General features: G+C 38.0%; 3 protein-coding genes across 5 annotated transcripts; 1 reads left to right on the forward strand and 2 right to left on the reverse strand.

Annotated features, from left to right (window-relative positions):
- Positions 1-30,039: 30,039 nt before the first annotated feature.
- On the forward strand, positions 30,040-36,899 carry LOC107791485 (2-succinylbenzoate--CoA ligase, chloroplastic/peroxisomal). 3 transcript variants are annotated; one of them, XM_016613569.2, is made up of 10 exons: positions 30,040-30,453; positions 31,394-31,466; positions 32,132-32,297; positions 32,390-32,488; positions 32,903-33,000; positions 33,087-33,280; positions 33,623-33,750; positions 34,026-34,405; positions 34,618-34,832; positions 34,971-36,899. In XM_016613569.2, exons 1-10 carry the CDS (start codon positions 30,254-30,256, stop codon positions 35,098-35,100), a joined length of 1,683 nt encoding a protein of 560 aa, XP_016469055.2. In that variant the 5' UTR covers positions 30,040-30,253; the 3' UTR covers positions 35,101-36,899. The 3 variants fall into 3 exon arrangements, with proteins under 3 accessions (XP_016469055.2, XP_016469056.2, XP_075106232.1); XM_016613570.2 differs by lacking the exon at positions 30,040-30,453 and adding an exon at positions 31,159-31,309; XM_075250131.1 differs by lacking the exon at positions 30,040-30,453 and having other exon boundaries at positions 32,125-32,297.
- Positions 35,805-36,764, reverse strand: LOC107791480 (caffeoylshikimate esterase-like). Its single transcript, XM_016613564.2, has one exon. It carries the CDS (start codon positions 36,762-36,764, stop codon positions 35,805-35,807), a length of 960 nt encoding a protein of 319 aa, XP_016469050.2.
- Positions 36,900-45,072: 8,173 nt separating the features above from the next.
- On the reverse strand, positions 45,073-52,675 carry LOC107791486 (WPP domain-associated protein). The gene is made up of 6 exons (XM_016613571.2): positions 52,429-52,675; positions 49,640-52,042; positions 47,423-47,549; positions 46,973-47,074; positions 46,438-46,516; positions 45,073-45,428 (listed from the first exon to the last, which is right to left on the reverse strand). Exons 2-5 carry the CDS (start codon positions 52,027-52,029, stop codon positions 46,439-46,441), a joined length of 2,697 nt encoding a protein of 898 aa, XP_016469057.2. The 5' UTR covers positions 52,030-52,042; positions 52,429-52,675; the 3' UTR covers positions 45,073-45,428; position 46,438.
- Between the last annotated feature and the right edge of the window lie 19,414 nt (positions 52,676-72,089).

Genomic DNA, 72,089 nt, shown 5'->3' on the forward strand with positions numbered 1-72,089 from the left:
ATAAAAAATACGTAATAATCTCAATATTTCTTTCAGATAAATGGAGAGAAGATAATAATATTTTTTCACGGGGAATCAAGAATATAGACAACCCTAGTATTTCTATGAATAGAGTAATTTATGAAAATTGTACGTTTGCTCGTTTCTTCAGTATAATTTGGACCATACCAAAAGAAAGAAGGGATGGCCTAAACATACATGTTCCTTGAATTATTTGACACTTGAACGAAATTACTTGCTTCTGCCTCAATGTCTTTGGTTTTAAACCAAAGACAAATTATTGTTTTTGAATATTTTACAAAGGAGTGAAACCAAATCTCATGGAAAAAGGGGCCAACGTTTGGAATTGAATTTTCAGAAAGCAAAAACAATTCTATTCTTAAGACTTTAAATACAAAGTCTTCAAAATGGGAATGAGTAGGAAAGGCTTGGATAAAGTCTTGGAAAGAATGGAAGGAATTTGTTATCCATTTATCCACTTATTAGTTAATTGGGTAATGTCCTGTTACCCGGTAATTAATCAATTACCCGTATAATTTAAAAATTACCACAAATTACTTAAAATTCTATTTATTTTTAAAATACTTTATATATATGTTATACATTATCCTACCGTGGTCATATGGTACCTTGCATGATACTAGTTCATAATTATCGGGTATTATCGCTCAATCCGTATTTTATCCCAAATTGGCCACTTTCAATGAAACTCGTTTTCTTTAATTCGTGTACCCTTTATCCTTTAGGACACTTATTTATTGCTTGTTATTTAATTCGTGGACCCTTTATCCAAATTGGCACAGTTCTTAGCATGTTCGAGGACGAACGTATATTTAAGTGGGAGAGAATGTAACGATCTGACCGGTCGTTTTGAGATCTAGCACGTCGTTCATCAATTTGAGGTCATGAGCAGCTTCACTTCAGGTATTATGACTTGAGCGCATGGTCAGAATTGAATTCCGAGAAGTTTTTGGAAAGAGAATTCTCATTTTGGAAGCTTTAAGGAAAAGATTGACTAAGGTTGGATTTTTGAGTAAACAGCCTTGGAATCGGGATTTGAAGGTTCCAGTAGGTTTGTATGATGATTTAGGACTTGAGCGTATATCCGGATTAGGTTTTAGAATACCCGGGAATGTTTCAGCGCCTATTGTGGAAGTTAACATTTTTGAAAAAATCTCATTAGTTTGGATTGAAGTGCATTTCAGGGTTATCAATATCCGTTTGAGATTCCGAGCTTGGGAATAGCTCCGTATAGTGATTCTGGTATTGTGAGCAGGATCAGAAGTGAATTCAAAGGTCCGTAGGTCATTTTGGAGTCATTTGGCTAAAGATAGAAATTTGAAGGTTTTTGAGAAGTTTAACCGGAAGTGGATTTTTTGATATCGGGGTCGGAATCCAATTCCGAAAGTTGGAGTAGGTTCGTAATGTCGAATATGACTTGTGTGCACAATTTGAGATCAATCGTACGTGATCTGATAGGTTTCGGTATCGAAGGTAGAAGTTGAGATTCTAAAGTTCATTAAGCTTGGATTGGAGGTCGATTCATGATTTTAGCGTTATTTGATATAATTTGAGGCCTCGAGCAAGTCCGTAATGTGTTTTGGGACTGGTTGGTGTGATTGGACGGGGTCCCGGGGGCCTCGTGTGAATTTCGGGTGCTTAATAGATTGAATTGGGGTCTGAAAGAATAGCTGAAGCAGCTGATATCTGGTATAACCGCACCTGCGAAGTTTTGGCCGCAGGTGCGGAGCTGCAGAAGCGGCCAAAAGGAGATGCGGTGGTAAAGGGCGAAGGCTAGGACCGCAGATGCGGTCAGGTTACTGCAGAAGCGGAACCGCACTAGAAGGAGCGCAAAAGCGGAAATGGGCTAGGATCCCTGAACTTCAGAAGCGGCAATTGGTTCGCACCTGCGGGACTGCAGAAATGGTCAAGAGACCGCAAGTGCGAAAGGACTGGAGGCAGTGAGCTCTCTTTAAAAATCAAGTTTTGGTTCATTTCCACCTATTTTCACTTCGGGTTGGATGATTTTGGAGCTTTCAGAAGAGAGATTTTATTCATCTATGTCAAGGTAAGTTGTTCCATTCATTAGACGTTAAATACATGGTTTTGCTTCGAATTTGAGCATGAAAATTTGGTAGAAACTTGGGGGTTGGAGAAAAACCTAGAAAATGGATATTTTGGATTTTTACCACGATTTTAGATATGAAATTAAGAGAAAATCATATATTTGAGTTCGTGAGTTCATGGGTAAACTTTATCTTCAAACAATTTCGGAATTCGGGCACGTGGGCCTGAGGGAAATTTTGTTAACTTTTAGATCGTGGTTAGGAATTGTTATAAATTAGATTGTAATGAGTAATTGAACATATATTAATGGATTTGCATAATTATTGGCTAGTTTTGGAGCATTTTGCATCAATTCGAGTCTTCGGAAGAGCGTGGAATGCTGGTTATGGATCTTCGAAGCGGGGTGAGTCTCCTTTCTAACCTTGTAAGAAGGAATTGTCCCCATAGGTGATATAATTGGTTATGTGCTCCTATTTGTGGGGGCTACGTATGCACGAGGTGACGAGAGTTTGTGAGTAGCTACTATTATGTGTAATGTCCGGGTAGTTTAGGACACAAAAGCATGCTATACTTGGAATATCTGTAATCTTGTTGGTAGTTGAATTGCTTAAATCTTATCGAATTGGTAAATGAATTTATAAAAGGATTAAACTTCATTTTCTTAAATCGCTAAAAGAGAATCAACTTTTATTTGGATAAACATTCCTCGATAAATTCTTCAATTGCTGTGTGAGCATGTATTTCTATGCGTACCTGCGTCGCATGTATGATTCGCGAGCGGGGTAATAGATGCATCTATGGTTCGGGCCATTCGACCCTCAGCAGTGCAAATTTTACATGTATGTTGGATCGGGCCGTACGACATCTGCATGATATGCGCTTGCTTGAATTGCTGCTTGAGATTTATAAATGTTGATAATTGCCCTTCCTGGCCAGTGATAAATTGATAAAGATAATGAAAAGTAAATCCTTAGAAATCCTTTATTATTTGAGAAGTTGTTTACCTGCTTTCTGGCTTTATGAGTTAAATTTTTCTTTATGAAATCCATGAGTTCCTCACACTTTTACTATATTATCCTTGGACCATTAGTAAGTGTCAAAGTCGACCTCTCGTCTCTACTTCTTCGAGATTAGACGGGATACTCATTGGGTACACATTGTTTTCGTACTCATACTACACTTGTTGTGCACTTTTGTTGCACAAGTTCATATATGACTAGTGGCTTAGTGGCATAGCGGCATGGTTGATACAGAGACTTAGGTGAGTTGCATTTATCGAGACGACCGTAGCCAGCAGAGTCTCCTTCAGAGTATTGTACTCTATTTTCATTTCTGTCCACTTGTATTTCAGACAGTTACTGTAATTTATTCCATTTCCTAGAAATTTCTCATGTACTTACGATACCGGGTTCTGGGATGATCACGAGATTTTTCAATAGTTAAATTTTGTAAAGACATCCTCATTTAACCAACGGAGTTTATTATTTATTATTTATTTATTTAAAGGAAATGATTTCAATATAATTAAAATGAGAAATTGCTAGTAAATTGTAGTTAGCTTGCCTGACAGTAGTGTCCGGCGCCATCACGACCCTTAGTGGATTTTGGGTCGTGACAACATGGTATTAGAGCACTAGGTTCCCTTAGGTCTCATGAGTCATGAGCAAGTCTAGTAGAGTCTCGCGGATTGGTATGGAGACGTTTGTACTTATCTTCGAGAGGCTACAGGACTGTTAGGAGCACCTCCTTTCTTGATTCCTCATCGTGCGGTTTGATTCCTTGAGGCTTATGCCCTTGTTTCCTTCCTACTCTATCTTACGCGATGCGAATCGCTTGTTATAAATTGAGAATTGAGGAATTGTAATGGTACTACGGATGTGGTGCGGGATGTTTCTCCTGGTATAGTTGATTAGGCTATTGTCGTCGCCTTGTGGAAGGATTTTTCTATCATTTCGGCTCGGTAGTTGTGCTTCTAAGAGCTTGGAGACTATGCACAAGTTGCTATGATGGTCACGATTGGTTATCGCACAGTATTGACTTGACGGTAGGATACTTGCCTATGTGTTAGGGCAGTGAATTATTTGAAAGGAAGTCTACTCAGCGCACGAGTCAGAGATCTGATATTTCATTTCCGACAGAGGAAAAGCAATTGGCCTATGAATGTCCAGATTTGGGGTGATGGAGTAACGAGACTTGGTATTTTCGAGCGTGGTGGAATTTTTGCCTGCGATGCAGTGTCGTCGTCCTCGATTGTATGTGTTAAGTTCGCCGGTATTATGGTCTTCCGCAATTCGCCTTTGGGGTAAGATATTATGAAATAATATGGGAGAAACAACTGTCAGAGATCGCGGGTGTAAGCACGTGATTTTTGCCCTATATGAGAATTACTCCCAAAAAATTCAAAAAAATAAAATAATTTTTCTTGGTGTGCAATTTTTGTGATATTTTGTGTAACTATTTGTATGTTTGTCTATGCATGTTTATTTGTTAAATTAATAAAAAATACAAAAATAGGCATCTTTTGCATTTTTTAGCATTTAATGTCCAAATGAACAATTTTATGCTTAATTATTACTTAATTGTGCGTTAATTGTTATTGGAAGTTAATTTGCGCTTTTATAACTTAATTTAGTTCTTAATAATAATTTAAGTACTTTTATAATTTAGTTTTAGAAAAATAAAAGAAGAAAAGAGAACAAAAATACAAAGAAAAATCGGATTGGGCCACTTCTTCAATTTCAAACCACAGGCCCAAATAATTGTCCAACTTTCCCCATGACCCGGTCCGTTTCAAACCGGGTCGATCCGGTCCGCTCCATTAACCCAACACCCCTTCTTCATTTTTGTCCAACACAAAACAAAACCAAAAAAATAAAAAATAAAAAGTGAATTATCACTATTAATAGTTTTATTTTTTGTTTTTTTATATATAAAAAAATCCAAAAATATTTTATTTTATTTATTATTTTTATTTTAAAAAATATATATATATAGTAATTTCGGAAATGATTTTAAAAAAATAAAAAATAAAAAAATAAAAAAGTAAAAGAATGTAGAAAATTTAAAAAAAAAAGTAAAAAGTTTTAAAAAATTTAAAAGTAAAATAATGTTGGAATTAAAAAATAAATATAAAGGTATCTGAAAATTTAAAAAATTTAAAGTAATTGAAAGTAGCATTTTTAAAAGAAAAAGAAAAGATAGTGGTTTGTTTTTTAAAGAAAAGTTAAATAAAGTGAGATTCTCTTTTAAAAAAAATAAAAAGTGGGATTTTAAATAAGATAAAGTAATTAAAGTTGGAATTTTAAAAATAAAAGTAAATAAAGGTGGGATTTCTTTTTCTAAAAAAATAAAAGCAATTTGTAAGTGGAATTTTTTTTAATTAAAAAAAATAATAAAATAATAAAAAAACAAATCTGAAAATTTCGAAAATTTTGCTATAAATAGAAGAGAAAATTTAGGAAGAAGGGGTGGTAAAAAAGAGGAAAAACTAGATAGAGAGAAGAAAAAAAGAGGGGGCGGAGTGAGAAGTATACACCCGATATACATTCTGGATACACTGAATATACAGGGGCAGAATTCATTTTGGAGAGTTTTGAAGTTGAAAAAGAATAGTTACTGCTTCATTGCCTCGCTTAAGATCTGAAATAGTCAGAACCTTCCTGCCTTTTACTTCTTCTCTATACTTGGAATCGTTTATAGTCTCCTGGGTTTTCTGCTATTCCTACTGTACTGGTTTGCGGTGTTGCTGAATCTGCTGTTGCTGTGTTATTACTGCTGCTGACTTCTCCTTCTTTTGTTATTGTACTGCTGTTTCCAGGTACACATTTGTACAATCTCGGCTTGAAGCAAAAAATGAAATATTAATCAGGCTTTGTTCCTGTTGAATTCCTCCTGTTTAGATTTGTGGTTGAATATAATTTTTCTTTCTTCGTATAAAGATGTAGTTGAATGATTAATGAATAATTAGGTTGCATATGTATACTTTCTTCATCTAATAATGTTAGTTTAAATTAATCGGAGAATAATTAATCTGTTTTGATATTATGGTCAATCTCATGTTCTAGTATTATTGAATAACAGAATATAAAATGAAAGCAGTTTTTCTTTGTACAAACTCGATCGCAATTTTCCATTCGCATTAGCCGTAAACTAATAACTAATAAGTTACGTTTTTTAGCATGTAAATAATTAAGAGATTTTCTTTTATTTTAGAGACGAACTTAATAGAAAATATAGTCATTGTAGGTTTATCCTTTAAAAATAAAAATGAGACGAGCCTCGCCAAATAAAACGTATAGATTGCGGGGCCCTCACAAAATGTATGGTTTAATTAGAATTCGGAAGGACCGTTTAACGAATTTCACGGTCTTCCCCCAAATAATAACGCGATAGTCTCTTTAGGCGCGTGTTTAATATTTTACTTTCTTAAGCCTGAGTGTGCATTTCATGCGACCCGAATCCAAATCCCAAAACATCAAATAAAACGTGTTCCAGATTGTGGGTGCATTTCATGTGACGCAGTCCAAAGACGTGTTTTAAGCGATGTTCACATTTCTTTTAAAAACAATAATAATAAAGCGGTTAAAAGATAAAATTTGCACATAAGTTCATATTTGTATAAAATCAGATAATCAAGCCGAATATAACAGTTGAGCGACCGTGCTAGAACCACGGAACTCGGGAATGCCTAATACCTTCTCCCGGGTTAACAGAATTCCTTATCCGGATTTCTGGTACGCAGACTGTAATATGGAGTCATTCTTTTCCTCGATTCGGGATTAAAATTGGTGACTTGGGACACCCTAAATCTCCCAAGTGGCGACTCTGAAATAAATAAACCAATCCCGTCTCAATTGTCCTTTAATTGGAAAAATTCCCTTGCACCCTCGCGGGTGCGGAAAAAGGAGGTGTGACAGCTCTGGCGACTCTGCTGGGGAATACTTTGACCCAGAACCACTGGTTCAGGGTTAGAAATTCGAGCTTAGATAAATTGTTATGTTTGGCTTTATCTGATTTTTATATGTTTTGAGCCTAATGTGCTAAATGTTGCCTTTACCGCTTTGATATTATCTGAACTGTATATAAACTGTGCCGAAACCTACTCTTCTTACCTCCGGGGATGTGCTTACTGGTTAAGACTCCCTATTCTATTAGTGTCATACCCTAAATAAAAGAGGCTCGGAAAGTTTCTAAGCCGGCTGGCCTTTTGGTTCCCGGACAGGAGCTCCTTCCTCAACTCGAGTGGTCCGCTCGGGTACACTGTCTAGAACACCGACCCAGGTTTTGAACATAGAATAACGTGACTTCATGCCGGATCCCTAGTAGGAACGCTTATTTGCATCACGTTGCATTTGACTTAGGGGACTCAACACAGGGGTTGGGTCCGTCTAGGACTAGCAACCTGATATGAAAAGGCCATCCTGATGCATCCTATTTGTTTTCCGTGCATTTATTTGTCTCGTGCCCGCATGCTGACCGGTGTTTGAATATTATGAATATTGTGAAATTGAAAAAAAGGAAATAGCGGTTAGGGAATTGATTGTTTATTTTTGAAAAAACCCAATACCCAAATACTGTCAAAACTCTGCCGAAATTTTGGAAAGAAAAAAAAACGTCTTATTAGTTTGTTTTATTAAAAGCAAAGGAAAAATAGAAAAAAAAATCGTTGTTCTGTTTTGTTTTTCAAAAAAAAATATATAGAAATATATAGTTTGTCTTGTCATAAAAATAAAAATTAAAAAGAGTCTTACTTTTTTAAAATGGGTTTTTTGTAAAAATTCAAAAAATAATAATAATAATAATAAAAAAAAGAGTCTTTCATTATTTGTCACAAATATATACATGTATATATATATATATATATATCCAAAAGTTTTTATTTCCAAAAAATATATATATGTCTTTATTTGTTGCAAAAATATTTGTCTTGCCAAAAAGTCTAGAAAGGTTTTTAGACCCCCAATTTTCAAAAACAAAAAAAAAATCCAAAAATATTTTCCATTATTAACTTCTTTAGAAAGTCTTTTAACTATTTTTTTTTTAAAAAAAATGTATAATAAGATAGAAAAAAATCCGAAAATATTTTTCTTCTTTCAAAATTGAAAAGAAAATTCAAAAAACAAAAAAAATATTTTTTAGAAGCATTTCTTTTATTAAAGGTAAAATTCCGTTAAATATTTTCTTCTTCCTTTAGAATAAGAAAAAAAAACAAATGGAAATTAAAAAAAAAATATATCTTAGAAGTCTTTCTTTTAAAAAGAAAATCAATCAAAAATATTTCCTTTCTCCTTTTAAAGTAGTTCTTTCACAAATTCAAAAAAGGAAGTTAGTTCATCTACTTATTCTTGATTGCCCGAACTACGCGGGTTTGATTCTCACCGGATGTGAGATACGTAGGCAACCCTCATCGGGTCCAACCCCACATTTTGCTAAAAAAGCCAAAAATAAATAAATAACAAAAAATATATGTCAAATTTTAATTTTGGTGATGTTGTTTTGTCATAAATAGCCGAATGTTCCCGAATGGGATGCCGGAAGGCTGACTTTGCATAAACAGCCACCTTTGGGTCATTTTTTAAGACTTGGTCCAGTTGACCCCCACAGCCTAAAAATCTTCGTCCCCGAGACGTTGAAAGGTCGTGTTTGCAATATTGACTTTTCTAATTTGAAAAACGATAAAAAGAGTTATAAATAAGTCAGGTGATGCTGTTTTGTCATAAATAGCCGAATGTTCCCGAAAGGGACGCCGGAAGGCTGACCTGGCATAAACAGCCACATTTGGGTCATTTTGAGATATGGACCCACACAGCCTTAAAAATCTTCGTCCCCGAGGTGCTGAAGGGCCGTGTTTGCAACATCAGGTTTTTATTATAATTTGAAAAAAAAAACAAAGAGTCGACGGTCAGGTGAATACCGTTTGAATTTTGTCATAATAAGCCGAGCCAGCTTCGGCCGCGTCTTAAACCGTTCTTGCCGAAATAGCCTTAGAGTATCTTTCAGTTGTCGAAAGGTTGTTTTCGTAAAAGAATGGACAAGTTGGTAAAGTGTCAAAATAATCCTCCCCGGCCTCAAAATTCATGTGAAGTTTGACAGGGGCCACATTTGCAAAAATAACCGTTTGGTTGCATTTGACAAACGGGGAAAGGAAGTTGGCCGTTGTTTTTGTAAATCTTTTGATTAGAATATGCGGTTTGTTTGATTTTCAAGTTTGTAGGTCATCTTTAAACCTTCGAAACCCAATTTGTTTTATTATGAAAATTGATAAAGAAAAAATATTTCATTGCTTTTACCTTTCATTTTGTCCGAACTACGCAAGGTCTGATTCATGCGGGGTCATGATACGTAGGCAATCTCCATAAGATTCGACCACAACAAAAAAAAATGAAAAAAAAAAAGACAGAAAAAAGAGAATGAAAAAAAAAACGAAAAAAAAATGAAAAAATGAAAAATGAAAAATAGAAAAAAAGAAAAATGAAAAAATTTGAAGAAAAAAAAGAAAAGAAAAAAAGATGTTGTCAATAATGAGGACCGACTGAGTCCATTCTAACCTGTTTTGTTTTGAATCACAAAGTTAAGGTGGTTGGTTTGTGGTAAGCCGGACAATGACACCCAGAACATCGCGAAGAATCCTATTGGGAACTTGTTAACGGGTGATGATATTGAAGTTGGCAACGGTCTGGCACTACTGATGCAAAGCAAAATGGCTAAGATGCCAGTTTCGCTAAGTGGGAGGACGCTCCGTTCCTTGGTTAACAAGAAAGAAGCAGTTGGTGGCTTATTTTGTTGTCATTTCTGTTTGTTCGGATTATTAGGATTGTAATTCGGATTTTGTTTTGTGTCAATATCTTTCCGCTTATCTTTCCGTTTTGTCATAGCGGTTTGTTTAAGTTTTGTCCAGGTTGTTTAGGATTTTATTTCGTTTGTTTTGTTATTCAAACCATTTCACCGGTAGTCTAGCACAAAATCCAGTCTTTTATTATTTCCATTCATCTTTTTGTTTAGTCTTTTTATCATTTTGTTCAGCGCCGATTCTAGTGACATGACATGCGCACATAGTTTGGGCCTAATCTTTAAAGTTAATCATAAAACCCCGAAAAGGTGATCAGAACATTTAAAGGAAATAAGAACGGTTTGAGATTATTCGGAGCTCAAGTCATGTGGAACTGGGGCAAGTAAAACATAAAGAAAACCGTTAAAGGCAAGATTCGCCAAATTGACATAAGGGTCTTCATGATAATGAGAAGTGAGAGTGTCGCCCAACGGTGCTTTAGAAATGACAAATGAAAAAGCAAACGTGTGAATATAATTGTCAAGTCCAGCATCATCGGAAGAGACTATAAATCTTTATTGTGTTGTTTGCACTTGACATGTTTTGAAGACTGGAATGACGAAGGCATTTTGTTCTGTTACCTAAACACTTTACCCTTCGTTACCCCTTTTGAGCCTTATTTATTTTCCTTCATACCCCTCGTTAGGAATTAGTAGCAATGAATAGAAAACGCAAGCGCGGCAGGTAAATAAAAGAAAAAAAGGAGAAAGAAAAGAAAACAACACAACAAAAAAAAAGGGGGAAAAGAAAAAAAAAAGAAAAAAGAAAAATGATAACAAAAAAAAACAAAAAAACAAACAAAAGAAAGTCAAATGAAAAAGAGGAATTGGAAACTACGTTTGACCTGATTCCTCAAAGAGGATACGTAGGCGCTTCACGGCTCGGTCATAGTTTTGAAAAAAATATATAAAGAAAAATCAATTAAAATATCCCCAAGCAAGAAACTGGGGCAAAGGTTGCGTTTGTTGTAAATAAATCTAATTCCGAAGGTTGTAACTAATAACCCAAAATTAATGCATTTTTTGAGCCTTTAATACCTTTTTTTCTAGCCCTATCCAAAACCCACATTACGGTCCAAAGAAAGACCTTCTGATCAGTCTTCAAAAGATGCCAAGTCAGACAAATGAGAGTCTCCCCGGTGAGCATAACATTCTGTTCCACAGCAGAAAGGACTCTAATCCCCAGCAGAAAGAGTCATATCGGCGACACTCCAAATCCCTAGCTGGAAAGTGATACAAATGAGAGAGTCTTATCGGTGAAAACCTTCACAGGCACCATAAGGCGATGAAAGCTGAGAGAAAACCAAAAATGAGATAGACTTGATAGTGAAAACCATTCGGGCACTACAAGTCGAATAAGATTGAGAATCAGATGGGGAATCGCCAATTGAAGATCTTGAAAGATGATTGACGGTAGAGGATAGGCCACATGTGCATGTCATGACCATTAGAGCTGGTATCTCCATTTGATAGATTTTCATTTATAGTTTCTTTTGTTAAAGAGTCATCTTTTCTTTTGTCTTTATTCTGTTCCCTTTTATCTTTTTCCTTTCATAGAAAAATCCCCAATAGAGTCTGTTTGGTCAGAACAAGTGTGAACTGACTTCAAAATAGGCCATCAGCTTTCCAAAATGAGATCTGACTAGTACATACAAGTGGTATAGTCAGCAGGGAACAAACGCGAGGCCAGTGTCAAAAGATATCCCCAACAGAAGGGAATTGACAGAAGGACTGACAAGTGTCAAGAGGGATACCATTGCCTTTATCAAAGATGATAAACCTCAAGGCCAAAGCCCATGGGCAAATCAAGGAGAGCAATGAGCATGATTTGGGAAATTCATACTAGACTAAAAGGTCGGGGAAATGCCAGTTTCCGAGCTATGCCACAAAAGAAGAGGGATATCCCCAGAAAGGAATTATCCCCAGCAAATAATATCATCCCCAACAAGTTGTGGAGCGCAAAGCAAGGAAGGAGAAAGGGAAAACCATCCCAGTAGGAGTATCACAACCAACCACCATGTTTTAAACTAACAAATTTTGTTTGATTTGAAACAAGTAAAGGAATGGGCATTGACGCCAGAAATGCATGCCACAAGGGATATTACCAAACTGGGGCAGAAAATTTTCCTTCCATTTAGAAAATTTTCTGTAAGTCAGGTACCCATGCGGGGAAAAATAAATATAACACCAGTCTCAAGGGAAGTGGTCTTAGAACCAGTGTTGCCCCAACATAATAAGTTTCAATGGAGGAAGTTGTTCCCCAGCAAAGGAATCAGAATCCCCCAGCAGTGTTATCCACGACAGCGTTATCCCCAGCTGATAACATTTTACCCCCAACAGGTAAGTAAATAATTCCCCAACAGTGTTATCCCTAGCAGTTTCGAGGAGTCCAACACGAGTTTGGTGAAAATCGGTATCCTCAGCGGTTCCTTTCGGGGAAAGGCAAAACGAGTCTCAAGGGAGTTAGTCTTCAAAGAAAGAAGCTAATAATAAAAAAATTAAAAAAAAAAATTTTGGGGAAGGTAGAAAGGGAAAATTCATCCCAAGCAAAATAATCCCCAGCAAGTATTCGAGATAAGATATTTTCAAGTCTTAAGGATATTTTGGGTTCATCCGCCCTCGAATAGGATATTTTGGGTTCATCCGCCCTCGAATAGGATCTTTTGGGTTCGTCCGCCCTCGAATAAGATCTTTTGGGTTCGTTCGCCCTCGAATAGGATCTTTTGGGTTCACCCGCCCTCGAATAGGATATTTTGGGTTCATCCGCCCTCGAATAGGATATTTTGGGTTCATCCGCCCTCGAATAGGATATTTTGGGTTCATCCGCCCTCGAATAGGATATTTTGGGTTCATCCGCCCTCGAATAGGATATTTTGGATTCATCCGCCCTCGAATAGGATATTTTGGGTTCATCCGCCCTCGAATAGGATATTTTGGGTTCATCCGCCCTCGAATAGGATATTTTGGGTTCATCCGCCCTCGAATAGGATATTTTGGGTTCATCCGCCCTCGAATAGGATATTTTGGGTTCATCCGCCCTCGAATAGGATATTTTGGGTTCATCCGCCCTCGAATAGGATATTTTGGGTTCATCCGCCCTCGAATAGGATATTTTGGGTTCATCCGCCCTCGAATAGGATCTTTTGGGTTCATCCGCCCTCGAATAGGATATTTTGGGTTCATCCGCCCTCGAATAGGATCTTTTGGGTTCGTCCGCCCTCGAATAGGATATTTTGGGTTCGTCCGCCCTCGAATAGGATATTTTGGGTTCATCCGCCCTCGAATAGGATATTTTGGGTTCATCCGCCCTCGAATAGGATATTTTGGGTTCATCCGCCCTCGAATAGGATATTTTGGGTTCATCCGCCCTCGAATAGGATATTTTGGGTTCATCCTCCCTCGAATAGGATTTTATTTTCAAAGTTGTTGAAACCAGACGCCCACCTGAATAATGAGAGGAATACTTTTCTTGTCTGTCTATTGCATATTTTAGGTGCCCACCTGTATAACAAGGGGATACATTCCATGCCTTTACCAATAGGAGACGCACTTCCTAGGTCAAGTTTTACCAATAGGAGACGCACTTCCTAAGTTTTACCCATAGGAGATGCATTTCCTCCTAAAAGTTTAGTTTCACCCATAGGAGACGCATTTCCTCCTAAGTTTAGTTTTATCCATAGGAGACGCATTTCCTCCTAAGTTAGTTTTTACCCATAGGAGATGCATTTCCTCCTAAGTTAATTTTAGAGTTCTACCCATAGGAGATGCATTTCCTCCTAAGTTTGTTTTAGTTTTACCCATAGGAGAGGCATTTCATCCTAAGTTGTTGTTAAAATCAGGAGCCCGCCTGAAGAAAGGAATGGCGTTTACTTTAAAGTTGTTGTTAAAATCAGGAGCCCGCCTGAAGAAAGGAATGGGGTTTACTTTAAAAGGTTGTTGTTAAAATCAGGAGCCCGCCTGAAGAGAGGAATGACATTTACTGTTAAAAGTTGTTGTTGAAATCAGGAGCCCACCTGAAGAGAGGAGTGGCGTTTATTTTTAAAGATGTTTTAACCTCGCCAACCTAAAGAAAGGAATGGCATTTTATTTTCAAAGTTGTTGAAATCAGGAGCCCGCCTGAAGAGAGGAATGGCGTTTATTTTAAAAGTTGTTTTTGAAACTAGGCGCCCACCTGAATAACGAGTGGAATACTTTCCTAAAGTTTATTTTACCCATAGGAGATGCATTTCCTCCTAAGTTTGTTTTAGTTTCACCCATAGGAGATGCATTTCCTCCTAAGTTTGTTTTACCCATAGGAGATGCATTTCCTCCTAAGTTTAGTTTTTCCCATAGGAGAGGCATTTCCTCCTAGGTTAGTATTGAAGTTGGGAGCCCGCCCATATAACAGAGGCATACATTTCTGTCCTTTCACATTATGTTCTAGGTCGCCCACCAGTAAAATGCGGGAATACTTTCAGTTCTAGGTCGCCCACCAGTAAAATGCGGGAATACATTCTGTTCTAGGTCGCCCACCAGTAAAATGCGGGAATAAATTATAGTTCTAGGTCGCCCACCAGTAAAATGCGGGAATACTTTCTGTTCTAGGTCGCCCACCAGTAAAATGCGGGAATACATTCTGTTCTAGGTCGCCCACCAGTAAAATGCGGGAATACATTATGTTCTAGGTCGCCCACCAGTAAAATGCGGGAATACTTTCTGTTCTAGGTCGCCCACCAGTAAAATGCGGGAATACTTTCTGTTCTAGGTCGCCCACCAGTAAAATGCGGGAATACATTTCAGTTCTAGGTCGCCCACCAGTAAAATGCGGGAATACATTTCAGTTCTAGGTCGCCCACCAGTAAAATGCGGGAATACTTTCTGTTCTAGGTCGCCCACCAGTAAAATGCGGGAATACATTTCAGTTCTAGGTCGCCCACCAGTAAAATGCGGGAATACTTTCTGTTCTAGGTCGCCCACCAGTAAAATGCGGGAATACTTTCTGTTCTAGGTCGCCCACCAGTAAAATGCGGGAATACTTTCAGTTCTAGGTCGCCCACCAGTAAAATGCGGGAATACATTTCAGTTCTAGGTCGCCCACCAGTAAAATGCGGGAATACTTTCAGTTCTAGGTCGCCCACCAGTAAAATGCGGGAATACATTCATGTTCTAGGTCACCCACCAGTAAAATGCGGGAATACATTTCAGTTCTAGGTCGCCCACCAGTAAAATGCGGGAATACATTCATGTTCTAGGTCGCCCACCAGTAAAATGCGGGAATACTTTCAGCTCTAGGTCGCCCACCAGTATAATGCGGACATACATTTCATAATTTTGCATTTAAGCAACTTTTTAGTCTTGTACTACACATTTTGGAATCAGTAACCCCACCAGAAGGCGGAAGGTTACAACAGGAATCCCCAGCAGTAAACAATAAAATCCCCAGCACCGGGAAGCAGAAGGTTGCAACAAGAGGTCCCATCACAAATTCAGGCGCATGAGTCAAAAGGAAGAAAGGACGCGTCTTGAAAGAAGCAGCTGGTGAACATTAAATTATGCCCAGCATTACAAGTCTGATGAAGAGAGTCGTACCCACCAGAGGAACCGCCGAAAAGCTTAATGAAGAAAGCCATGTCCCTAGCGGACCAAGCAAAATGATGAAAACTGGTATTCAGAAAAGCAAAGGGCCAGTATCATTCCCAAGTTCAAGGAAGAAAAGCATCGGAGGAAGCACAAGCCAACAAGAAAGCAAGGCAACAAGAACAAATTTCAGTCTAGCCTAGCTTCTTGTTTTCTTTTAAACACGGTGTAACAAGGAGATTGGTAAGCAGTGATAACATCATGCAACAGCAGTAACATCGCAGTCCCACGGTAGTCCCAGCTACCAAAACTTCCCGAACTACATTAACCTGATTCCCATTTAGCCAGGGATATGTAGGAAACCTTTGAAGCAAAGGTTCGGTTAAATCTTTTTCAAAAAAATGCTTCACACGGAGTACTCGGATGGGCAAAAATCGCTCGCTTTATCTTTGCACGAAAACCCTTCGTGTCTTCGGGCAAAGAGGGGCAGCTGTAAGCACGTGATTTTTGCCCTATATGAGAATTACTCCCAAAAAATTCAAAAAAATAAAATAATTTTTCTTAGTGTGCAATTTTTGTGATATTTTGTGTAACTATTTGTATGTTTGTCTATGCATGTTTATTTGTTAAATTAATAAAAAAAATACAAAAATAGGCATCTTTTGCATTTTTTAGCATTTAATGTCCAAATGAACAATTTTATGCTTAATTATTACTTAATTGTGCGTTAATTGTTATTGGAAGTTAATTTGCGCTTTTATAACTTAATTTAGTTCTTAATAATAATTTAAGTACTTTTATAATTTAGTTTTAGAAAAATAAAAGAAGAAAAGAGAACAAAAATACAAAGAAAAATCGGATTGGGCCACTTCTTCAATTTCAAACCACAGGCCCAAATAATTGCCCAACTTTCCCCATGACCCGGTCCGTTTCAAACCGGGTCGATCCGGTCCGCTCCATTAACCCAACACCCCTTCTTCATTTTTGTCCAACACAAAACAAAACCAAAAAAATAAAAAATAAAAAGTGAATTATCACTATTAATAGTTTTATTTTTTTTGTTTTTTTATATATAAAAAAAATCCGAAAATATTTTATTTTATTTATTATTTTTATTTTAAAATATATATATATATATATATATATAGTAATTTCGGAAATGATATTAAAAAAATAAAAAAATAAAAAAAAGTAAAAGAATGTAGAAAATTTAAAAAAAGTAAAAAGTTTTAAAAAATTTAAAAGTAAAATAAGGTTGGAATTAAAAAATAAATATAAAGGTATCTGAAAATTTAAAAAATTTAAAGTAATTGAAAGTAGCATTTTTAAAAGAAAAAGAAAAGATAGTGGTTTGTTTTTTAAAGAAAAGTTAAATAAAGTGAGATTCTCTTTTAAAAAAAATAAAAAATGGGATTTTAAATAAGATAAAGTAATTAAAGTTGGAATTTTAAAAATAAAAGTAAATAAAGGTGGGATTTCTTTTTCTAAAAAAATAAAGGCAATTTGTAAGTGGGATTTCTTTTAATTAAAAATAATAATAAAATAAAAAAAAACAAATCTGAAAATTTCGAAAATTTTGCTATAAATAGAAGAGAAAATTTAGGAAGAAGGGGTGGGAAAAAAGAGGAAAAACTAGATAGAGAGAAGAAAAAAAGAGGGGGCGGAGTGAGAAGTATACACCCGATATACATTCTGGATACACTGAATATACAGGGGCAGAATTCATTTTGGAGAGTTTTGAAGTTGAAAAAGAATAGTTACTGCTTCATTGCCTCGCTTAAGATCTGAAATAGTCAGAACCTTCCTGCCTTTTACTTCTTCTTTATACTTGGAGTCGTTTATAGTCTCCTGGGTTTTCTGCTATTCCTACTGTACTTGTTTGCGGTGTTGCTGAATCTGCTGTTGCTGTGTTATTACTGTTGCTGACTTCTCCTTCTTTTGTTATTGTACTACTGTTTCCAGGTACACATTTGTACAATCTCGGCTTGAAGCAAAAAATAAAATATTAATCAGGCTTTGTTCCTGTTGAATTCCTCCTGTTTAGATTTGTGGTTGAATATAATTTTTCTTTCTTCGTATAAAGATGTAATTGAATGATTAATGAATAATGAGGTTGCATATGTATACTTTCTTCATCTAATAATGTTAGTTTAAATTAATCGGAGAATAATTAATCTGTTTTGATATTATGGTCAATCTCATGTTCTAGTATTATTGAATAACAGAATATAAAATGAAAGCAGTTTTTCTTTGTACAAACTCGATCGCAATTTTCCATTCGCATTAGCCGTAAACTAATAACTAATAAGTTACGTTTTTCAGCATGTAAATAATTAAGAGATTTTCTTTTATTTTAGAGACGAACTTAATAGAAAATATAGTCATTGTAGGTTTATCCTTTAAAAATAAAAATGAGACGAGCCTCGCCAAATAAAACGTATAGATTGCGGGGCCCTCACAAAATGTATGGTTTAATTAGAATTCGGAAGGACCGTTTAGCGAATTTCACGGTCTTCCCCCAAATAATAACGCGATAGTCTCTTTAGGCGCGTGTTTAATATTTTACTTTCTTAAGCCTAGGTGTGCATTTCATGCGACCCGAATCCAAATCCCAAAACATCAAATAAAACGTGTTCCGGATTGTGGGTGCATTTCATGTGACGCAGTCCAAAGACGTGTTTTAAGCGATGTTCACATTTCTTTTAAAAACAATAATAATAAAGCGGTTAAAAGATAAAATTTGCACATAAGTTCATATTTGTATAAAATCAGATAATCAAGCCGAATATAACAGTTGAGCGACCGTACTAGAACCACGGAACTCGAGAATGCCTAACACCTTCTCCCGGGTTAACAGAATTCCTTATCCGGATTTCTGGTACGCAGACTGTAATATAGAGTCATTCTTTTCCTCGATTCGGGATTAAAATTGGTGACTTGGGACACCCTAAATCTCCCAAGTGGCGACTCTGAAATAAATAAACCAATCCCGTCTCGATTGTCCTTTAATTGGAAAAACTCCCTTGCACCCTCGCGGGTGCGGAAAAAGGAGGTGTGACAGCTCTGGGTACAGTGGTTCAGGATTGAATCGGTGTTTCTAATGTTGACAGTTCGAGAAAGATTTTCTTTGGAAAAGTTTAAGGTTAGTAGCGATTTGAGGGTTCAAGTGCTGCGAAGATAGATTTTATTTAAGGCAACAACTGAGCAACAAAGTATGAGAAAGGACATGTGGGGAGTGTCAGGCGGTGGTTAAAATTTCTAGAAGGCCAGTTATAAGAAGCAAAGGTCGAATAGTCGATTAAAGGGGTGAGTTCTGCCAAAGTGGGAGAGTGGCGGAGTTGCATGTGGGCTTTGTGGTAGGATGACTACGCACCTTAAGGAGACTTTGGAATGATTTGGGAATTTTAGTAATTGGTGATTGGGGGTCTACGGATTTAAATTGAAGCATGGGCTATTATGTGGTAGGAGATTCGATATAACGGAAATGAACTGCTTGAAATGAAGAAGGATACAACATAACTTGAAATTTAAAGATATTGTCACACATTTAGTGATGTCCACGAGGAGTAAATGGACTTATGCAGCTAGAGAGTGAGCTCGGACTCAGGATTGTTTGTTGATATCGTAGTGATTATACCCCGTGCAGCAGCGTTGGAAGATGTCGGCACGTAAATTCCACAGGTGGGTTATTTTCTGTGAGCACGTCAACGATCGCGTGGTTGGCGAAGTTTCTGTGAAGGATTTTGCTGGCTATCCGGTAAGAGGTCGAATATGTGAATATTGCTAGAGATTCAGAGTGTTCATGAGATATTAACGGAAAGATTTCAAGGAACCTGGTGGTTCGATTGCGCAAAGTCATGTCAATAAGAGAGAAAGAATCTTGGTGGGTTCCAGAGTTGTGTAATAGTGGCTTCAAGCTAAGTGGGAGACTCCCACCGCCTATGATTGGGTTGCATGGTTAACTACTTGTGAGGTTTCTGGTTATTAGCACACTGATGGGTTATTTCAGTTACATGAAAAAGAATATAAGTGGTAATTTGAGCAAAGGAATTGTTAGAGGTGTGCTATGGTTGGCCTTATTGGCTCATGTTCAGACTTGAGGAGGGATTCAGGATTCAGGCCTTGTATGGATGCAGGTTTCAAGGAAAGTGATTATATCGGGTGCTTCATTGTGAGGGTATTCATGTGCTAGAAGATTCATAGAGTTGATTATATTCTGGGCCAAGTCAGAGCGGGTGGCTCTCAACAACGGTCCTAGTGGACTCAAAGGGTAAAGTGTGGTGCCTAATGATTTCGAGCATATAGGTACGGTTAAGAATCAGGCTTTTGTAGCAACTTATGAGAAGAGGCCCAGAATGTTCTATGATGTTTTTACTTGCAGTGTAGCATTTGGGAGGTATGAAATGGTTCGTGGGATTCAAGACAACATGGTCTCGTGATTCAAGGTCACTCGGGATGAGTGCAGATGGAGCGTGTTATGTGTCGAATGGAGTTATTTCTAAGGCAATAAAAGATAAATTAGAAGAAGATAGATTGGTTAGGCATAGTTAAATTGGCATATCGGTGGTAATGATTAGTTTCTTCAGTGTGATCAAGTTGTGCAAGTGATTTGTGACGGTACGTGTGAGGCTTGCCGGCCATCGTAATCGATGTTATTCAGAAGTATTCTACTGTTATGGCCTGTTATGTGTAGGCGGATCCCGGAAGGGCTATGGTGGCTTAGTCCACTACTTAGAAATTTGCATATTCTGCGGTTATGAGAATTCACTTGTGTGTTGCTATGGTTTTCCTAAAATGAGATAAGTGCAAAGTTTCTATATGATGAAGTATTAATCTATTAGTAGTTCCGTAGTTATGATGAAAATCGTGTTCTATCGCATATTGGCATGTTGGGTGCAGTAAGTGGTATGGAAATTGAAGTAAGGATCAAGGTTGCAGTTCGGTGGTGACAAGGATGTCACTAGCTCGGATGAGCAGGAAGGGAGTTTCGATGTTTAAAGTAAGTTGGTATTGTCCTTAGCGTCACCTGAGATTGGTGGTTTGTGAAAAAGTCTTTGCATCCCGGTTAAGGATTATTGATTGCTTTTTAGCGTTAGTGCAGCCGGTGGTTTAGATGTACAGACTTGTTATCTGTTACGGAAGGTTGTGGGAGCGTGCCCCACGGGAAGGTTGTATAAGTGTGGCATGTAGTCATTTGATTGATTGAAGACTTAAACCAAGTATGAATATTGTAGTGATGTCGTTAAATTGAGAATTGATGCCTAGAGGGCACTTGGTTTATTGTGTTGTGGACTGTGGAGAATTACTCTGGCCATGATGGTAGTTCTCGTGTTATGAGAAAAAGGGGAGTTATTATGGGCCTTTGAAAGGTTATTAACCTAGTTCAGTATGATCAGAATCATATTGAGGTCTGTGGAAGATCTAAATATGAATATGGGCTCTATATCAGGCCAGATGTGATCATTTCAGCAATGCGCTCCTTATGGAAGACTAGTCAGGGTAAATGGATTTCCTTTTCAGAGTTTGTTTTCCTTTTGTATCGCGTTCGAATTGGTAGTTTATTGGCACATTGTGGTGTCATATGTGATTTTTGATCATGTCCGGGGTGGCTTATTGCCTGAGCAATTTGTACTGGGTGAGACGAGATCATTGGATTTAGGAGCAATGCAATCTGATTATATAAAGTACATCAAGGAGCTAAGACTATTATTTGGTTCAGAATGAGGTGATGGTTCTTGTCAGGAGTATAGACCCAATGATTTGTTGGTTCGGCAGTTGGTTATGAATTTTTACACATCTCTTCCGTCGTGGCAATATTGTAAGAGTTAAAGCAAGACCTATCTATGTCATGAGGTGCAATGGGAGCATCAAATTCGTGGAATTTAGACTAATTTGATTAGAGAATGCTATTGCGGTCCTGTGAGTAAAGTGGTGCAAGGTGTGAATTCAGTTAAGGTATGCAGTCATATTTTGGTGCTGCGTGTAGCTATTGATACAGTGAGCATAGGTTGGAACATGCCTGACAGAGAATTCCAGATATTGGAATTGGGCTCTAAGGCTTATTTGCTTAAGTGAAAAAGGATATCTTCAGATTGATAGAGCTAGGGTGCTCAGCTGAGTTGTGATAGCATGGGAAGGTGCTCGAGGTGTTAGCATGTTCGAGGACGAACGTTCAGACAACTCCAGCACAGTTTTTAGCATGTTCGAGGACGAACGTATATTTAAGTGGGAGAGAATGTAACGACCCGACCAGTCGTTTTGAGATCTAGTATGTCGTTAGTAATTTGAGGCCATGAGAAGCTTCACTTCAGGTATTATGACTTGTGCGCACGGTCGGAATTGAATTCTGAGAAGTTCGGAGTTGATTTGGAAAGAGAATTCTCATTTTGGAAGCTTTAAGTTGAAAAGATTGACTAAGGTTGTATTTTTGAGTAAAAGACCTTGGAATCAGGATTTGAAGGTTCCAGCAGGTTCGTATGATGATTTCAGACTTAGGCGTATGTCCGGACAGGGTTTTGAAAGACCCGGGAACGTTTCGTCGCCTATTGTGAAAGTTAACATTTTTGAAAGAATCTCATAAGTTTGGATTGAAGTGCATTTCAGGGTTATCAATGTCCGTTTGAGATTCCGAGTCTAGGAATAGCTCTGTATAGTGATTCTGGTATTGGGAGCGGGATCGGAAGTGAATTCGGAGGTCCGTAGGTTATTTTGGAGCCATTTGGCTAAAGATAGAAATTTGAAGGTTTTTGAGAAGTTTGACCGGAAGTGGACTTTTTGATATTGGGGTCGAAATCCAATTTCAGAAGTTGGAGTAGGTCCGTAATGTCGAATATGACTTGTGTGCAAAATTTGAGGTCAATCGGACGTGATCTGATAGGTTTCGACATCGAAGGTAGAAGTTGAGATTCTAAAGTTCATTAAGCTTGGATTGGAGGTCGATTCATAATTTTAGCATTGTTTAATTTAATTTGAGGCCTCGAGCAAGTCCGTAATGTGTTTTGGGACTGGTTGGTGTGATTGGACTGGGCCCCGGGGGCCTCGGGTGAATTTCGGTGGTTAACGGATTGAATTGGGGTTTGAAAGAATAGTTAAAGCAGATGATATCTGGTATAACTGCACCTGCAAAGTTTTGGCCGCAGATGCGGTGGTGAAGGGTGAAGGCTGGGACCGCATATGCGGTCAGATTACTACAGAAGTGGGACCGCACCTGCGGAAGAAGGAGCGCAGAAGCGAAAATAGGCTGGAAGCCCCGGACCGCAGAAGCGGCAATTGGTCCGCACATGCGGGACCGCAGAAGCGGTCAAGAGACCGCAGGTGCGAAAGGATTGGAGGCTGTGAAATCTCTTTAAAAATCGAGTTTCGTTCATTTCCACCTATTTAAACTTCGGGTTGGACAATTTTGGAACTTTCGGAAGAGATATTTTCTTCATCTATGTCAAGTTAAGTTGTTCCTACTCATTAGACGTTAAATACATGGTTTTGCTTCGGATTTGAGCATGAAAATTTGGTAGAGATTTGGGGGTTGGGGGAAAACCTATAAAATGGATTTTTTGGATTTTTACCACTCATTAGACGTCAAGGGCAATTTTGTTAACTTTTTGATCGGGGTTAGAAATTGTTATAAATTGGATTGTAATGAGTAATTGAACATATATTAATGGATTTGCATAATTATTGGCTAGTTTTGGAGCATTGTCCATCGATTCGAGTCTTCGGAAGAGCGTGGAACGCCAGTTATGGATCTTCGGAGCGAGGTGAGTCTCCTTTCTAACCTTGTATAGGGAATTGTCCTCATAGGTGATATAACTGGTTATGTGCTCCTATTTGTGGGGGCTACATACGCACGAGGTGACGAGAGTCCATGCGTAGCTACTATTATGTGTAATGTCCGGGTAGTCTAGGACCCAAAATCATGCTATACTTGGAATATCTGTAATCTTGTTGGCAGTTGAATTGCTTAAATCTTATCGAATTGGTAAATGAATTTATAAAAGGATTAAACTTCATTTTCTTAAATCGCTAAAAGAGAATCGACTTTTATTTGGATAAACATTCCTCGATAAATTCTTCAATTGTTGTGTGAGCATGTATTTCTATGTGTACCTGCATCACATGTATGATTCGCGAGTAGGGTGTTTGTTTATTTATGTTTACTACGTCGCATGTAGGATTCACGAGCGGGGTAATAGATGCATCTATGGTTCGGGCCGTTCGACCCTCGGCAGTGCACATTTTACATTTATGTTAGATTGAGCCGTACGACCTTGGCATGATATGCGCATGCTTGGATTGCTGCTTGAGATTTATAAATGCTGATAATCGCTCTTCCTGGCCAGTGATAAATTAATAAAGATAATGAAAAGTAAATCCTTGAAATCCTTTATTATTTGAGAAGTTGTTTCCCTGCTTTCCGGCTTTATGAGTTAAATTTTGCTTTATGAAATCCATGAGTTCCTCACACTTTTACTATATTATCCTTGGACCATTAGTAAGTGTCAAAGTCGGCCTCTCGTCTCTACTTCTTCGAGATTAGACGGGATACTCATTGGATACACATTGTTTTGCGTACTCATACTACACTTGTTGTGCACTTTTGTTGCATAGGTTAATATGTGGCTAGTGGCTTAGTGGCATAGCGGCGTGGTTGATACGGAGACTTAGGTGAGTTGCATGTATCAAGAAGACCGTAGCCATCAGAGTCTCCTTCAGAGTATTGTACTATATTTTCATTTCTGTCCACTTGTATTCCGGACTGTTATTGTAATTTATTCCATTTCCTAGAAATTGCTCATGTACTTTTAACAACGGGTTCTGGGATGATCACAGGATTTTTCAGTAGTTAAATTTTGTAAAGACATCCTCATTTATCCAGTGGAGTTTATTATTTATTATTTATTTGTTTAAAGGAAATGATTTCAAAATAATTAAAATGAGAAATTGCTAGTAAATTGTAGTTGGCTTGCCTGACAGTGGTGTCCGGCGCCATCACGACCCTTAGTGGATTTTGGGTCGTGACAGGTACCTTGCATGGTACTAGTTCATATTTATCGGGTATTATCGCTCGACCCGTATTTTATCCCAAATTGGCCACTTTCAACGAAACTCATTTTCTTTAATTCGTGTACCATTTATCCTTCAGGACACTTATTTATCGCTTGTTATAAATAACATAAATACGTTAACGTCAAAATGAGCTCACCCCTGAGTCTGCGTCAATTAACTGAAGACGAAACTTTTAACGTATGAAAGCGCGAGATGTAATAGGGGAATCCCTCCTCATTTCCCCCATCCTCGGAACCATTGTCAGAATCCTCATCATCGGAAGAAACGAGAACCTGCGTCGATTTCCATTGTGCTTGCTTGAGCTATATCTTCAGTAAGGTCATAACCATAGGCATGAATTTCTTCGAGAGTCTCCCTCCGAGCTAGGCGCTTGGCCAAATCATTACTATATTTTTCCCGGTCGGAGGCCTCCCTCAGCTCCGCTTGAACAGCCTCGGCATCCCTTAAGTATACGGCGATGGTCTTATCAGCCATAACCTTTATCTTCTCAGCATCAGCCTTGGCCTGTGCAGTTTCTGCCCGGGCTCTAGAGAGCTCTGCCTCCAACTCCTTAATTTTCTTGGCCTGGTCCAGACCCTTCACTTTAATAACTCAGAGTTGAATTTCAGTCGAGGTCAGTTGGGCGGTAACAACTTCCTTATCGGCAACAAGCTGATCCATGCTCTTTTTCAATCGATAGCAGTCAGCCCTGACTTGATCAACCTTGCCCCGGAGCTGCCCAATCATCTCCAACTTTTGCTGCAGCTGAGATCGAAGTGTTAGCCTCCGAAGTAGGGCCAAAAAGGCCATGCTCTATTAAAATCATAGTTACCTGCTCATCTGGCTCCGTCTCATTTTTCCGAGCTTTGGCCAACTCAGCCCGAAGGTCCTTAAGCTCCTCCTCCTTTTCGCTACAGAGGAGCCTCAAGGCCTTCTCTTCACCCGAATCTTTCCTGAGCTCTACCACACATTGGCTCAACTCAGCTCTAAACTTGACGATGGCCTATACATGAAATGAAGATATGTCAGTCAAAGGAAAGGGAAGAAAGAAAAAATTACAACAATGAAAGTTAGTATTTACCCGAGAAAGGAGATGTTGAGCCTCTTCGAATAGGGTGGATGCATCGTTAAGGTCGGCGGCATCATCGACCCTAGAAAAGTAACCCTAGAAGGGAACTTCTTCGAGGACCTTGCTCGGATTGAGCGTACACAGAGCGTTAGCATCTTCGATTGCCTCCTCGGAGTAAGATGGAAGAGAAAGGGAGTGACCGGTTGTCACAGCCTTGAGCTCTTCACTCGGGGCGCTCTGATTGGCTTCGAGGGTTTTCACACTCCCATCTTCCGGTATACTTGTTGAAGGTGGAGGAACGATCAATCTCCTGGGACATGGGGGCCTCGCCCGAGTCCTTCTTTGAAATTCCCTCACCACGGGATGAGGTCTCTAGTTCGGAGGGCTTGGTGGTCTCGATCGGTTTCCTGGTTCGAGGCATCAATGCCGACTCTTCACCATTATTTTCTTCATCATCTGGGGAATCGTGGGCCGAATCTGCGTCCGCATGAACAAATCTCCTTCGTAGCCTTCGAGTAGGGGCTTCTATCTTCAGGCTTCGAAGCCCTCATTCTTTTGTTATATTTCCCCGATTTCGGAATCGGGGACTCAGTCTCTTCCCTGGACGGGGCTGGCCTCATTTCTGAGACATCTCCTATGCCTGCACAAATAAGCATGAGTGAGGTGGCATCACAAATAGGAGAAAATATATCAAAACCCTGGAAGGAAAACTCACCATGATGTTTGGCCTCCCATTTACCCCTCGACAAGTCACGCCATTTGCGCTCATCATACGAGAAGGTCGCAACCAACTTCTTGAACCATTCCTCGAGGTCAGGGATTGCATGTGGCATCGAAGCATCAGCTGCATGAAAAGTTAAAGACATCACACAATGCGAGAACGAAACACAAGGGAATACCAGAAAAAGAATTTTACTTACGTCAGAAGTTCCACCTCTCCAGAAATGGCATTTTTTCCTCGAGAATGATGTCCAAGATCTTCACTCGGATGAACCGGCTCATCCAACCTCGGTCTTTTGTCTCGTCATTACTGGCAAAGAAGGCTTTCTTGGATCGACGTTGGAGCTTGATCAGTCTGTGAAAAAGCTGAGGCCGATACAATCTGATAAGGTGATGGAGGGTAAACTCCAGCCCTTTGGCGTTGCTAGAAAAATAGTGCAGCATAACCACGATGCGCCAAAAGGAAGGGTGGATCTGACCTAGGGTAACCTCGTACCTTTTACAGAAATCAATCACCATTGCATCGAGGGGACCTAGTATGAAGGGGTAAGTGTAAACACTTAAAAAACCCTCCACATCAGTTGTGATGGTCTCCTTGGGAGACGGGATCTGTATCATAACCTCGTCCCCCCAACCACCCTCGTTTTTCAGAACCTCGAGATATTTCTCCTTTATCGAGCAGATGTACCTCGATGCATGTTCGCATCGGCCAAGAACTGCAGGTGGGTTCTCGACATCGAAGTCCTTCTTTAAGACGCAGGTGACTGGAACAATCTCATGGAGGGCCGGCGCTTTATCGCTGGCCGGTCGGGAAGTAGAAGAAGATGATGCTTTTTCCTTTTGAGGGACTATTTTAAAAGTTTTCGCCATGATTTTGGGTTACAAAGACGACAGAGCTTGATTTTTTCGGCACTAAGAAGGCGGTAGAAGCAGATAATAAAAGGAAACTGATCAAGAGAGAGAAGTATGGAGGTAGGGGTGTTCGTCGGTCGATATGGTACGGTATTTAGACATTTCGGTTCGGTATTTTCGGTATTTGATTTCTTAAAATCCTATACCAATACCATACCTAATTAAATTCGGTATGGTTCGATTTTTCTCCTTTCGGTTTCGGTTTATTCGGTTAAGTAACCTCGGTTTATTCGGTTTGAATACTAACTAGTGCATAGAGTCATACACTCTAACATTCTTAATTGAAGTACTCAAAAATACAAAACTAAAAATGTTGACAAAAATTTTGTCCAAAACTAGCAAATATCGACCCAAATAGAGAAAATTGTACATAAAAGAATATTTGATCATTAAAAATATCGTGTTACTTGTTTAGAGTTAATTGATGAACTTTGAAAATAAAGTAAAATTTTAAATTTTTTATATTTATGTTATAATTGATAATATATGTTTTGTGAAATATAATATATATTTCGGTACGGTATCGGTATTTCGATATTTTATTTTAAAATATCAAATACCATATCTAATACCAATTTTTTAAAAAATTTAAACCAAATACCAAAATTTTCGGTTTTGGTACGGTAATTCGGTATTTACCAAATTATGTCCAGCCTTATATGGAGTAGGTTCAGAGGTGTTTTGAAGATTGAAGTAAAGCTTTATTAGAGGTTAGACCTTATATTTATAGATGGGCGGTGACGGTTCAACGATGCTAGTGGGTGACCAATACTGGCGTTCATTTAATATCATGGGGAATCGAACTGATGGGATGTTTCGGTCACCTCGGATGCTTACGTCATGGGATGACGTCATCATTAAGGGCTCCAAAAATCGAGGTTCAAATCGTTTCTTATCATCTTATTCTAAGAAACGCGGGGACTATTTGTACGGTCAAAGTCACATGCCTCTGACTTATAGACTCGAGGGTCTGTCCTAAGCCCGAGCCCGATGCATCAGATCCGAGCTCAAAGGTAGGATGCAATGCTCGAGGATCAAAGTACAATGGACATCAAAGCCGAGATCGTGACACAAATCCTGGAATAGGATTGTACGATTTCGTACTAGGCGGTTAGACAGCTGTATCAATAATATTCCTTACTGTAAATAGAAATATACCTTATTTAGGGTTCCCCTATTATATAAAGGGGACCCCAATCATTTGTAAACATCTTCTAATCATTGAGCAAAGAATATATTCTCTAGTTTTTCGCCTACTGTTCATCAGAAATGTCCTTTAGCTCTACTGCTCTTACTTTATTTTTCTTGTTTAATTGTCTTATTGTTCTAAACCTACCTCGAGGCCACTAAGCTCGAGGTCACTATTGCTGAGTAACATTGGTTTGATTCACTTATTTCTTTCATTTCTGCTTCATATTTCTTGATTATCAATTGGTATTGAACTAAATCAGATATCTTTAAAACCACTAATCAAGTTTAATTGTTACTCGTATTTTCAGGGTATCTTTCAAAAATTACAATGTTTATGTCCAAACACCTTTGAAGACTGAAAGCATACACTTTTTGTATACATCAAGGACCATATCTGTTATGTGGTATATATCAAGGACTAAAATAGTCCAACCCCGATACATTAAGGACCATTTTAATCATTTTCTGTAAATTCTTCTTGATTTCCTCTGTTTCAGTCTTCCTATAATTTGTAAAGGATAAGGTAGGGATATGAGCCAGAGCCACTGTACTCCACACCGCAACGCCTCATAAACCAATAATCCAATTTCAACGTCTCTTTTTTGGCATTTTCTCACGCAAATTTCCTTCAATTTTTACTGTGCAATCCTTGATAAACTATTAGTAGTATAACCAATTTCCGAATTAAATTGCAACGAGTTTATGCCGCGTTTGCTTGGAAAAAAATTGTGATGTAACTAATCTTGGGATTAGTATTTTTTATTCTCATGAAGGGTGAGATAACTAATTCCGAGATAATTAATCATGAGATAACTTGTTTCCCAACTAAACGGCTCCTAAAAAAATCTGTCAAATTTACACTTTTCAGGTGTCTATGTACTAAATTTCTACTTGCAATTTTTAAGATGTGCTCTGTTTTCAGATTAAAAAGTTCAGTGAATTTGTTAACTTTTTGAATTTGATTAGTTCTTAGGTCTCTTATAGAATGTAAATGATCCAAAATATGGAATGTGAATTAGGAATAATTGATCAACGAAATATTAATTGAAAACTGAACCTCGAGATACTCAAAAATAATACTATATATTTTTGTTATCATGAGACTTTAATAGCCGTTTGGCCGAGCTTCTAAAATCAGCTTATTTTGAAAAGTGTTTTTCTCAAAAGTACTTTAAAAAAAAATGCTTTTGGTGAGAAATAGTTTGTGTTTGGCTAATTAATTAGAAAATCACTTTTGAGCAGTAAATAGTGTTTGGCCAAGTTTTTGAAAACTGCTTATGAGTGTATTTTTCTCAAAAATGCTTATCAGAAAAGTGCTTTTGGAGAGAAGCTACTTTTTTCTGCTTCTGCAAAAATGTTTCTGCTTTTCGTCAAAAGCATTTTTTTTCCTTCCAAAAGGTTGGCCAAACACCTCCATTTTTTGCCCAAAAAAAAACTTGGCCAAACAGGTTATTATTGACCGTCATGGGTGATGATTGAGCTAAAATTTGGATTATGGAACTTGATGATAGAATTATTTGAAAAATAAATATTTTCTTCATTGTTTGAACAATTCACTTAGAAAAATCAAGAAATAAAGTATTGTATAATTTTTTAATATTGTTTTCAAAAATTTACTTGAATATTTAACCAAATTGACTCTCCAAACTACAAATGGCCAATATTATGCTATGGACGCAATGTATTTTCACCCTCAAAGAATATTGTTATCCAATTAGTTTAAAGACAGTGAACCCCAAATGAAACTCTTATCGCTCATTCTCAAAAAACGAGACATGCAAAACTGAATACTGAAGCTAAAAAAATTGCTGTTTTGTTTGCTCAAACGCTAAGGAAAATTACGGAATTCCGAATTTATCCTCAAAAGAAATGGCTAATTACTCGAAGGCCCACGTCTGCCAGTGTTTGAGCCGGCTGCTGACAGTTGGCCGGAACTCAACGGTGATGATAATGGGAGAAAGGAGGAAGACAGGCATGGAATTTGTTGACGGAGTTTTGGGCCTGGCCCATGGGCTTCTTCAGCTGGGCCTTAAGCCCGGTGATGTAGTTGCCATTTCTGCTCTTAACAGGTTCTTATTATTATCTGCTGCCATTTTAATTCTAGCTGTTAATGTACAACTTTCATTGCATTAGGTGGTTGTACCTTTTACCCTTCCCACTTCCCAGTATAATATGAAAAGTATAACAGAAAATAAAGTCAAAATGGCATGGCAACAGCCATTTTTACCTAAAGTAGTCAAGCTGTTGGAAAGTAACCACTATTTACTGTGGAGATAAAATTTGAACAAAAGTACCCTAGCTGAAACAGTAAAAGTTGCAGCATATGGTGTCTCTTGCATATAAACTTAAAGCATGTTATGTTGGAACTCCTTTTGCTCCTTTGAACATTATTTCTTTGTAGGTTGATTTTGATGGTTAGAGTTACATAATTAACTATAGTTGTTAACATATTCGGTATTTCAAAAATAAAATTTAACATTTCGATGGTATATTTTGTTAGAGAAGATAATAAAGTATATGGAAGCTTCAAATTCAAAGTTATTGGTGCATTATGCATGAGCTTAGTGCTTGTTAATCATTTGTTTGCAGGGAACTGTTATTTTACATTTTAATCAAAACAATTTGCTTAATGCTATCATCTTATTTTATGATACTTAGCTTTCTTATGAGATAAGGCACCTTGAGCCAGCTAGGATTTCTACTTTATGGACTCTGGATTTTAGAACCATGACTTCAAGTACTAATAATTGAGTTGTAAATTTAATATCACATTTTAATGAATTCTTAACTTAAATATACTGTTTGAGCAAAAGTTAATGGGTTCGACCGAACCGTATCCCGGCTTCTATCTCCGCCCCTTCCTTGACCATCTAATTAAAAAGAACAGGCGTGAAACATGAATTTATATCTGGGAATAGTCATAAGGTACTCTTTGACTGCATCATATTTGCCAGTGAACTACTCTTGAATTGTTAGGAATTCTTTTTCATCATCCAATTTTTGTTGCAGTGATCTGTACTTGGAGTGGTTACTCGCAGTGGCGTATGTAGGAGGAATTACTGCACCTTTCAATTACCGTTGGGTAAATGAGCAAAGCACCTAGTCCCTTATCTTCCATTGACATAACTTGAAGACTATTTTTTGTTTTTTCTTATTTTCTCTAATCTAATTCAAGATAATTAGGGCGAGAAATCATTCTACAGAAAATTAGTGCTGATTTTAGCTGGATATTTGCATTTAAAAAGGCACAGATATCCAGCTACTGTCATCATTAACTTTCTTTAGGATGACCCTTGAAAAGACAACTTTTTGTGCTGCTTTTTTTTTTTTGGCTTTTGAAGTTTAAGCGTTCACTCTCCTTGATTAATGGGTGAATTTCAATATCAGTAACAGTTATTTCTTTCTTGGTCTGTGTCACGTGGAGTTGCCTAGAAGTATCATTATCCTATTCCTCTATGCATGCGCCTAAGAGTTTTCAATCTTTAGTAGTTTGTAATTTAAGGATTCGCACTAAGTACCAATATCATACCTGTTGCATGGTTTAGATTTACTCAATATGAAAAAACCATGTTACATAGCTCTTGATTGTAAACAGTTTAAACGTATGTAAACTTAACTTTGAGGAAACCGAAAATGATTATCATGGCTAAATACTTTCTATCACAGCAAAGCATCAATATAATATAAGATTGAAGAAACTGTTCCGGATACAAGCATGTTCTCCTAGTAACTGTTCTCAGCATGCAGAGCTTGGAAGAAGCAAGAACAGCTCTTCAGGTAGCAAAGCCAACAATGTTGGTCCACGACGCAACCTGTAATTTCTGGAAGTTCGAGTCCTATGATGATTCTGTGCCTTCTCTGAGGTGGAAAGTCCTAATGGATAATCCTAGTGTGGTTAATAGCACTAAGATTGGTATGTGTTAAAGCATTCATGACCAGAATGAATATAGATAAAAAATAGTATTCTTCTTCTGTTTGTTAATTTATCATTCTTACATCTGCCAGGATTAACTACTAAACAGCTTAAACGAAGTTTTAAAAGGCATTTAGTAGCAGACTGCCTGTGGGCACCTCAGGAAGCTGCTATAATATGCTTTACCTCAGGTATATGCTAACTGCCTTTCTACATGCCTATTTCTTGTTGTTCCTTTTCTTGTCCCTAATCCAAAAAGTGATCTTCAAATCCTCTCACATCGAAGGAGTGGACAAAATGAAGTTCTAAGAGAAATCTAGTAGTGGAAACCTCTTTTTAAACTAAGGAACATAATTTCTCCCTCAAAATTTTATCTGGGTCAGATTAGGCAAATATCTTGTTTCTTAGTCTCAGTAGAAGTTTTTTGGCTATTAGCAAAATTCACGAGCAAGGAAAAGGTCATTTTGTATGTCATACAAAACATTTGCTCCGCTGAGAAATGTGTTGTGTGGGTTGAGTCATAGAACTGCTGTTCTGGTACAAGGAGTATTTGTAAGTCCTTTGACTTGTATTTATCATTTTTTTCTGTTTCCTAATGACAATAGGAACCACCGGGAGGCCAAAGGGAGTTACCATAAGCCATTCAGCTTTGGTGGTGCAATCCCTTGCAAAAATTGCGATTGTTGGTTACGGTGAGGATGATGTATGCTTATCTACTATGATAAAACATTATATGAATGTATCAACCTTGATATAGTACAAGTTGATTTGTGTTATGGTTTCTTGCAGGTCTATTTACACACTGCACCATTGTGCCACATTGGTGGTATATCATCAGCCTTGGCCATGTTAATGGCAGGAGGTTGTCATATTCTACTACCAAAGTTTGAAGCTAAATTGGCTATTGAATCCATAGAGCAGCATAATGTTACTTCTTTTATCACAGTTCCAGCTATGATGTCTGATGTAATCTCTTTTTATAGGTAAAGCACTCAGCTGTCCTGATGCAAAGATGAATTTCAATAGGATTTATCTTTTGAACAAAGTTGAAGTGAATAATAACTGTATGGGCATCCATATGATTGGTTAATCAGGATTTTTCCTTAGAAGTTACTACCAATATCAATTTGTGACATTAGCTCCTTTAGATTTTGCAAGGAATACTTTTTGTGATGTCCTGATCAAGATTAAAAGAATTTTGCTCTCTTTTTGCCCAGTTTCTAGTGGTGCTTGATTCTTTTCTAGGTTTCTCTCTATGGACATTTAGCACATCCGCTGAGTTCATGATAAGTGCAAATATTTGATTCTACCTTCACTTGTCGTAGGACAAAGCACATATCTGTAGGGTCCAAATCTGTGAGGAAGATTCTTAATGGAGCTGGGGGTCTTTCATCTGATCTTATCAAAAATGCGATTGAGATTTTCCCAAGGGCTAAAATTCTTTCAGCCTATGGTATGTTGGTTTAGTGACTACTTGACATATTTTCTCCATCTTCTCCAAAATTATCCTTTCTGAACAAAATATTCTGTTGATAGCAGGAGATCGCAAGTTTTAAAATGGTGTTCCTGATGTATGATATGTATCATCCACTAGACATTATGCTTTCCAAATTTATAGTGGCACAAGTCCTAACCTTAAACCTTCTTGATGTATTATGTATAGTTAGCTTCACGAGTATTCTGTGTCGGTCGTGCTCTCCTGATAAGCATTCTTTAATTGTTCTTTAGGAATGACCGAGGCATGTTCTTCTCTAACTTTCATGACTCTTTATGACCCGACGAAAGAGAGTTGTGTCCAGAATTCTTGTGCCAATAGCTCCAATTTGGCACATAAACCAGATGGTATCTGTGTTGGAAAGCCTGCTCCACATATTGAAATAAGGATTGCTGGGGATGATTCATCTTGTATAGGGAGGATTTTGACACGAGGACCCCATGTAATGCTTGGATACTGGGGTCAAATGCCAAGCAAGAATTCTTCTCCAACTGATGAAAGTTGGCTTGACACTGGTGATATAGGGCATATAGATGATTGTGGAAATGTCTGGCTCATTGGGCGTTTGAAGGGTCGAATAAAGAGTGGGGGCGAGAATGTTTATCCGGAAGAGGCAAGCATCCAGACTTTAATTCCTTTGTTTCTTCGTTTCCATTGAGCTACCATCACAAAGAGAACTGCCTACTTGAAATCTTATTACTTGATGACCAATGATAGATATATTTTAATTAATTTTTGGTAATGGAACACCATGATTTCCTTTTTATTGTTCCATAGGAACGTAATTGCCCTATAAATCCATTTAGTAAGTTTGTTTTGGCTCAGGTGGAAGCTGTCTTATCCCAACATCCAGGGATATCTGCTAGTGTTGTTATTGGGCTTCCTGACTCTCGCTTGACCGAGATGGTCATTGCCTCTATTAGGCTCAAAGACAATTGGCAGTGGACAGATTCCAGTTCTGATCATCCGGTTAACAAGAAGGAGCATTGTCTTTCCAGCACTCTCCTCCAGAACTTCTGTAGAGCGAAAAATTTGACGGGGTATTCTTCTTTTTCTATGTTGGTCAAGGGAATTCGATTGCAGCAAGGCTATCTCATACTCCACTCCAATCTCACCCCCCTCTTGATGCCTCGCGTTATCTGATTCATATTGATGACATGTACTGTAATATTTTGCAGGTTCAAAATACCCAAGAATTTTGTATTGTGGAAAAATCAATTTCCAGTGACAACAACAGGGAAATTAAGAAGAGATCAAGTCAGAGCAGAACTTATGTCTTATAAGCAGTTACAGCCCAGCAGACTGTGACTCCACCAAATTCTCCTCTTGCATTTGTTTTGAGCGACTAACTACATGGTAAGAGAATACATAGAAACAAATACTGGGAATTATTTGACATGGTGCTTGGAAACTATGCAGCTGTTCCTCAATAATAAAAAAAAAATTATGCAGCTGTTCCTCACAGCAAATTATCCATTTAATTCTCTATCTCAGGTTATTTAATGTGTATTAGTTATTTCCCCATTAAGTTGTAATCGACGAGATACTTTTTATTTCATTACTCATATGTACCCATACAAATTCTTCTTTATTCTATGTACCATCAAGCTGCTTAACATCCTGATTCATTGAATCTGAATGATCGCGAAGTTGAATATCGTAGTGCACTTCTTTCCCCAATTTCTGTTATTTCTTGTTTATTAGTCTTTGCTAGTCAAAATAGAAGCTCACCATTATTGCAGGAAGTCAAATGAAATAACTGATTCTGAGTAGTAGTTACTTTTGAAAATTAACGGTGCCAAAGCAATTATCATCATGCCAGGAAGGTTCCATCATTTAAGCATATGGAACAACATTATCAAATGCATACTACCTTAGTAGGACAGAAACGGCTCTGGCAGTATCAGTAATTGCCAGTAGCTTTTACAAGTTTTTGGTCGTAGGTTATGTGTACATGAAAGAGAATTTCTGACGATGCGTATAAACATCTGAATAACTCAAGATCATATATATTAGATTTTTGCCAAGTCTGCTCTCACCTCAAGCCATGACAACATAGTATTGAAAACAAGCTCCACACTTTCATTTGGTTCACCTATCAATTGGTGCCACATTCCTGGGAAAATCTTCATAGTCTTATCTTTACTTCCTGCTGATTCATACACAAGCGTAGCAGCTTCAGGATCACATACCTTATCATCCCCACCTTGAAGAATCAGCAAAGGGACTTCTAGTTCATGCGAGTTCCTCTGTATATATTCACAGACTTTCAGAAGCTCTAATGCAGTGGCAGCTGGTGGCTTCTGGGAAGCCACGCGATTCGGACTTTTTGAGACCATTTTTCTCTTCCATCCCTCCTTGTATGATTTAGATCCAGGTGGTTTGGTGATCACAATCCTCCAAGATGGTGCTACAAAGGCGGCCAATGGTAGTAGCTTCTCCAGTGGCCAAACAGGTTTGTATTTCTTTGACACTCCACACATTGGTCCACTTAAAACTAAACCTTTCCATATAGTATTTTGCCTTAGACATATGAGTGTAGCAATTGCACCACCTAATGACTCACCATACAGGAAAGCTGGGAGCTTCGGGTGATTGGCGCGAGCAGAGTCGAAGTACTGTATGCAGTCTTCGACTAAGGGTTGAATACTTGGAATGTAGCCAGGTGAGCCTTCTGAGTAACCGTGACCTTGTAGGTCAAGAGCACAAACGAAAAATCCAGCTTTCGCCATTGCTACTGCATTTAGCTCAAAAAGCCAGCTGCTTTCGGATGTATAACCATGAATCATGCCCACAAGACCTCTTAACTGATTACTTGATTCAGACTGCCAAGATTGAGTGTATATCTTCATGTTCTGTTTGTTTAACATGAAGCTTTCTTTATGCATGATTTTCTGTTGCTTGTAAAACTCTTCTCTTGTTAGGTCTCCGTAAGGGCTGTTCTCATTAGCTTGGAAAATAGGGTGAGACATAGTGTACTAATGAGTTTGTCTGTTTGTGTGTTTAGCTCCTACTTTTTTGGTGGTGGTACAATAGTCTTGTTTGGGATTGTGAAGGTACTGAATGTGATTACTTTGAGTTGATATATATACACATATGATATTATAATATGTCTATGTTGCTCAAGAGTACAGATCAGTTGGGAGGCTCAGTTGGGAGTTTAGCCTCCCAACTGTTTCATGCTGGGGCAATAAATGGAAATATGAGACATGAATCAATTATTGAATTAGATATGATTTCCTTTCCGTACCAAATTTGGCTTCTATTAAGTTGAAGAATAAATTTGTATTTCCTGTTGCATTTTTATTTTTTTTAATCTTTTTTTTTTTTTGCACTGTTGAATTGACAACCATCTTTAATGTAGTAATTAAGAGGCTGGTGATTTCTTTCATAACTATCCTACATGTCTTCTAAGGATAAAATTAAGGGCCAATTGGCATGGTTTATTTGCACACTTGGCACATTTAAACCACAAATCTCAAAAACATTGCCAGCAAACAGCTGAGGCAGCAGCAGCAGCATTATTACAATGCAACGTTTGGTTCAGATTACACAACAAGTAGTTGCAACACAAGACAAGGGAGGAGCCACCCCAAACATCCTTGAATGGGCAATGGAAATTATTATGCCTAAAATCAACTCAAACTCTAGTACTAAAAAAAAAAAAAAAAAAAAAAATCTTCCAGAAGTAATGTAATATTATCGTTACAAGAAAAAGAAAAAAAGATCTTAAATGCGAAGCAAGCTGCTTCTTTTAAGCAAGTGGCCTCAATGGAGACATCAGTGTTTTGTCAGAAGCTGGGATGTGCTAAATTTGTTTTCTATTTTTTCGAAGACCAGGACTTCTGGCTAAGAATTTTTGAAGTATTTTTATTCTAATGTTTGAAATCTGTTATCTTTTCAGTCTCACATTTTTATGAATGATGGGTGGCGATCTTTTCTCTTTTTTTTTTTTTTTTGAGAAGGTAGATACTTATAGTAATACTACTAAATATTGTTCATAATATTACAGACAATTTGTGCCTCATGAAGGACACATAAGTTCCCATAACTTGCTAACAAATTACATGCACCTTCTGAGAGGTGTTTAACAAAAGGAGAACAACCTAGTTTATCTAGAGATAGTTGCTGCATAACGAAAGGTGGTGGAGTAGCAAAAATTGATATTTTCCTGATTTTGGACTGATTAAAGGCTTCCTTGGCTAACATGTGAGCCACCATGTTTCCTTGACGAAAGTTATGTCTGGTCAGTATCTCCTCCTTCTTCTGGGGCATTAACAACCTGCAAGAATATTTATCACATCGTTAAAAATTTCATGATCTGTTGATAATGTTTGTATTACCTCAATGAAATCAGTTTCGACTTCGATTGGGTAGAATCCATTCTCTTTAGCAAGAGTGAGACCTGATTGGAGGGCTAGGAGTTCTGAGTGTAGGATGGTCATAACATGGACTTGTTGGTTGAAGCCCATGTTCCAGTCTCCCGAGCTAGTTCGGAAGACTCCCCCTACAACGGCTGATCCTTTTTTAAAAGCACCATCTATATTGAACTTGTACCAATTTCTGGGTGGTTTATGCCAATATACTACAATTTTTTTCTGGGCGTGCATGTTGGGTTCATTTTCGGCTAGGAATTTGTATTCTAAAGCATGATTTATCATAGTATTGTCTTTCAAATAAAGGGTTGTATTGTTGTGGAGGTTGTTGCTTCTGCTAAGCCAGATGCCCCAGATGGCAAAAACAAAAAAAGCCTTCCCATGTAATCGGGAGAGCGGGTAAACTATGATTCAAGTTTTTAATAGTGAGGAGCCAATGGAGATTTGTGTTGAGGGGTATGTGGTGAACACCTAAAGTTTGCCAAAACCTGAGAACGAGTGGACAGTACAAAAAGATGTGCTCTATAGTCTCTTCTGCCTCGTGACATGTTGTGCAGTGTTTGTCAATATTGATACCAATACGAGCTAAGTAGGATCTGGTGGGAAGTTTGTTGTAGAAAACCTAGGAAATATTTGATCTTGTTTGGGCAGTTGATGCTCCAAATCCATTTGAAGTTGTTTCCACTATGATAAAAATTATTGATGAGGGTGTAGCAAGAGCTCGTGGTGAAACAACCACTTTCACTATTTTCCCATATAGAAATATCTTTGGAGTTATGGTTTAGAGGGATAGATGGTATTAATCATTTTTTGAATGGGGTCTGGGAGTTGGAAAGATATCTTGTTTAGGTTCCAGATGTTATTAAGACAAAGGTCATTTATTTTGATGGAGAGATCACCTTTGTTGAGGGATCTCTCTATACAATTTCTAAGGCAAGACATAGATGGTAGCCATCTGGAATTCCAAATATCTATGTCAGAGTTATTTTTAGGCAGCCAAAGAATGCCTTTGTTACAATAATACCAACCTTTGAGAATACTTTTCCATACAGAAAGGTAGAGGTTGTGGACTTGCATGTGGAATAAGAGCAGGCCGGTGTTTTTGTCACGACCCAAACCGAAGGGCCGCGACGGGCACCCGGTGCCTTACTCAACCGAGTACCGACGTAACATATCTTTCTTATCATACTATCATGAGTAAATGAGCCGGAAAACCCGTCATGAGATAACAAGAATAAAACATAAAAGAATACTCAACATATGACGACCCAGCATGATATACAAACTTATACATGTGACATACGGGCCGACATGACCATTTGTAAACTCAAAACATAGGCCGACAAGGCGAAATAAGTATCCATACACCTGACATCTTTCTACAAGCCTCTAAGAGTACATAAAATCATAAAGGTCGGGACATGGCCCCGCCATACCAATCAATACATATCCAAAGCAACTGACCAAATAGGAAACTCCGGAGCAAGTGGAGTGCACCAACACCTCCGGTGAGCTGATAGCCTACTAGGAAGACTGTCAACCTATCAATCGGGACCTGCGGGCATGAAACGCAGTGTCCCAAGCAAAAGGAATGTCAGTACAAATAAAGTACCGAGTATGTAAGGCAGGAAAGCATAAATAAGAACATTAATATAAAGAGAGATAGAGGATATACAACATGTAACATCTGCGTGCCTCTGGGGATACTGGCATGAAATGCATAATACATGTATATACATAAACTTTTAAAAACATACGCCTCTATGGGCATCATCATTATCATATCGTACCCGACCTCAAAGAGGACTCGGTAAAAACGTACCCCGGCCATCATAAAGCTCGGTAGAATCATACCCGGCCATGTGGAGCTCGGTAAACCCAACTGATCAGTGGTTGCATAATAGGTGTCGTACCCGGCCGACTATAGCGCAGCTCGGTAGAGTAAAATAGATATTATATATAATGCATGCTAGACTCATGGAATCACGTTCTAAACCTTTTAAAGTGACTTAAGAACATTATGGACATCCATACCCTCAATATGAACCTCAGTAGGATTCAAGGATCATACACAGTTGCTTAGAATAATTTTATAAGGAAAGAACAACATGGACAACCTTAGTTGCTAGGAGTAGATCCGTTATGAAATAGTGTATTCATTTCACTTTAGGTCATGCCAAAATAAAGAAGGAAGTGACTTAACATACCTTAAACTCATTGAATCCTTCATTCCTTCCAAGCAACTCTTCAAACAAGTCAACTCAATTTATCATAGTATAAGGAGATTCAAAATCATTGCTGAGCAAAAGCTAAGTCTGTAACTTAAGCTAGTAGCTCGTTTACGTAAATTCGGGCAGCATCTCCCATGTAACAAGGGCCTCCTCCAATACCATGTACCAACAACAACAACCATAGAAATCCATCAACATATAAATATCAATAACAAGACACCATATAACAACAACAAGTCATAACTACTTCACGACTAGCGGCAAGCTCCGATTAGAATCCGTATAACCCATATCACCCCTTATAGACTTTTTATATTAACTTAACAACACCATTAACATGATAATGAATTAGTTCATCAATGATTCCAACCTTATACCACTTATTTATAACAAAGGAAACAATCCACAACTCCAACTATCTTCAATTAGAAACTTTATTCACTAGTTCATGTCTAGTCCAACCATTTAACTTAATCAAACATCAAGATAACCTTAAGCACCTGAAAGAACACAATACACATACTTCCTACAGTAGCTTCAGGTCAAAATCCAAGTTATATTTAGCTTACAACAATCCTCAATGGCAATACAACACCATAGAAGTGACTTAAGCTAATCCAAGTATTATCTTGTAGTTTATCATCCTAACAACTTAACCAACAAATAAGCAAGCTTAAGAAAAATTATTAGGTTGTTATACTTACATTATCCAATAGAAACAACTTGAAATTTCAGCATAAAACAGCCCATAACTATCCTCAATGACAAAACAACCTCAAAGAGGTGTTATTCTCCACTTTTGATGTTGAAATATGGTGTAATCCATTTGCAAGACTTGAAATAACCTAGGGTTGATATGAAAACCATGGGAGAGTATTTTACAGAACATAAACCACTTAAAAAACCTCCCATACGAGCTGGAACCACCCAAAAATCAACAACAACAAGAAGAACAAGAAACTTACTAGCGCCACAGGATTCCCGACACTTGATTTGTGTAGTTTGCCATTTGTTTGGGTCTTGGATCATGAGATAACCTTGAGAGAGTGTTTCTAAGGTTCTAAGGTCTGAATATAGTGAAAATAATGACTTAAAACGGGGATGAGGCATCTTATATATATCCATATGTCTTAAACCGCCTATGTGGGTCCCATAGAGAGCTGCTTGGCGCAGTCTCGCAAAAACGCGAATATCTCTCTAGTCCGATATCGTATCGACAAACGGTTTAATAAGTTAGAAACTAGACTCGTAGATATTCAATTTGATATGTAGATCATCCCTTCATTCTAAGTATATTGGGAGAAACTTGCATCTACATTTGACCTAAATTTCAGCACATTATAAATGCAACTTGTGATGACCTTTGCCAACTTCTGTTCCACAACTCGCTTGATTTAGAAACATAACACACGACTATCATACGACTAAAATAACCCATAACTTAATTTACTTATCATGTTAATCACCCTAGTCTTACCCCAAAAGTATATGCTCTAACATTCCAAACTTGTCGACTTTCAACGAAACTTATTTTCTTCATTTCGTTTAGCGTCTAAGCTTTCCAACCCTTTTGGTACTTGTTATTCATGATCTTAAAGATTTGTAACCTCCAAGATAAAATCATGAACTTACGTTATGTACTTTCAAAAATGATCTCATTTCCGAGCTTACATCAATTGGCTTACGACATATTCTCGTACGAAAACATGGGACGTACCAGTTTTGGCCCAAGGAGAGTTGATTTGAGAGATTAAGCACCAAGAGAGACCTATTAAAAGAGCTAAATTCTTATCTTTTGTTGCCCTTAATCCAAGTCCACCAAATTCTTTAGGGGTGGTGACGGCTTTTCAATTGATAAGATGAAGCTTTTTCTTTTCTTTAGTAGATCCCCAGATAAAGTCCTATTGAATTTTGTCTATTTGCTTATGGATCTTTGTGGGAAGCAAAGTATATTGCATAATGTAGTTAGCGATGGCATTAAGGGTAGAGTGGGCTAAAGTAGTTCTCCCAGTGATATTGAGAAAATTGAATTTCCAATTAGCAAGCTTTGTCTGCATGTTATCAATAACAAATTGAAAATCTTTTGGTTTGGGGTATTTTTGGAGCATAGGAAAGCCAAGGTACTTTCCAAAATTCGTGGATATTTTAAGTCCAATGAGATTGGCATAATGTTTTGCCGTATCTTCAGGGGAATTATTAGAAAAAATAAGTTTGGACTTGGTGTAATTTATTTTTCGTCCTTATAAGGAACAAAAAAGATTTAAGCATTATGAGATACAGGCACAGCTTTTATTATTAGCACTAGAAATCAAGGTTAAGTCGTCGGCAAAGAAGAGATGAGATATGAGTGAACTTTTATTTTTTATACTAACGAGGTCCCAACAAAGTATATCAACCTTATGGGAGATCATACGAGAGAGCATTTCCAGACAAAGGATAAAAATATAGGGGGATAGTGGATCTCCTTGTCTAATTCCCCTATTAGGACTAAAGAAATTTGTGGCACTCCCATTTACTAAAACCGCTATGTTGCTAGTGGAGATGAAATTCATAATGAGACGAGTTATTAAAGGGGGAAATTTGAAGAAGCGAAGAGTACGATGTATACATTTACATGATGTATACAAATTTATGTATAAGTAGTGAGCTCACGATGATAATAAAATTTTACGGCGAAATGGCTTCCCGACCACTTAAACTTGCATCAGTTTGTAAAGTCGATATATGAACTCTTGGGTTTCCCATTTGAACATCTTTACTTGAAAAAATGGCTACTAATAAACACTTGTAATGGTGTGTATTGTTCAATTGTTGTTGACACGGACTTAGTTTAATATTTTGTATAGCCACATCATCCATTCATTCACATTTGTTAACACCTGTATATTCAAGGTTATCTAGGGATTTAATTAGTCACCCACAATTATAGACGAACATATACAACTACTGACACTTGCATTTTTTGATTAAAACCCATCTTAGTGTCCCGTCGCCGACGACTGGCCAAAAGAGCATCTGCTAATAGGGAAGATGAACACAGGCATAACAACATCGGCAAAGCCGGAATACTCAGTTATAGATCAAAACCCACCTTTTACTAAGACTGTTGCCAATTTCAACACCCTCGATTACCTCCGTCTCACCGCCATCTCTGGCATCTCCGTCACTGTCGGCTACCTCTCCGGTGAACTCCTTTCTCAGCTTTACTTTTATCAATCAAATCTTATTAATCAACTCTTAAACCAGCCAAAACCCTAAGAAAAAACTCGTTAATAAATCATTGACCCAAATCAAATATCTGGGATCCACGTCTGATCCATCGAACACCACCCTCTTTCTTCTTTACTTTTTTCACCTCCCAAACCTAAATAAAAAGCGCCAATATATATAGAGCAAAGGTTATAGAAATTTGGAGTATTATTCAACTTATTGAATTGAAGCTGGACCAAAACGAATTACAGTAAAAAAGCTAAAATAAAGAAATAGAAATTGGGGAACCCTAGACCGAACGTGAAAGAAAAGAGAGTATGTGACTGAAGTCGATCGAGGGTATGAGGATATCTTAATTATGTATGTGACAGTTACTTACAAAGGTGGGAGGGAGGGGAAAAGAGAAGGGGAAAGGAAAAGGTCTCTTTTTTCTTCTTCTTTTTTGTCTCATTTATATTTTATTTTGATTCTCATATTTTTTTAAATAAAAACAATACATTTCACGCGCCTTTGCAGCGTGATTTTCACACAATTTAGCCATGTCAGTTGCGCTGCTTCCACATAGGCATAGTCAACGGTCAAATGTGTTTATTAGTATCCATTGCATCAAGTTGGAGTGTTCAAATGAAAAAAGTGCAAGTTCATGTATCGGCTTTAAAAAGCCCTACAAGTTTAAATGGTCAGGAAGTCATTATGCCTATATTTAATATCGTGAAGGAAATACACATCAATTAACTATATTTAAGTATAAGAGATTTGGGTAAAGTAGGCATATATGATGCATTTAATGGATAAGCGAAAAGGAGCAAAATTTCGTACGATGAATAAGAAAGAATCGGGGCAAGTGCACATATATTCATTCTCAGGGATGCTATTTAGAGATTAGTCATTATTTTTTTTATTCTGAAACTATAAGCTAAAAATCTTAACTTCAGGACTACTCAAAACGTTTTTGTCCTGAAAATTTGAACTGAAAAACTAAAATTCAGAATGCACTGATTAATTCCTAAATAGGAGTACTTTAGAGTGACTACTGATGGCGTTTCTACTAAAGAATCAGACATCTGAAAAGCCTTTTACTAAGAATAAACTTTGAAACATACCTAAAAGTTAATCATATTGAATTGATGATAGAAAAAATTGTTTGATTAAACATAATTATCATATCAAAGCATAAAATTTAAACAGTTAAACTGAATTTGAAGTTTTTGAAAATTGTGAAAATTGTACACAGATAATATTAAAAGTAAAATCGTATCAAAAATTTTGAAACATCTCAAAATGAAAAAAGAAAAAAATTGACAATGACTCAATAACAATGAAATTCTACAAAAGTTTAAGCAATTATTTTAAATCACTATCAATGGGCAGCAAGGAAGAATTCAACTGATTTGTCGACAACAAATAGTCGCCAGTTTCAGAATTGAAATATTCAATAGGAAAAGACAATGAAAGAAAGATGATAAACACATGGATTTCCGTTAAATTTAACTAGCCAAAGTAGTCTGTACACTTTGCTTCTGTATCTCTATATACACAAGCTAGCTAACAAAATGTACCTAAAAAATTCACAGCTGCAGCTATAGATGTTTGGTTTTCCTGACTGATGATACAGAATATACACAACTAACTAGGGATCCCCTCTACACGCCCGGTCAGTTGAAACTTCATAATCCTTTCCCTATTTCAAGCTGCTACAAAAAGGTAATACATTTCTGTGTCACTAACTAAAATCTGTTTTTCTACCTTCGTGTTGTACTTTGAATTGGTACCAGCCAGGATGGAGTAATGCGAAAATTCCAGGAATCGAACTCTTTATCTGTTCAACAAAAGAAACATGAGTCAAAGAAAGATTGATTTATGAAAGAAACAGTTAAAAGATATCCTAAGATATATTGCAATGTCTTGCAACAAGCTAACTGTTTTTGGTGTGTACACCAATTTACCAAATGAAGAATTCACTTCCTCAGAATTTTCAATTTATTTTCTATCTTGATCCAAATGGCTATGACAAATCATCAGAACAACATGTTTTATCAATAGCCATTTTGCAGTTAGCTTTTGCAAGATTCTTTTGCTCTATGGCTTTCGCCACTGCTGAGTACTGAATCTGCACGCCTTTTCTCTTTCTGCCACCAGTTGCTTCTAACATCTTCATACTCGGATTTCACCAACTCACTTTGATTTTTCTTTTCGTGTTTTCTTTTTAAAATTTTCTAAAGCAGCCTTTCAAGATCACTCCTTTGAGTCCTTTCTTCATAAGCCCTAGTTTTCTCAACCTTCAAATTTTTTTCGTAACTCAGCCGTTTTCCTTTCTTTTTCAGTTTCTTTGTTTTGTTGGAGAATCCCCGAAGAATAATGGAACACGGTTAATAAAAACCCATTATTTTACTCAGGTTCTTTTCCTTTTCTTGAGCAGGAGTAAGACGATACATGATAAATGTTACAGTCAAATATAACAAAATGAATAGCTTAATTAAAAGTTTTAATCTTCAGCAAATGCTTTTAATACTCCCTCCATTCATTTTCATATAGCGATGTTTGACTGGGAATGAAGTTTAACAAACGAAAAGAAGACTTTTGGCACATACCATACAGCTAGAACTTGTGTCATTCTTTTCAGAACAACCAAAAAAGTAAAGAGTGCTACATAAAGTGGAAAAGAAAGAGTAACAAATAGTAGCAATTTAGTGTTTAGCAAATATACATATCGATAATTAGACATTCCCATAAAGTTTGTCTTAGAGGGTGCTCTAGCTAACAACAATAAAACCAAAAGTTATGCATATCACCCACTGAAAACTATACTATAGCAGAAGAAAAATTACCTTAAGCAGAAGATGATTTTACTAGCTTGGTAGACTCGCCAGTTAATTCCCTTTTGATCACCTTCAGAATCTCCATAATCTGCATTTAAGTAAGCATTATGTAAACAAGGTACAATATTAGCCCCATATAAATGCACTTGCAGATTCAGAGGTGACACAAGTTTATAATGCTAAGTAGCTCCCCCCCCCCCCCCAAAAAAAAAAAAAAAACGATTATCTTCAGTGGCAGAGCAAGAACAGTAGGAGTATAGTCATTTACCCCTCGTCACTGGACCTTTAGCCACTGGTTTGTAAAAGTTTGCACATGCTAACAACTAGATACCCAGCTAACAACTTATCCTTCGATTGGAAGGAGTGACTACTTTATGTTCAGATGCAAAGGACAGATTTTCAAGTTTGCAGCCTACCTACATACTTGAAGCACATTGGAACTTAGAGATGACTATTAAACTCATATTGCTGAATCAATAAACCAGACTAACACTAGTCTCACAGGAATGGTATAACATATCTTTTAAGACATTATTCATCTTACCCCAGGGTAATGCTGCAAAACTGGCGAGTAATGATCAAGTGCTATATAAATCTTCTCAAGTAGGCTTAAAAGTGTATCCACCTCATCTCCCAAAAGATCAACCTGAATGTACAACAAAACCTATTAGAAAACCTAGGTAAACTATAGTAAAACCCGTAGCATTTGAGCTACGGGTTGAACAGAGCCAGTATTTTTGACAAGGAACACAGATCTATATGTAAAAAATCACATATTTCAACTAATATCAGATTCCAACCCCATAATTTAAGAAGTACGGTGAGTTCAGTGCTAAGAACTTTAAAGGTCGAACCCATCAATTTCAAATTCCAGATCCCACTCTAGATTAAAAGCTTAAGTTTCAATTAGAATTATTGCATAGTTAATTGCTAATTTGCTATTTATCAGCAAAAACTACAGAAATATCACGAAAGATGCATTTTATGTAATTGCCTCAGCCTCGGCCAATTGAAGGTCTGAACATCTTCTGTCAAGCCTTTGTTGGTATAGTAGCATTGTTCTTCTCAGCAAATTTGCCTTTTTAACAAGAGAATCCAATTGAGAAGACGAGTTCTGAAACCTGAAAGTATTACCAACAAATTGCGTAAGGTCTTAGTACAGATAATCCAATGTAAACTTCGCAAGAGTCATGTCTTCTGAGCAGAAAAAGGTATTGACATGTATATGTATGTGTCTACCAGTTAAACAAAATTGTTTACGTGATCTTTTCCCCACTTTTTCCCCTACTAGAACAGAATGTTTACGCCAATCTTACCTAGAAACGTGACGGCAAATGCAAAACACTACCAATACTTCCGAAACAAAAATGGAGCTAGGGTTGATCACCCAAAGAATACACCACAAATGATATACCGTTTGAAAAAGATATGCACACACAAGAACAAATAGCAACTAAAGAGGCTTGTAGAACAAAAAAATTGATAAAGCAAAATGTCATTTCCTTCTTTTTATCTTTTGGCTGGCAGATGGAAAAAAAACAAGTTAATTATTGGAAGAGAGTTAATTACAAGCAAAGGAGGCCTAGACCATTAAACTTCCGGATAGGCAAATATGGGATGAGAAATGAAAAGGTAGAAGGATATATCATTTAATAGGTCAACAAGCATAAAATATCCAATACTATTGATATGGTGGCACCAAAACCTAAACCTTTTTTCACAATAAGGAAATATGCAGGTTATTACCTATCAAAAACAAGAAAGATATAAGGGAAAAGATGAAAAGTTTTACACAGCATCTCAAGCTATTAAATCTTTTACCCCCTTAACTACTTTTTGTGGCATTATACCCCTTTTTCCATACGAAATGCACATCAGCCAATTTATTAGACAACCATCAATCTGAGGGCAAAAATATAGTCTGTTTTTTTATTCCTTCCTTTTTTCTTTTTCTTTTTTTGGATAAGTAGAGAGATTTTTTTATTTTTTTTTTGGGGAGAAGGAATAAGCAGAGAGAAGATTTAATTTTTATCCCTTCCTTTCTTTTCTCCTTTGTACCTTCTTCCTTCTCAATTTCATCTCCTAAACACTCATCCTTTGCTGCCAGCTCCCTGATAGGAATTTCTAACCTAGTATTTATTAATTTCTGAAAGCCTTTGGCTTAGTTGTATCTGGTTTACATTGTCGATTGTTTTGATTGGTTGAGAAAAATTAAAATCTAAAGTAAATAAGCATTTGATTTGCTTCGTCTACTCCAAAATTAAATGGCAGCCCCAAATTGCTTTTGCTACGGAAAGCTTCCACATTCCTTCATTCCAGCTTTTCCTTCTCATTCGGGCATTTCATCCCAGTTGCCATAAGAGCAACTTTCCTCCTAACATTCCCCAGCTTCAATCGCTTGTGTTGAGCTTGGTCCTTGCCTCCTTAGGGTGGAATGGACGCCATTTTTGTTGGGAAAGAGAAAGGAGAAGAAGGCATGGAGCTGTAAAAGCCTGCGTGGGGGGGGAGGGAGGGGCACTAGCAATGTAGAGAAGAGGAGAAGAAAATAGAAAAACAATTGGTGCTACTCAAAACATATATCTTATCCATTTTACACTAGTATCATTGACTTGTAAGGTACATGAGGTTTGAGCTCTTGTTTTGAGAGAAAAAGTTAATGGGAGATTGCTGCACGTTGAAAAGATGAAAGGGCACAATGCCACAAACTGTCTGGGAATAGCTCCACTAGACATAGAAGAAAGGAGTGTAGGAATGGTAAGCTTTGCTGGAAAGAAGCTAGTCGACCCGGATTTCGTTCTTTCATTAGCAATTGACAAGGCCGAAGTTATTCTATCTACTTTTTTTATAGATAATTTGGACGACTGAAATAGAAAAAACCTATGTCTGTTTTTAAAAAATCCAGATGAGTTGGTAAATTGCTACAAACAAAAAAGTATAACGGTCACCAGAATAGTGTCCCTTTGTTTGTTTTTAGGTCCTTATGACAAGAACAGAACACTAGGCGTTCTGAAAACAAGTCCATATCAGTGTTTGCTTTAGAAAGTAGCGTCTTACAAATATTATGTTCTTGGTGTAACCTGCAGTTCCTTTTGGGTGTTCTTTTGCCAACTTTTTGGATTCTCTGTGTATTTGAAGGGACAAAAAGCCTTTCTATACATACTGGCACTATGATATTTCAATTATTTATTGAAAAGGTTAGGGAAGCACTGACCTGGCGTTATTTGTTATCAAACTTCCTGTCACCCTGCATTCAAAATCAGCAAGCATCTTTGACGATTCATTTATATTACCAATAATTGTTTCCACCTGCTTTCTTAGCTCAATTTCTTTTGCTTCAAGTGAGGACAAAACAGTTTGCCTCTCTTCAGAGATTGCAAGGACTGTATGTGCCTGGTAATTAGCTTCTTTTAACTCCCCGGCCTTCTCCTCAAGACTTTTATTTAATTGGGCTGCTTCCACTTTCAATACTTCAATTTTCTCCAATGCTTCTGCCAACTGGCCTTTTACTACATTTACTTCTTTGTTGCACCCAGAAGCTAATGTTTGTTGCTGACTTGCAAACTCTTTCACAGTATTTAACTCTTGGCACACCTGCTCAAATTGCTTCCTCTCTTTTGCTAGAGCAGCTGAAGCATCTGTTGCTAACCTTTCCTTTTTGTTCACAGACGTTTCCAGCACAGAAACATTTTGCTTTAGCCTGTCTTTCTCTTCAACCTCGAATTTCAATTCGTTTTCCATCTGAATAACTTTGGTCTCAAGAGATATTCGAATTTCTTTTTCATTCAAATACTCACAATACAGCTCCTTGAGAATGCCTTTAGCCTCCTTGATGCCTTCACTGAAAATCACTCCACATATTTCTTGCATAATCAGGCCCTCCATACCCAAATCTTCAATTTCAACCTTTCTAGTACGTCCAGCATTAGTATCGTTACTATCATTAATCATATCAATTCCCAAGTTTAATTCCTCAACTTCATTTCCTGTCCCTCTGCTAAGATCCCTTAGAAAACAAGTATACACTTCTTCCCTTACAGAAGCTTCTATGAGTGACCGTTCCATGGCTAAATTGAGATCTCCTATCTGTTTTAGCATGTCTGCTTCCACAGAAGAATGTTGCAGCCTCTTCTCAGTAGCATCGGAAACCTGGGACAAAAGGGACTTAACTTCATTTTTCTTATCTCTAAGCAAGTCTCTGAGCTGGTGATTTTCAGAAAGAAGGCTATCAAGCCTATCCTTCAAGTTACCGAAACTTAGAGTCTCCTGGGTAAATGCAGGATGTTTTTCATTCTCCACAAGAATATCATCCAATTTGAATATAATTTCTGGAATTTTCTTCCTTAGAACATCAAATTCACCCTTATCCTTTTTGTGTGGCACAGCAGAGCCTCCTCTAAGCTTTAGATAATCTGCTCTTAGAACAAAATATTCATCGGTTTTCTTTTGCAGAATGGACTCATGGTGTCTCTTCATCTTTGTCAGAATATTATTAAAATGGTTCACCATTTCGTCTCTTGACATGTGCTTTAACGTGGCAGCATCAAAGTTCTCAGGTATATCAGTCTTAGAATCCTCCATCTTCTCATTTCCATCCCAAACAGATTTTGAAGAAGTCACATGCTCACTTGATGTCTTGCGTGCAAAGAAATCAACATCATGCAATCCATGGGAATTCATATGCCCTGTTTCAGAACTTGACAATGACTTTAAAACAGCTTCCAAATCCATCCGTAAACTAGAGATGTCATTCAACTTCTCATTTCGATCACCACACAATCGAGCATACTGGTCCCATAATTTGTACTCAAAGTCTTCCTGCACAGTCCGAATTACACTGCGCATTATCATGGCCTCAAGCTCCACTTCAGTGAGATGCTCCTCCTGCCACTGACCAAGTGATGTCTTGGACAATTGTAGCATATCATCCATTCGCTTAAAGATGGTATTCACCATCATTTTCAGGTTATCTATTGTTTTGTCCACCTGATCCCAAATTCCAGAATCCTTCTCCTGAAGAATACCTTCTAGTCCCATCATCTCAGAGCGAGGGCTGATGTTCCTGATACAATTGGATCCTCTAACCTCATAAATACTCTTATTCAACTTCCTGAATTCAACCTTTGCCGAACTTCTTAGCCCATCAAGAAAGTCTCCCATCTTGTCATGCTCCATAAAAACATCTGATAGACTCAAGTTTTTTCGAAAATTTATGCTTTCTAGCTCATCCTGCAATGTGAGTGACCCAAGAGATTCAATTTTGCTAAGACCCCCATCATGAAATTGCAAATACTCCTTCAAGTTGGTTAATTCAATTTCCTTAGCAGCTAGCCTCTCAGCCGCCTCTTGCTCCACAGCGCTCACCATTCCCTTAATCACCGAGTCGCTCACCATCCTCGATACCATTAAGCGGTCGTTGATATCTTCCCAATAAGTATCAAAATCCTCCAAAATCTCATCACCCAAATTCTCATTTTCCTTTCCACCATTAATCATTTTCTCAAACCCACCATTTGTTATCCCCTCAAAGTCATCCTCATCGCGTGATTTTATACCATTCCCATTACTCACAGCCCCATTCTCTAATACCTCTGAACTTCCCATAACACAAGCATATCTGCATATATTTTTTCCAATATTAGAAAACCCACTTTATCATTTTATTCTCAAGAGTAAACCACTTTAACCCACAAATTTTTTTTGTTGATAAATTCACCCGAAAAAAACAGCTTTAACAAATTAATTATCAGCATTCAGCAGACGTACCCTTAGCGAATTTAAATTCACTGAAAACACAAAACGATGGAGGAAGTGAACACACTCAAAGCTAAATTAACACAAAACTCAATAAAAAAACACTTTCTAGTTAAGCAAAAGAATTGCCAAAAATAAAAGAGCAAGCATAATAGGGAAAAGGGTGTTCAATTATTACAACTATTAAACAAACAATTAATTGAAGCAAAATAATTATATAAGAGAAAAAGCTTAAATGTATGAACTTACAAGGAAAGAACTGATATTATCCTGTCCTTCAAGCAATAAAAGAGCAATAGCAAATTCAAATGGGTCTTTGGTAAATGCTAAGGTGTATGAGAGCTCATGAATTTTTCTCAGAGTCAGTGGAGTGTTAGCTTTAGGGTTTTGAGAGAGAGAGAGAGGAAGATTAAAGGTTGGGGGGAATGAGCGGGAGTGATTACATATAAGGAATAAGGCTTAAATGAGATGATTTACACAAACTGCCGTCGCTTTTTTTCTTTTGACTATGGAGTTTGAAGAAAAATAGTTGGATTTCGTGGAAAGATGGTCATAGTACGTCAATTGTGAAAACAATATTCCTGATATTAATTAAGAGTAAATAAAGTCTATAGATAATAATAATAATAATAATTAAAAAATATTATTAAAGGGGAGTGGCTGAAGAAATGGGGAAAGCTGCAGAGAGTCCTAAGAAGTGGTTGACCGCATTTATAATTTGTTTGTATTTGAATAAAAATAAAAAAGTAATAATATAATTTTATTGATATTTTTTTTTCACCTTTGTTTTTTCTTTTCCTGAAAAGTAAAAATAAACAGTTATCTTTACTAATTTTTCTGTCAATAATTTTCTTTTCTTTCGTATTTTCATTTTAGTTCTTTACTCTGTATTTTTAAAACTGTTTTGAAAACGTTTTTCTTGAACCGAGGGTCTTTCGAAAACGGTTCCACTACCTCACACAAGAAAATAAAATTTTGCATATCTTATCTTCCCCAGACTCGTACTTGTAGAATCACATTGGGTGTGTTGCTCTTAGAAATTGGTTGTGCTTAGTATGTTCATGCGCCCATTAGCTAAAAATTAAAAGTTTTTTAATTGAAAAAAAAAAACTGAAAGTTTTTGCCCAATCAAGGTTTCCAAAATTCGGAAGCAAACTAATTTTTTTAATTTTTGCTATTATTTTTTAAAACTATTTTGGCAAAAGAGGTTAAACTCATTTTTCAAAATCCTTTTGAAAAATAATATATTAAATTTGAAAATTTAAGTTATTTGCAATTTGAACCCTTAAGGTATGTGTCTTTTTCTATACATATCTTTTTCTTAACTATTTGCATATTAATATATTAGTTCCTTGAAAAATATTAAAAGTATAATTTCATTGTTTACGGGGGAATCAATAAAGTTCAATTAAGGAAAAATAATTTTAAAAAAAAACAGTAGTATTGAGTAACCGATAATTTTTTTTTTCTCTCCATTCAAATTCAAAGACGTAAATACCGCCACTCATCACAATATTATTCCACTCAAGTTATTCGTTTCTACTCCATTAACTTGTGAAGATGGCTATGCATTTGTAGGCATATAAGTCTTGTTGAAATTAAATCTGTAAAATAATTCGGACTATATTTTAAATTCAAGATATATTAGTTCAAATAAATTTATTGGGCTAATATAATTGGATTAATTACATAATTCAATATATATGTATTAAATAAATAAGTCTTAATCCATTGGGCTAGCCCATTTAATTGGGCTAAAGTGATGAGCTCACGTTATTAGGCCCAATATATCATCTTCCTAGAGGCCCACTTTGGTGCCACATGTCAAATGACGTAGCACGCCATGTCAAATGGAGGAGCCAATAGGACCATGCCACGTGTCAAAATGTCAAGGCATGCCAAGACATTAAAAGGCTAATGAAATCGTGTCACATGTGCAAGTGACATGTTCTGGCCAATCAAATGCGGTCATGTCATACTTCAATTTGATTGGTCGGAAAGAGTTTGTTCTTATCACAACTCCTCCCTTCCACAACTATAAATAGGGGTCTTCATAACTCAAAAAAGACACCAGAAGTTATAACAAGAAGCAAGAGAGAGCTCGTGGATCAAACGTCGCAAATTTCTCTACAAGTTTCAGGCTTCAAGCAACCAAGTTCAAGTTCAAGAACGGAGAACAAATCAAGTTCAAGCTCAAGAAAGAAGAACAATTCAAGTATTCAAGATCAAGAACGACGTCAAATCAAACACAAGGCGTTCAAGATCAAGGCTACTTGTTCGTAATAAAATTAGTGGCAATAATCAAAGTGCTCGCGACGGATAAGTCAAATTAAAATTCTAGATCAAACTCAAAAAGCCCTTGAATTTATATTAGAAAATAGAATGAGAGGAATCATAGAGATTGTAACACTCAAATATTTGAAATAAAATACTACGATTGTTGCAATATTTTTCGGTTTTGATTTTATTTTCTCGATGCAATTTATTGTCTACAAATTCTGGAATGCCCAGTGGGGACAATCTCTACCTCTCATCTTAACTTTTCTATCCCCAAAGCAAGAACATTGAAATTGCTTCAAAGGAAATCAACTTCAGTTCAACTTCCACCAAGCCTATTAATTTCAGCTTCTATGCTGATGTGTGAAGCATCCTCGATGTTACCTTTGGAAGCTTTGGACCAGTTACGAGGAGTAAAACAAGCTCGTTAGGACAACCCCTATTTTCGGATCTTCATCCTCAAAAGGAGCAAGATCTTCCACAAACGTACCTGAAGGAGGAAGCGACGTTGCTAAAAGATCAACAAAACTCTTGCTCTGCTTGGCCTCTCCGGATCCAAGCACTATGTTGTGAAGAAAGATGATGATGCTTCAAGTGATTGATCCTCCCCACTTACACCATATAGCGTGAGCCAATCAAGGATCAATCTGTGTGAAAATTCATGCTACTCTCTGTCGTCTACGACAATCATACAAGCCATGGTGACAAACACTTCATCTGTGGAGGAGTAGTTGGAAAACTTGACGGAAGCAATCGCTCGCTTGAACAAGTGCATGCAATAGATAAGGTGGGAATCTTGATGGAATAAGAATCCACCCACGCACCTAGCAAGCTCCCAGAAGTTCCAGAGAGTGATTCTCCCCCAAGACAAGTAGCATCCGCTAAGGCTATCCCCGTCTCATTTGAAGGGATGATTCCAATCGATCAACTGAATGAGTTCATTGAAGGAACCATTAAGAACAAGTATGAAGTTGCTGTCAGGTCCTCCCTAACATATGCAAAGTTGTACACTATAAGGGTCGATATGTTGAATATACATGTTGGTTATCAACCTCCAAAGTTTCAACAGTTTAATGGAAAGGTAATCCAAAGCAATATATGGCGCACTTTGTTGAGATGTGCAACAATGCTGGGACTAATGGAGACTACCTCATCAAGCAATTTGTCCGCTCACTAAAAGAAAATGCTTTTGACTGGTACACAGACCTCGAGGCTAGATCTATTGATAGCTGGGATCAACTAGAGCAAGAGTTCCTCAATCGTTTTTACAGCACAAGGTGCATTGTGAGCATGGTAGAACTCACAAATACTCGTCAACGGAAGAGTGAACCAGTTATTGACTTTATCAATCGTTAGAGGAACGCAAGCCTTAACTGTAAAGACAGGCTTGGTGAAACTTCTAGCATAGAGATGTGCATCCAAGGCAATGCATTGTGTTAGTTTGTGTGAGTCCACCAAACAGTAGAGTACGTGGTCCTCTGTAAGATGTTGCTGAGAATGCTAATAAAATAGTATGTAAATAAGGCAGAGGAGTTTTACGTGGAAAAATCTCACACAAGGGGATCAAAAAACTACGACTTACACCTGTAGGCTTTTAACTTCACTAACTTGTAAAAAACATATTACAAACTACTTTGCAATGACTTCCATTACAAAGAATTTACTCAACTAACTTGTGGTACTCTTACCACAAGCCACTTTGTAACTTCCTAGTTACAAAGACTTTTATTAACTTGTGATGCTCTCACCACAAGCCACTTTGTCACTCTACGGTTACAAAGGTTTTTGCTTATGACTAAACCTAGTCACAACATAAACTCAAGGAGTTTACGGATTTACAAGAGGATTCCTAATCAAACACTTCTAGCTAAGCAGTTTAAGAGATACAATAAGTACAATCACAAAGTTACAACTCAACTAGGACAACAACAAGCTATCTTTTAGGAACTGGCCCATAGCTGCGTTCAACTTTGTTCTTCAAGCTTGTGAGGCTTGATTTCTCTGTTTTTGCAAGAAGCTTGAATGAGAAACTGAAACTTTCAAGTGATGTTTTGTATAAACTCATTATAGGTACACCTTGATCATATCATTTGAAATGATGTGAGCACTTTAGTTGGTCAGAGAATGATTGGGCGCTGGAGACAGTGCAGTGCGGCAGAAACAGTGCAGTTAGTCACTTCATTTCCAACTGTGACCAATTACTTATGAGGGAACCACAAGGGTATCAGATCCTTGTTTGGGTTCCTGGCTCCTGAAGCTGTAGCAGCCCACCTTTAGTTGGAATTCGTTAAGGTTGCAGTATAGTCCGAGTAGGTCAGGTTCCCTATCTGGTTCTTAACAGTAAGTTTGTTAGATTATCAAAACATAAGGCAAGAACATTTAAAACCTATAAATTTCCCCCTTTTTGATGATGAAAAACTTAATATTTATATAGTGGATTTAGAGTAGTAAGAACCAGATTAAGTAATAGGGGAACACAGGTTCCCCCTAACTCTATGCCTTTTGTAACACACACATGTGTTCCCCCTGAGTTGATGACCGTATTATTTTTCTCACTTTTGGCATCATTAAAAAGAACAGACATAATAACAGCATAGAAAAGTCCAGCTAAGCTAACTCATGTCACATATGTGCACACAATCATGATAGAGAATAGAAACATAGAAGGAGAGTACTGACATAATAAAACAAGGATTGATATTAATAAAGCTTTAATATGACTTTGCTTTGAAAAAGCGAAAGGCAATATTGGACTTGTTAAAACGGGAGCAGTAGTGTTTCATCCCAACCATATAAAAAAGAAAACAAAAACATCCGCCAAAACATCAAAGAAAACTTAACAAACATTTCCAGAAACTGGTCACTAAAAGGGTACTTAGGGGGCACTAGGAGTAAAGGGCTTGGTAGTTGCAGCAAGCGTTTGGAGAACGAGGTCTATTCGGGCATTTGTCGATTTTTACTCATTGAGTAGTTTTGCTTTCAGGTTCTCTACTTGCGCCATGAGATCAGCATTCTCCTTTTTTCAAACGAGATACTCAATCATTTGACACCGGAACCCCTTGGGCTTGCTGGCCTTCCAAGATAGCATTCCTGGCCTTCAACCGACGAATTTCCTCAGCTGCACTATTCTGAGCATTAATAAGCTATGAGATGGTTGATGTACTTCCTACCCCCCATTCTTTTCCACGCACTTGCACTCTTCCAAAGTTGACCATGAGAAAGTCTGCTTCCTAGTCCCTACCTTGCATGTTCCCAGTGGGACTTCAAAAAAATTGAACACTTGTGCAAGCAGGAACCCATAGGGAAGGCCATGATTACCATCTTTGAAGGTGGCAACCTTCTGTATGTGTTCAATCATAATAGCAGGCAGACTCATAGGAGTAAAACTGTCCAGTTACTCCATCAAGAATAGGCCAGACTTAGAAGTGACTGACCTCCTCTCAGCTCGAGGCAATAGAACTTTGTTAACCAATTCTAACAGCAGCTGATAGACAGGGAGTAATGCTTTCTTATAGATCTGGTCCCCCTTCCGGTTTGCATTGTCTTTTACTATGGTATTTCTAAAGTTAAACTGACACACCAGTTGTAGGAACTTTTAGAATCTCTCCAAACAGCTTTACATCGAACACGATGTCCACCCCATTGACCAAAGCACAAATGTGGTCAGTCTCAACTGGATAGAGGCTAGCAAAGAAGCTTTGTACCTCATCCTCATATACCTTAGGTGCATCAATTTGAAATAGATGCGCCCAGTGTTGAAACTCTACCATTTCCAGAATTTGGCGCATTCCAGCCATCTCAGAGATTGCTGGGTCAAACGAGCGACCCAACAGAACCTTTTGATGCCTCAGGCATTCAGAGCCAAGGCTAACTTCACTTCTCATTCTCTTCACAGAACCAGGTTCTTCAAAAGTTTCAGACTTGCGTTTGCCAGACTTCTCTCCACTGAATTTTCCTTTTCCCTTAGATTTGAATAACACATCCTCATTAGACATCGAAAACTCACTCACCACCTCCTTCATCTTCCCTTCTTTATTGAAGCAAGCTTTGTCTTTTTCAAAGACCGTCTAACAAGTGAACCAGGTTCATCTGCGGTTTCCTCTTCCACCTCGACTACAGGGATCGCCTCATCACTTACAGGTACACCGTCTTTCACCAACTTTCTCCTTTTCTTCTTACTACTCTTCTTGCTCTTTTGAAGGGCAGAATCGTAGGCCACCTTAACTTGAAGCCTGGTAGTAGGTCGTTTGGTTTCAGACTCAGGGGTGGACACAACCCTCCGCTTACTTATGAATGCATCGAGAGCCACATTATCTAGGTCTTCTTCATCACTGGATCTCATTTCAGGTGCTTGAATTTCCAAGGGCACAACATCGAATACAGGAACAGCACTGTCTGGGGAACGAGAGCCCTGACCTGGGTCCTCTGGAGAGGGATCAGGTTCCTCATGTGATGCCTAGTAGTATCTGCTAGTGCATCCCCTTCAACAGTTACAATGGCCCTTTCTTCCCTTACACAGTGTGCCTTGTTTTTCTAAGAGGAGATCTCATGCAGTACACCATCGGCAGACACCACAAACACGGTTACAACATTTGTCTATTCCTCACATAGTTCTACCACCACCAAGGAATCGATAGCAACGATGGCAGAACTCCTTGTGACCTCAGGGTTTTGACCTTGTTCTCCACTTGGTCTTTGACTGGTGGGAGCCTCAGACGATAGAGAGAACGGAGCAGCAGTTTTAAGGGTTTCTAAATTAGGAAGAGACTGGGAAACTGGGTGAGGTATGATTGTAACGGCATGAGTAATAGTGGGTGAGGAAGGCTCAGTGGGAGCGGAAAGCTCCATAGATTGATCAATAGTAGTTACGACTGTGGCAGGGAGATCGGAAGTTATCTCAGCCATTAAAAAATGGTGTGATGATGCTTTTGGGAAATTCTAATGTAAGACTTATGGTTAGGAAGAGTAGAAAAGAGGGTTTTTAAAAGGAGAGGATAATTATGAAGAGAGAGGAATAGGCACTGGTTCTGAAACGGCGGTTAGGCGTGGAGAATTGTAATGTTTCCAAGGGAGATGTAACGACTTAAAATGAAGAGACGTGGCAGTAGGATCTGAAAAGTTGATGACATGGCAGTTGTGTTTTGTACCCTTTTTAAGACGTGTATTAAAGGATGCACAGAACTACTAACCTTTGGTACAAGAACCAGGTTCTTGACCTTTTTATTTGAAAGAATCAATCCTCTTTTATCATTCATGCACTACATCTACAGCTTATTTACTCATCATTTGTGCTTACCTGCAACAGTATTGAAGTGAGTTAGACATGGCCAGAAAACACCTTTAGCCAGTTATTTCTTGAAGGTGATTTTCTTAGCCAGATAAAGCGGAATCAAGTTCTCAATTGGGCTTTAAAAGTCCCAACTTCACTCTGTTTCTTTCAAATTGTTCCTTACTTAGTGCCTTGGTGAAAATATTTGCAATTTGATCTTCTGTGTTGTATAACTTCATACATATCAGCCCTTTCTCCACATTGTCCCTCAGAAAATAATGCCTCACATCAATATGTTTTGTCCTTTTGTGTTGAACTGGATTCTTGGCCATGTTGAGTGTACTGGTATTGTCACATAGAAGGGGAACACTCTTAGTGAGTACCCCAAAGTCCTCGAGTTGTTGCTTGATCCATAAAAGTTGATGATAGTTTGTATGGATCCACCAAGTCTTAGAGTACCTGGTCCTCTACAAGTTTCTGCTGAGAGCACTTAGTAAAGCAGTAAGTAAACCGTACAAGGGGATCAAAAAACCACGACCTACACCTGTAGGCTTTTAACTTTACTAACTTGTAATCTTACCTATTACAAGCCACTTTACAATACTTCCGATTGCAAAGTATTTACTCAACTAACTTGTGGTACCTTTACCACAAGCCACTTTGTGACTATCCTAGTTACAAAGGCTTTTTCTAACTTGTGATGCTATCACCCCAAGCCACTTTGCAATTCTACAATTATAAAGACTTTTTTTTTATGACTAAATCTAGTCACAACCTAAGCTCAGCGAGTTTGAGGATTTATGAGAGGACTCCTAATCAGTATGTTTCTAAGTAAGCGATTTAGGAGATATAGTAAGTACAATAACAAGGTTACAACTCAACTAGGACAACAACAATCAATCTTTTAGGAACTGGTCCGTAGTGGCATTCAACCTTATTCTTCAAGCTTGAGAGGATGATGAGTTTTCTATTTTTGCAAAAGCTTGAATGAGGAACAAAAACCTTCCAGTGATGTCTTTGTATGAAGCTTCATCGGGTACATATTGATCACATCACTTGAGGTGATGTGAGTGCTTTGTTCTTGAGGTGATGCCTTAATCTTTTTCAATTTATATATAAAGAACCAGTTCCCCAACAGTGATTCCCCCTGAGTCCATATTAATCTTTTATTTCCCCCTTTTGTCATCATTAAAAAAATAAAAGCACAAAGAAGTCCAGCCAAGCTAACTCATGCCACATATGTGCACACTAGCATGAGAAAGAACAGAACGCAAAGATAAAGTAATAGACAAAATAAAAGAGGATTTAGATTAATAATAGTTTCATATGCCCCTTCATTTGAAAAATGTAAGAGGCAGCATTTGGACTTGATCATGGGAGCAGTAGCAGTAGTACATCCCAACCACAATGAAAAACAACAACAAAAAGTATCCACCAATCATCAACAGAAAAAAAGGAACACAGCCAGATAACTGGTCACTGAGGGGAAACTTAGGGGGCACTAGGAGGAAAAAGCTTAGAAGCAGCGGCAAGTGTCTGGAGAACAAGGTCTATTAGGGTAATTCTCGACTTTTGCTCGTTGAGTAGTTCGGCTTTTAGGTTCTCAACTTATGCCCTGAGGTCAGCATTTTCTTGAATCAAACGGATCACCTCATCATTCGACATGGGAACTGCTCGAGCTTGCTGGCCTTCCAGGATGGCATTCCTGGCCTTCAGTCGACGTATCTCCTCAGTTGCGATGTTTTGGGCATTGTTGAGCTGAGACATAGTTGAAGTGCTTCCTACACCCCCATACTTCTCAATACACTCGCACTCTTCCAAGGTTGTCTGTAAGAATGTCTGCTTACGGGTCCCTACTTTACTTGTTCCCAGCGGAACCTCAAAGTATTTGATTACTTGCGTGAGCAAGAATCCATAGGGAAGCCCGTGATTGCCATCCTTGAAATCAGCCACTTTCTACATATGCTTAATCATTATGGTAGGTAGACTCACAGGGTTGAAACCGTCCAATTGCTCCATTAAGAATAAATCAGATTTGGAAGTGATAGATCTCCTTTCTACTCGAGGCAACATGAGTTTGTTCACCAGTTCAAACAACAACTAGTAGACAGGAAACAATGTTTTCTTATAAACCTGGTCCCCCTTCTGATTAGAGTTATCTTTCACGACTGCATTTCGGAAGTTGTATTGACAAACATCTCTCACACTAGACACCCCAATAGTAGGAACCTGCAGAATTTCCCCAAGTAATTTTCCATCAAAGACAACGTCCACCCCATTTACTAAAGCGCACACATGGTCAGTATCCACTGGAAATAAACTGGTGAAGAAGTTCTTGACCTCCTCCTCATACACTTTAGGAGCGTCAATGTAGAATAGATGCGTCCATTGCTGAAACTCCACCATTTCTAGAAGCGGACGCATTCCTGCCATCTCATAGATTGTTGGGTCAAACATGCGACCCACCAAAACCTTTTGATGCCTTAGTCGCTCAGATCCAAGGCAGACGTCACTTCTGGCTTTCTTCCCAGAAATGGGTTCTTCAACTATTTCCCATTTGTGTTTCCTATGCTTTTCTCCACTAACTTTACCTTTCCCCTTGGACTTGACAAGAATATCTTCATCACTCATTGACTTCTTTGTCTTGGACTTGGAAGTAGATCCTTTTTCTATGGATACAGACTCAACCTTTTTCGAGGACCTCCTCACAAGGGAACCAGGTTCCTCAGGAGTTCCTTCCTCCACCACAACGACATGGATTGCTTCATCACTTACAGGGACACCATTCTTTACCAACTTTTTCCTTTTCTTTTTACTACTTTTCTTGCTCTTTTGAAGTGCAGAATCGTAGGCTGCTTTGACTTGAAGCCTGGTAGTAGGCCGCTTACTTTCAGACTCAGAAGTGGTGGCAACCCTACGCTGACTTAAGAATGCATCTAGGGTCACATTGTCTAGGTCTTCTTCATCACTAGACCTCATTTCTGGTACTTGAATTTCCTGGGGCACAACATCGAAAGCAGGTACAACACTATCCTGGGGATGAGAGTCGTGACATGGATCCTCCGGAGAGGGATCAGGTTCCTCATAAGATGCCCTAGTAGTATATACTGATGCATTCCCTTCATCAGCCAAAAAGTTCCATTCTACCCACACGTTTTGTGACTCTTGTCTCTAAGAAATAACTTTATGCAATATGCCATCCGCAGATACGACAAACACAATCTTTTCTTCCTCAACAGCTGCTTCCACGACCATGGAGTCGACGGTAACGATGGAAGAGCCTTTTATGAAGTCAGTATTTTCACTTTATTTTCCAATTAGGGTTTTACGGGTGTGGACATCAGATGACGTTGAGAACGGAACAGTGGTTTCAGGAGTTTCAGAGTAGGGAGGAGGTTGGGAAACTAGGGAAGGTGTGATTGTAGCAGTGGAGGTGATAGAGGGTGACACGGACTTAGTGAAGGGGAGAGGTTCCATGGATGGGTCAGAAGTTTTATCAGCCATTGGAAGATGAGGTGTGATGATCCTTCCTTTTTGGTGAATCTAGAATAGGGCTTATGGTTAGGAAGAGCAGACGAGAGGGGTTTTTTAAACGGAGAGGACAATTATGAAAGGAGAAGAATAGGTATCGGTTCTGAAACGGCGGTTGGGCGTGGAGAATCGTGACATTTCAAAGGGAGATGGAACATTTTGAATTGAAGAGACGTGACAGCCAGATCTGAAAAGTTGATGACATGGCAGTTGTATTTTGTGCCTTTTAAGACGTGTATTAAAGGATGTACAGAACTACTAACTTTTAGTACAAGAACCTGGTTCTTGAGAAACATTTTCTTCAAGCCCCTCTTCCCCTTTTTTGAAAAGAATTAATCCGCTTTTATCAGTCATATACTGCATCTACTGCTTCTATGCTCACCATGTGTATTTACCTACAATGGTATTGAAGTGAGTTAGGCAGGGCCAGAAAACACTTTGAACCTATTATTTCTTATTAACTCTAGCCAACTCAAAAAGGGATCAAGTTCTTAGTTTGGCCTCAACAGTCCCAACTTTACTCTGTTTCTTTCAAACTATTCCCTACTTATTTCCTTGGTAAAAATATATGCAATTTGATCTTCAATGCTGCAGAACTTCACGCATATCAACCCTTTCTCCATATTATCTCTCAGAAAATGATGTCTCACATCAATATGTTTGGTCCTTTTATGTTGGACTGGATTTTTTGCCATGTTGAGTGCACTGGTATTATCACATAGGAGAGGCACACTCTCAGTGAGAACTCCAAAATCCTCCAGTTGCTGCTTGATCCACAGAAGCCGAGCACAACAGGATGCTGCAACCACATATTTAGCTTCAGTTGTTGAAAGAGCCACTGAATTTTGCTTCCTTGTACCCCAAGAGATAAGACATGATCCTAAGAAGTGATCCATCCCAGAAGTACTTTTTTTGTCCCCAAGATAACCTGCATAGTCTGCATCAGCATACCCAATTAGATTAAAATTGTCACATGATGGATAATATAGCACCAGGTCCTGCATGCCTTTGAGATATCTCAGTATTCTTTTGGCAGCCTTCAAGTGAGATTCCTTGGGGTTTGATTGAAACCTCGCACACAACCCCACGCTGAAAACAATATCAGGTCGACTGGCAGTGAGATAAAGAAGAGACCCAATGATTCCTCTATATATTTTTTGATTCACAGGAGATCATGTTTCATCCATGTCCAGTCGAGTGGGAGTGTCTATCACTTTTGATGCTTCCATGCCAAACCTTTTCAAGAGTTCCCTGATGTATTTTTGCTGACACATGGAAGTACCTTTTGGGGACTATTTTACTTGAAGACCCAAGAAGAAATTTATTCCCCCATCATGCTCATTTCAAATTCACTCCCCATAAGTTTTGCAAATTCTTCACATAGAGAGTCAGATGTTGCTCCAAAGATGATATCATCAACATAGACCTGAACAATGAGCAGGTTCCTTCCTCGTTTCTTTAAGAAAATAGTATTGTCAATCTTCCCTCTCTTAAAGCCATTTTCTAAGAGAAATTTTGACAATCTTTCATACCACGCTCGAGGAGCCTACTTTAGCCCATACAAGGCTTTGTCCAATTTGAACACATACTCAGGGTGCTCATGACTTTCAAACCCAGGTGTTTGCTTCACATAGACTTCTTCCTTAAGTAGTCCATTCAAGAATGCACTTTTGACATCCATTTGGAACAAAGTGAATTCTATATGAGAAGCAAAGGTGATCAAAATTCTGACGGCTTCCATGCGAGCCACTGGAGCAAAAGTTTCATCATAGTCAATCCCTTCCTCCTGATTGTAACCTTGAATCACTAGCCTAGACTTGTTCCTTGTGGTAATTCCATGCTTATCGAGCTTGTTTCTGAATACCCACCTGGTTTCTATAATGGTTCTATCTGGGGGTACGGGTACCAAGTGCCACACGTTGTTTCTCTCAAACTGATGCAGCTCGTCTTGCATGGCTGTAATCCAATCTACATCTTTTAGGGCTTCCTTGATGTTTTTGGGTTCTATCTGGGAGAGAAAATCTTAGAAGGCAAGTGAATTTCTAGCTTTTGATCTGGTTTGGACTCCGGAATCTAGAGGAGTAATTATGTTGTTTATAGGGTGAGAAATTTGATGTCTCTGTTAGATGATTGCAGTTCATTCAGAGAAGAAGAAGGTATGTTTGGCTGATTTTCCTCTATCCTTCTCTCAGATGCAAGTGGAGTTCCCTGAACTGCATCAACCACTCTTTCTTCAGCTTCAGTGGTTGTAATTAAAGTGCTTGGTTCTGTAGATGACGAGGCAGCGTTGTCTTCATTTGCCTCCTTCATTTGACTCATCATATCTGCCTTTCCGTTTGTCATGTTAATGACTTTGCCAAGAACAAGTAAGGGTTCTCCATTTTGATCTTCCTCAACGTTCTTCGCAAATGATGGGTGAGATTCATCAAAGATAACATGGATGCTTTCTTCAACACATTGAGTCCGCTTGTTATATATCTTGTAAGCCTTTATTTGAGAAGAGTAGCCAAGAAATATCCCTTCATCACTTTTGGCATCGAACTTACCAAGCTGATCTTTTCCATTGTCGAGAACATAGCATTTGCATCCAAATGTTCTTAGGTAGGTCAGCTTGGGTTTTCTTCCATTCAACAATTCATATGGTGTCTTATTCAGAATTGATCTGATCATGCACTTGTTCACTAAGTAGCAGGCAGTGTTGACAGCTTCAGCCCAGAAGTTCTTTGTAAGTCTACTGTTAATCAGCATTGTTCTTACCATTTCTTCCAGAGTTCTGTTCTTTCTTTCTACTACACCATTTTGCTGAGGAGTTATGGGAGCTGAGAAGTTGTGAGAGATACCATTTTCATTGCAGAAATCATCAAATTGGACATTGTCAAATTTTGTCTCATGATCTGATCTAATGCATACAACTCTAGACTCCATCTTCACCTGGATTTTCTTCACAAAGGCCACAAATACTTTAGTCATTTCATCTTTTATTCTGAGAAACAGAGTCCATGTGAATCTGGAATAGTCATCCACGATCACGAAAATGTATCTCTTTCCTCCTCTTCTTTGCACCCTCATAGGTCTGCACAGATCCATATGCAAGAGCTCAAGTGGTTTTGAGGTGCTCACATCTTTTTTTGACTTAAAGGAGGACTTTAGATGTTTTCCTCTAGCACAGGCATCGCAGACCTTTTGAGTTTTGAATTGTGACATAGGCAAACCATGGACCAGGTCCTTTTGAGTTAGTTTATTCAGAAGGGAGAAGCTTGCATGGCCCAATCTTCTGTGCCATAGTTCAGCATCATCGTCAACAGCCTTCAGACAACTCAGGTCACCACTCTGTAACGATGAGAAATCAGCAACATAGATGTTCTTGTATCTTTTGGCCACCAGGACTATTTCACCAGTCACAAGGTCAGTGACTGTACATATTTTGGACAAGAACTCCACCTTGTTTCCCTTATCGCAAATTTGAGAGACACTCAGGAGACTATACTTAAGTCCATTGATATAGTACACATTTTCAATTGAGTGAGTGAGTGACTTACCAACTTTTTCAACTCCAAGAATGTACCCATTTTTGCCATTGCCAAAGGACACACTCCCTCCCTGTAGGGCTTTTAGTGAAAAAAGTTTGTGGTATTCCCAGTCATGTGTTTTGAACATCTACTATTCATGAACCATTGTTGACCACTTCCCGTCACTGTCCCCTGCACAAGAATTTTAAGAGTTATTTTTAGGAACCAAAACAAGTTTGGGTCCCTTGTAGTAACCAAGAGGATGAATAAGAGCTCTTTTAGTTCATGAAGGTAATGTGCATTTTCTATGAGTGGAACTTGGTCCCTCTTTTGTGATCACAGTTTCAGCAACCACTTTGTCTTTTGGTACTAATTGATTTTTGTCCTGGACACCTTCCTTGGAGTGCCCAATGTTCCCACATTGGGTCCGAGGCCAGTTATCGGATGTAGTGGCGCTCTTACTGTGAGGGTTGTAAGGATTTTTTCCTTGAAAACCCTGTTCCCCGCCCTTTTTCACTATCATTAGTGAACAAGGCAGTGGTAGTCTCTACGAACCAGGTCCACTTTAGAGACTTTTCAAGGTCATTCATTACTTTTTCTAGATTGGCTTGAAGGAGCTCGTTTTTCTCAATTTCAGCGCTCATCGTACATCTCAAGGCCTTCACCTCATCTTCAAGCCTAACATATTCCTCACTAACTATCTCCTTTCCTCTTTCAGGGTTTTCAGGTTTTGACTTATTCAAGGGCTCTACTATTTGTTCCCTTTGGTCAGCAACTTCTGCCAAGAGATCACTCTTTTTTTTTCTAAGAGTTTCAATGGCATTCTTTTGATCAGTAATTACAGCCACTAAGTCTTTCCTAGTATGTTCAGATTCTTCTAGTTCTAAGAACAAAGAATCCATATCCTCCACAAGACTACAAAATACAGTAAATAAAACATCAGCTAAACACATGAGTTTTTTTGGAGAGTAGGATTTCAGATTTTTCAGAACATCCCTGAAGTTTACCTCTTCGTTGCCATTTTCTTCATCATTGTCTGATTGCGCCATCAAAGCAAGCGTTGAGTCATATCTAGTCTCCTCGCCTTCAACTGCCATCGTATAACTATCGTCAGTATTAGATTTATCTTGTTTTACTTGTGTAGTTCCATTATAAGCTATTTGAAAAGCCTCCCATATTTCCTTGGCAGTGTCACATATAAAGATTTTGTCGTACTCGTTAGGTTCCAAACCATATACCAGAATTTTCTTGGCACGAGCATTCTTCTTCAATGCTTTCTTGTTTGCTTTAGTGTATTCTCCGCTGGTCTTGATTGGAATAAACGGACCATCGCGTATAATATCCCAAAGCTCGCAATCCTCGGCCATGATAAAATCATGCATTCTAGCTTTCCACCACCAATAGCATTTTTCATCAAACTTGGGTGGGTGGTATATAGATTGACCTTCTTCAAGATTTAGTGGAGCCATCATGAGGATCCTTCCTAGGTGTTAACCTGATAGGAGGAACCTGCTCTGATACCAATTGATAGTTTGTATGGATCCACCAAGTCTTAGAGTACCTAGTCCTTTACAAGTTTCTGCTGAGAGCACTTAGTAAAGCAGTAAGTAAATGAGGCAGAGGATTTTTACGTGGAAAAATCTCGCACAAGGGGATCAAAAAATCACGACTTATACCTGCATGCTTTTAACTTTACTAACTTGTAATCTTACTTATTACAAGCCACTTTACAATACTTCCGATTGCAAAGGATTTACTCAACTAACTTGTGGTGCCTTTACCACAAGCCACTTTGTGACTATCCTAGTTACAAAGGTTTTTTCTAACTTGTGATGCTATCACCCCAAGCCACTTTGTAATTCTACAATTACAAAGACTTTTCTATATCTAGTCACAACCTAAACTCAGCGAGTTTGAGGACTTACAAGAGGACTCCTAATCAGTATGCTTCTAAGTAAGCGATTTAGGAGATATAGTAAGTACAATAACAAGGTTACAACTCAACTAGGACAACAACAATCAATCTTTTAGGAACTGGTCTTTAGTGGCATTCAACCTTGTTCTTCAAGCTTGAGAGGATGATGAGTTTTCTATTTTTGCAAAAGCTTGAATGAGGAACAAAAACCTTCCAGTGATGTCTTTGTATGAAGCTTCATCGGGTACATATTGATCACATCACTTGAGGTGATGTGAGTGCTTTGTTCTGGTTAGAGAGTGAGTGCGCTGACAATGTATTGCAGTGCGGCAGAAACAGTGTCGTCAGTCACTTCAGTTCCAGCTATGTCCACATGACTTTGTACTACTATATAGGAACCACAGGAGCACCAGGTCCTTGATTGGTTCCTAGCTTCTGAATCTGTAGCAGTTCATCCCTAGCTAGAATCCGTTTAAGTTTGCAGCAATCTAAGTAGGTCGGTTCCCTATCTGGTTCTTATCAGTAAGTTTGTTAGATCATCAAAACACAAGGCAAGAGTATTTAAGATCTATTAGTTGAGCACCGCAGGATGCTGCGACTACATATTTAGCTTCAGTTGTTGAAAGAGCCACTGAATTTTATTTCTTTGTGCCCTAAGAGATAAGACATGAACCTAAGAAGTGAGCCATTCCAGAAGTGTTTTTCCTGTCCATAAGATAACCTGCATAATCTGCATCAGCATACCCAATCAGATTAAAACTGTCACCTGATGGATAATATAACACCAGGTCTTATGTTCCGTTGAGGTATATTAGTATTCTTTTGGCAGCCTTCAAGGTTGATTTTTTAGGGTTTGATTGAATCCTTGCACATAGCCTCACACTAAAAACAATATCAGGTCTACTAGCAGTGAGATAGAGGAGAGACCCAATAATGTCTCTATACATGGTTTGATTCACAGGAGATCCAGTTTCATCCATGTCCAATCGAGTGGCAGTAGCAATAGGAGTGTCTATCACCTTTGATGCTTCCATGTTAAACCACTTTAAGAGCTCCCTGATGTATTTTGATGACAAATGGATATACCCTTTGGGGACTATTTTACTTGAAGGCCCAAGAAGAAGTTCAGTTCCCACATCATGCTCATTTCAAATTCACTTCTGATAAGTTTTGCAAATTCTCCACACAGTGAATCAGTTGTTGCTCCAAAAATGATATCATCAACATAGACCTGAACAATGAGCAGGTTCCTTCCTCATTTCTTTAAAAAAAGAGTGTTGTCAATTTTCCCTCTTTTAAAGCCATTTTCCAAGAGGAACTTTAACAGCCTTTCATACCAAGCTCGAGGAGCCTACTTTAGCCCGTACAAAGCTTTCTCCAGTTTAAACACATATTCAGGGTGCTCGTGACATTCAAACCCTGGGGGTGTCACACCTCCTTTTTTGCCCGCACCGCCTGCAAAGGGGCACGGAAGGGAGTTTTTTCCAATTAAAGGACAATCGAAACGGGATTTATTTATTTATTTCAGAGTCGCCACTTAGGGATTTATGGTGTCCCAAGTCACCGGTTGAATCCCGAATCGAGGAAAATAATGACTTTGTTTAACAGTCTGCGCACCAAAAATCTGGATAAGGAATTCTATTAACCAAGGAGAAGGTGTTAGGCATTCCCGAGTTCCGTGGTTCTAGCACGGTTAGTCAACTGTTATATTTGACTTGATTATCTGATATAATACATGTTGAACATATGTGCGGATTTTTTACTTTTAACTGCTTTTATCATTATTATTATTTTTATCGAGAATTGCAACATCGTGAAAATATATCTCGAACCACGTCACATCAATGTACCCGGGGTTATCGACATGTTTCGACTCTGTTGAGATTTGGATTTGGGTCACATAAATGTGCACCCGAGTTTAAGAAAATAAATTGTTAAAGGCGGGCCTAAAGCGACTAGCGTATCATTATTTTTGGGGTAAGGCCGTGAAATTTGCTAAACGACCGATCCCGAAGTCTATACAATTATTAACCTTTTATTGAGGGCCCTGCAACTTATGCGTTTTATTGGGTGAGGCTCATCTCATTTATTTTAACAGGATAATCCTAAAGTGCCTACATTTTTTCTATTAAATTTGTCTCTAAAAAATGAAAGAGAAAAGGTCATAATTTATTTACATGCTAACGAGTTATTATAGTTGGGTTCCGAATATGATTCGTAAAATCTGAAAATGATGCAAGCAGGGTAGTCCGTTGCCAATGCGGGCCCAGACCCAATCTGTATGGTACAAAACTGGACCCAGGTCATCTCATTCACATGTTACTACCTAGTTACATTATACTAGGCATGCTCACAGTTTGTCAAATTAAAAAAAAATTGGCAATCTAATTTTAATCCTAAACCATTTACATGCTGAAATTAACCAATAGTATTTAGCTAAACAATATTCATACAAGTTCCAAAACGATCTATTCGTTTAATGAACTAACTGTTGAATGTTTAAGAATAGTCTAAATTAGCTAACATGCTTTTTGAGACATGATAATCATCCAACAATAACGAATTAACTAGACAGAGTTACTACACCATTTATTTATTTTTTAGGCAATACATAGATAGTTCGTCCGCTAAGCTAACGTCAGATGTTCCACTATATATATTAAACAGCTACATGATTCTGATTAGAGTAAGCTAAATAATGTATATATACAAATAAAATCCAGAATATAATTAAGATAAATTCAGAACTTCAACTCTTCATTTCATATTCATGCTTCATGTTTCAGTTTACAGTAACCAGTGTGTCAGTTGTGTACCTGATATTGGAAGCAAAAGAAAAGGAAGATCAGCAGAAATGCAGTAGCATACAACAACAGTGACACCCAACAACCAGTAACAACCAGCAACGAGAAACCAGTGACAGATTTTAAATCAAGATAAAAATCCAGCAAACCAGTGAAGTAGTGGCAAACAACCAACCAAACTCAAGGAACAAATCAAATGAAAATCCCGAGACACCAACAACAATTAACGGGCAGAAGCAAAGGGAATCTTTTCAGATTGAAAGACTAGTTAATGTTTAACCCTTAATTTCTGAATCCGTATATCAGAATATTTAGATTGTATATCAGGTGTATACTACTCTCTTTAAATTTCCAGAATGTTTTATTTATTTATTTTTATTTTTTGGAAGTCTTAATATTTTCGGAATTTTCTCTCTCTTCAATCTCTAGCTAATTCTCTCTAAATTCTGTCCAAGTCTCCTCTATTTATTACCAACTTTCAGCATTTTAAAATTAAATTCCACTATCTTCCACCCATCCCCCTTTTAATCCCACTACCTAATGTTTTGTCCCCCACTACATTAAACAAATACATTATCCCCTTCATTATATCTTGTCCCCTATGC

This window comes from Nicotiana tabacum, chromosome 3 (assembly GCF_000715075.1).
Source record: "Nicotiana tabacum cultivar K326 chromosome 3, ASM71507v2, whole genome shotgun sequence".
Classification (NCBI taxonomy): domain Eukaryota; kingdom Viridiplantae; phylum Streptophyta; class Magnoliopsida; order Solanales; family Solanaceae; genus Nicotiana; species Nicotiana tabacum.

Coding starts and splice junctions, on each gene's coding strand:
- LOC107791485 (XM_016613569.2), top strand. CDS start 30,254: ATGGCTAATTACTCGAAGGCCCACGTCTGCCAGTGTTTGAGCCGGCTG. Junction 32,298..32,389: donor GGTTAATAGCACTAAGATTG/GTATGTGTTAAA, acceptor TACATCTGCCAG/GATTAACTACTAAACAGCTT. Junction 33,001..33,086: donor TTGGTTACGGTGAGGATGAT/GTATGCTTATCT, acceptor GGTTTCTTGCAG/GTCTATTTACACACTGCACC.
- LOC107791480 (XM_016613564.2), bottom strand. CDS start 36,764: ATGTCTCACCCTATTTTCCAAGCTAATGAGAACAGCCCTTACGGAGAC.
- LOC107791486 (XM_016613571.2), bottom strand. CDS start 52,029: ATGGGAAGTTCAGAGGTATTAGAGAATGGGGCTGTGAGTAATGGGAAT. Junction 47,550..49,639: donor TTGATAACAAATAACGCCAG/GTCAGTGCTTCC, acceptor TAATACTTTCAG/GTTTCAGAACTCGTCTTCTC. Junction 47,075..47,422: donor TTCAATTGGCCGAGGCTGAG/GCAATTACATAA, acceptor TTGTACATTCAG/GTTGATCTTTTGGGAGATGA.